Source organism: Felis catus, chromosome F1 (genome assembly GCF_018350175.1).
Source record: "Felis catus isolate Fca126 chromosome F1, F.catus_Fca126_mat1.0, whole genome shotgun sequence".
Lineage (NCBI taxonomy): Eukaryota > Metazoa > Chordata > Mammalia > Carnivora > Felidae > Felis > Felis catus.
The window spans coordinates 55918251-55990339 of NC_058384.1; the positions used below are offsets into that span (position 1 = coordinate 55918251).

At 38.5% G+C, this 72089-nt stretch overlaps 1 long non-coding RNA gene across 2 annotated transcripts; it reads left to right on the forward strand.

The window, feature by feature from the left end:
• Positions 1-21839: 21839 nt before the first annotated feature.
• On the forward strand, positions 21840-36743 carry LOC123382904. 2 transcript variants are annotated; one of them, XR_006592045.1, is made up of 5 exons: positions 21840-22060; positions 23280-23363; positions 30580-30638; positions 31895-31947; positions 36473-36743. It is a non-coding gene; the product is annotated as an uncharacterized LOC123382904 (long non-coding RNA). The 2 variants fall into 2 exon arrangements; XR_006592046.1 differs by lacking the exons at positions 30580-30638; positions 31895-31947; positions 36473-36743 and adding an exon at positions 29285-29483.
• The last annotated feature ends 35346 nt before the right edge of the window (positions 36744-72089 follow it).

Sequence of the window (72089 nt, forward strand, 5' to 3'; positions counted from 1 at the left end):
TACGCCAGATCCCATAGAAGCAGCCACCGCAATCCTGGCAGTATGCAAGTAGCCCAGACAGGGGCCACACCACTCCACAGTGAGTCCTACCCCTGGGAGAGGGGAAGATAAGGTACACACCAGTCTGACTGTGGCCCCAGCAGCGGGCTGGGGGCAGACATCAGGTATGACTGCAGCCCCGCCCACCAGCGCAAGTTACTCCAGATAGCATAGGGGAAGTGCCCCCCAGTTCTGTGCCACTCCAGGGACTATCCAAAATGACAAAATGGAAGAATTCTCCTCAAAAGAAACTCCAAGAAGTAACAACAGCTAACAAACTGATCAAAAACGATTTGAGCAATATAACAGAAAATGAATTTAAAATAATAGTCATAAAATTAATCACTGGGCTTGAAAAAAGTATAGAGGACAGCAGAGAATCTATTGATACAGAGATCAAAGGACTAAGAAACAGTCAGGAGGAGCTAAAAGAATGCTATACATGAGCTGCAAAATAAAATGGAGGCAACCACAGCTCAGATTGAAGAGGTAGAGGAGAGAATAGGTAAATTAGAAGATAAAATTATGGAAAAAGAGGAAGCTGAGAAAAAGGGAGATAAAAAATCCAGGAGTATGAGGGGAGAATTAGAGAACTAAGTGATGCGATGAAACGTAATAATATACACATAATTGGGATTCCAGAGGAAGAAGAGAGAGAGAAAGGTGCTGAAAGTGTACTTGAAGAAATCATAGCTGAATACTTCCCTGATCTGGGGAAGGAAAAAGGCATTGAAATCCAAGAGGCACAGAGAACTCCCTTCAGACATAACTTGAATCGATCTTCTGCACGACGTATGATAGTGAAACTGGCAAAATACAAGGATAAAGAGAAAATTCTGAAAGCAGCTAGGGATAAACATGTTCTAACATATAAAGGGAGACCAATAAGACTAGTGACGGATCTATCTACTGAAACTTGGCAGTCCAGAAAGGAATGGCAGGAAATCTTCAATGTGATGAACAGAAAAAAATATGCAACCGAGAATCCTTTATCCAGCAAGCCTGTCATTTAGAATAGAAGGAGAGATAAAGGTCTTCCCAAACAAACAAAAACTGAAGGAATTCATCACCACTAAACCAGCCCTATAAGAGATCCTAAGGGGGATCCTGTGAGACAAAGTACCAGAGACATCACTACAAGCATGAAACCTACAGACATCACAACGACTCTAAACCCATATCTTTCTATAATAACACTGAATGTAAATGGACTAAATGCTCCAACCAAAATAAATAGGGTGTCAGAACGTATAAAAAACAAGATCTGTCTATTTGCTATCCATGAGAGACTCATTTCAGACCTGAGGACACCTTCAGATTGAAAATGAGGGGATGGAGAACTATCTATCATGCTACTGGAAGTCAAAAGAAAGCTGGAGTAGCCATACTGATATCAGACAAACTAGACTTTAAATGAAACAAGAGATGAAGAAGGGCATTATATAATAATTACAGGGTCTATCCATCAGGAAGAGCTAACAATTATAAATGTCTATGCGCCAAATACGGGAGGCCCCAAATATATAAAACAATTAATCACAAACAGAAGCAACCTTATTGATAAGAATGTGGTAATTGAAGGGGACTTTAATACTCCACTTACAACAATGAATAGATCATCTAGACACACGGTCAATAAAGAAACAAGGGTCCTGAATGATACATTGGATCATACGGACTTGACAGATATATTTAGAACTCTGCATCCCAAAGCAACAGAATATACTTTCTTCTCGAGTGCACATGGAACATTCTCCAAGATAGATCACATACTGGGTCACAAAATAGCCCTTCATAAGTATAAAAGAATTGAGATCATACCACTTTCAGACCACACTTTCAGACCACACTTTCAGACCACAATGCTATGATACTTGAAATCAACCACAGGAAAAAGTCTGGAAAACCTCCAAAAGCATGGAGGTTAAAGAACACCCTACTAAAGAATGAGTGGGTCAACCAGGCAATTAGAGAAGAAATTAAAAAACATATGGAAACAAATAAAAATGAAAATACAACAATCCAAACGCTTTGGGATGCAGCGAAAGCAGTCCTGAGAGGAAAATACATTGCAATCCAGGCCTATCTCCAGAAACAAGAAAAATCCCAGATACAAAATCTATCAGCACACCTAAAGGAAATAGAAGCAGAACAGCAAAGACACCCCAAACCCAGCAGAAGAGGAGAAATAATAAAGATCAGAGCAGAAATAAACAATATAGAATCTAAAAAAACTGTAGAACAGATTGATGAAACCAAGAGTTGTTTTTTTGAAACAATAAACAAAATTGATACACCTCTAGCCAGGCTTCTCAAAAAGAAAAGGGAGATGACCCAAATAGATAAAATCATGAATAAAAATAGAATTATAACAACCAATCCCTCAGAAATACAAGCAATTATCAGGGAATACTATGAAAAATTATATGCCAACAAACTGGGAAACCTGGAAGAAATGGACAAATTCCTAAACACCCACACACTACCAAAATTCAAACAGGAAGAAATAGAAAGCTTGAACAGACCCATAACCAGCAAAGAAATTGAATCAGTTATCAAAAATCTCCCAACAAATAAGAGTCCAGGACCAGATGGCTTCCCAGGGGAATTCTACCAGACATTTAAAGCAGAAATAATACCTATCCTGCTCAAGCTATTTCAAAACATAGAAAGGGAAGGAAAACTTCCAGACTCATTCTATGAAGCCAGCATTACTTTGATTCCTAAACCAGACAGACACCCAGTAAAAAAAGAGAACTACAGGCCAATATCCCTGATGAACATGGATGCAAAAATTCTCAATAAGATACTAGCAAATCGAATTCAACAGCATATAAAAAAAATTATTCACCATGATCAAGTGGGATTCATTCCTAGGCTGCAGGGCTGGTTCAACATCCACAAATCAATGTGATACATCACATTAATAAAAGAAAAGATAAGAACCATATGATCCTGTCAATCGATGCAGAAAAAAGCATTTGATAAAATTCAGCATCCTTTCTTAATAAAAACCATCGAGAAAGTCGGGATAGAAGGAACATACTTAAACATCATAAAAGCCATTTATGAAAAGCCCACAGCTAATATCATCCTCAATGGGGAAAAACTGAGAGCTTTCTCCCTGAGATCAGGAACACGACAGGGATGTCCACTCTCACCGCTGTTGTTTAACATAGTGTTGGAAGTGCTAGCATCAGCAATCAGACAACAAAAGGAAATCAAAGGCATCAAAATTGGCAAAGATGAAGTCAAGCTTTCGCTTTTTGCAGATGACATGATATTATACATGGAAAATCTGATAGACTCCACCAAAAGTCTGCCAGAACTGATACATGAATTCAGCAAAGTCACAGGATACAAAATCAATGTACAGAAATCAGTTGCATTCTTATACACTAATAATGAAGCAACAGAAAGACAAATAAAGTGATCCCAGTCACAATTGCACCAAGAAGCATAAAATACCTAGGAATAAACCTAACTAAAGATGTAAATATCTGTATGCTAAAAACTATAGAAAGCTTATGAAGGAAATTGAAGAAGATATAAAGAAATGGAAAAACATTCTGTGCTCATGGATTGGAAGAATAAATATTGTTAAAATGTCAATACTACCCAAAGCAATCTAAACATCCAATGCAATCCCAATCAAAATTGCACCAGCATTCTTCTGGAAGCTAGAACAAGCAATCCTAAAATTTGTATGGAACCACAAAAGGCCCCAAATAACCAAAGTAATTTTGAAGAAGAAGACCAAAGCAGGAGGCATCACAATCCCATACTTTAGCCTCTACTACAAAGTTGTAATCATCAAGACAGCATGGTATTGGCACAAAAACAGACACATAGACCAATGGAATAGAATAGAGACCCCAGAACTAGACCCACAATAGTACGGCCAACTAATTTTTGACAAAGCAGGAAAGAATATCCAATGGAAAAAAGACAGTCTCTTTAACAAATGGTGCTGGGAGAACTGGACAGCAACATGCAGAAGAAAGAAAGTAGACCACTTTCTTACACCATTCACAAAAACAAACTCAAAATGGATAAAGGACCTGAATGTGAGACAGGAAACCATCAAAACCCTAGAGGAGAAAGCAGGAAAAAAAACCTCTTTGACCTCAGCCGCAGCAATTTCTTACTTGACACATCCCCAAAGGCAAGGGAATTAAAAGCAAAAATGAACTATTGGGACCTCATGAAGATAAAAAGCCTCTGCACAGCAAAGGAAACAATCAACAAAACTAAAAGGCAACCAATGGAATGGGAAAAGATATTTGCAAATGATATATCGGACAAAGGGCTAGTATCCAAACTCTATAAAGAGCTCACCAAACTCCACACCCGAAAAACAAATAACCCAGTGAAGAAATGGGCAGAAAACATGAATAGACACTTCTCTAAAGAAGACATCCAGATGGCCAACAGACACATGAAAAGATGCTCAACGTCGCTCCTTATCAGGGAAATACAAATCAAAACCACACTCAGATATCACCTCACACGAGTCAGAGTGGCTAAAATGAACAAATCAGGAGACTATAGATGCTGGAGAGGATGTGGAGAAACGGGAACCCTCTTGCACTGTTGGTGGGAATGCAAACTGGGTGGGTGCAGCCACTCTGGAAAAACAGTGTGGAGGTTCCTCAAAAAATTAAAAATAGACCTACACAATGACCCAGCAATAGCACTGCTAGGAATTTACCCAAGGGATACAGGAGTACTGATGCATAGGGGCACTTGTACCCCAATGTTTATAGCAGCACTCTCAACAATAGACAAGTTATGGAAAGAGCCTAAATGTCCATCAAGTGACAAATGGATAAAGAAATCGTGGTTTATATACAGAATGGAATATTACGTGGCAATGAGAAAGAATGAAATATGGCCTTTTGTAGCAACGTGGATGGAACTGGAGAGTGTTATGCTAAGTGAAATAAGTCATACGGAGAAAGACAGGTACCATATGTTTTCACTCTTATGTGGATCCTGAGAAACTTAACAGAAGTCCATGGGGGAAGGGAAGAAAAAAAAAAGAGGTTAGAGAGGGAGACAGCCAAAGCATAAGAGACTGTTAAAAACTGAGAACAAACTGAGGGTTGATGGGGGGTGGGAGGGAGGGGAGGGTGGGTGATGGGTATTGAGGAGGGCAACTTTGGGATGAGCACTGGGTGTTGTATGGAAACCAATTTGACAATAAATTTCATATTAAAAACTAACTAACTAACTAACTAACTAAATAAATAAATAAATAGGGCAGGAGGGAACTTTTGGAAGTGATGGATATGTTTATGGCATATATTGTGATGGTATCATACATGTGTACTTATCTTCAAACTCATTGGGCTCTATTCATTAAACATGTACAGCTTTTTGTATGTACTTCAATAAAGTAGTTTAATCATACTTCAATAAAGTAGTCAATCATACTTCAATAAAGTAGTTTAAAAAAAACGTAAATCTCTGGGGTGCCTGGGTAGCTCAGTTGATGGAGTGCCCGACCCTTGGTTTTGGCTCAGGTCATGATCTCATGGTTTGTGAGTTCGAGCTACACATTGGGCTCCGTGCTGACAGTGCAGAGCCTGCTTGGGATTGTCTCTCTCTCCCTGTCTCTCTGCCCCTCCCCCATTTGTGCTCTCTCTCTCTCAAAAATAAATAGACTAAAAAAACACATGTAAACCTCAATAAAAAATCACTCATAAAAACATCCAGAATAATATTTGACCAAATAATATTTGACCACTATAATCCACCCAAGTTGACACATAAAACCAACCAAAATAGAAATAAAGCTGAACTCAAGGTTAAAAGGCCAGATCATGAGTGCCATGCTTGGAAATTTGAGATCACATGGAATCATCAAAGAGTTGTGAGTAGACAGTCCCTTAAGCACATCCCAGCTTAAGAAAAAATAGCTCTGCTAAGAGAATAGACAACAGAATAAAGTGATGACCAAGGTTAAGGGAGAAAGTTGTGGAGGAGGAAGGAAAAAAATTGGAAACTGGTGAGTTAAATACAGGAAACTCTTACAGTAACACAAATAAAGAATCATGATGTTCACATAGCTTTGTGGTATCAGCCAATTATGTGTTTTCGCCCACTGTCCATCTTAAAAATTCTTATTTATCAAAACCTACTTGTAGTAAGCAGAATTCCAAGATGATTCTAAAGAATCACACCTTTGTATAAGCTCTTATCCTTAAATGTGGCAGGACCTGTGATGATGATGAAATATTCCTGTAATTAGAATAGGTTGTGGCTAAGATGGAGGAGCTTTATAGATGCAACTAAGGCCCTTAAACTGATTATTAATAGAAAATTAATGGCAGTGGAGATTTTCGTGGGTGGGCCTCATCTAATTAGGCGAGGCCCTTAACAAAGGGTCTAAATGCCAGAGATAAAAAAAGAAGTAGCAAATATTCTCCAGTTGGCCTTAAAGAAGCAAACCACCATGGTGTGGAGAGGGCCATGTGGCAAGGAGCAGAAGGTACCGCTAGTAGCTGAGGGCCTCAGTCTTCCAATCACCAGGAACCAAATTCTGCCAATAAAGCCTCAGATAAATTGTCTGCCCTGGCCAACACCTTGAGTTTAGCCTTCGGAAACCCATCAGAGGATCCAGTTGGACCATTCCTGGACTTCTGACCTAGAGAATTGTGAGATAATAAATATTTATTGTTTTAAGCCACTAAGTCTGGGGAAATTTGTTATGCAGCATCAGAAGATTGATACACCAGCTTATAAAATTCATCTCTTTTGAGAAGTTTCCATTAATTTAGTTTTTTTCCCTGAATGGGATTAATTAATCATCCTTCTATACCACCATTATCTACCATGCATATTGATAGTGCTGCATTGATATTGTATTATAATGTGTTTGTTTACATTTCCTTATATTTTCCACTAGACTCTAAATTCTAAGAGAGCAAAGAAGATCTCTCTCGATCTGCAGCCACAGCTGCAGTGAGTGAAACACAGAAGGTGTTCAATAAATTAGGGACTTAATTTGATAAAGACTTCAATGAATATTTCTTAAATAAAACTTGGACAATGACATCAAATCGAATGGTGTCTTTGTCTTTGGCAGTTTTGGTAGCTCTTTCAAACACTGCAGGTAAGAGCTGAATGAGGAGCACACAATAGCAACTATGATAGAGTTTTAGAAGATTGTAGAATTTTTTTTTTCTTAAACAACAAGAAACTCTTTAGGATGACCTACCTGCAATTCCACACAGTCAGGTTGATTCAGTCATATCTAAAAATCCCTCTATTACCACAAGGCATAATTTCCCAAGAATATAAGTAAGATAACAGAAAATAGCTTCTTAAGCTAGGCATGCAAGCTTCCTCACATTTGGTAGCAGTTTATAGAGACGTTTCCCCTTTTGAATGAGATGAGAGAGGTGGTGATAGGAACAGTGTCTGAGCAGAGTCCGGAAGAATGTGAGTAGTTGGATTTAATCCGAACAACAGATAGTTGTTTGCATCCAACATTTGGCCTAGAAAATGAGAGGTGTAAGCACTGCCTGCCAAAGGCCATCATCTGGGGTTTGGAACTTTGTCAAGCTCCTTCAGATATCATTCAAAACTATTTTAGCTCTATGAAGGCAGGTCAAGACGGATATATTCAGTGTACTGGTTCTCAAGTCAAATGGCGGCAAAAGGTGAAAGGATCATCCCTGCAACTCACACTAATTCTAAGACTGGTAATAATAACAATGGTTCTTGGTACTGAAGAAAAAGGAGAACTGGCCCATAAATGAGTTAAATAGCAAAAAATGACTATTCAGATTTTATTAACTCCCCACTCCTCCCCTGACTGTTGAGCCACAAATGTGAAGGGGGAAAGGGTTCTGTGGTATACCCAGTGGCTAGATGTCTGAGCAAATGAGTCTAGGTACATTTACACGACAAATAAGGCTGGTGATTAAATTCTCCAGAAGCTCTAGGAAAGCAGCACCCACATCTATATGCCTCACCCTGAGACCCCAGTATCCAAGTGCAGTCCTTGGCAAATAGTGGGCACCCAATAAATATATGATGACTGACTGACTTTCTGGGGAAACCTCCTAAAACTGAAAGTAATAGCAAAAGAAATCACTGAAATCTCCAGCTGGCAAATCTCTTCTCCCTCCCCTTTTCAGGAGATTAATTGTAGTGCTTAACATTTATAAAGCATTTCTGACACATCAAAATGGCCAGAGGGGAATTTGTACTGAAAATCCAATCCATTATTATTAATAAATTGCCTTGTGGTCCCAACTGTTCCCTAGGGATTCGGGGATGGGCGAGAAAGGAAAACTCACTTTCAGTGTTTTTCTCAATGTCTTAATTTGGGAAAACTCGGAGGTTTTTTCAGTGGTTCATTCTGAGGTCTGGGCAAAGGTTCAAGCCCATTCCTGAGTTATCTAAACTGATTCATCCTCCCCCGTCCAAAGCCAACAACTGCGAAGGTTTGCAGCAGTGCTCTGCCCCAACTGTACTTAGTGCTGAGAGGTTTTTAATCTTTTTCTTGTTGGTCTCCTTATCTTCTGGTGCTTCTCTGTCTCATCCCCTTTTCCAGAGGCTCCCAACATAATCAGCATCTCCTGCAGCTGATGACAGACACAAGAAGCAGATGAACTAAAAGGTTAATGGAAGGGGAATGGTAAGTCCAGCCCAATACAGAGAAAGAAAAGACAACTGGAAGTTTAGCTGGGTTACACGCAAGCACAGATAGCTAGAAAAGGCTTCAAAGAACGCAGAAACAGGATCAGAAAAAGGCACTCTACAGGTCAGCTGGTCATTCTCCCTGCACAAAGAAAAGTCACTATCTCAGCAAATTAAAAAATACATGTATTAAATTATCCAAAAGAATTATTAGGTCTTTCTTTTGGCCAATGTATTCTAGTAGTTTGTCGGCTCCTTCAGTTAGACAAAATTTCCAAGTTGTGATGATTGTTTGATGGTTTCCTGCCCAGCATCCATTCTTTCTCATTCTGATAAGAGTACCCATATTTGATTTTGGAGAATGATTTCTCTGCCATTGAGTGCTGTTTTAGTAAGAGTGTCAATCAGAATATTTAGGGACAAGCATGTGACCTACATGGATCCAACTAGACTCTCTTGGGGTTTGGAGGAAGGAGTAAAAAAAGACAAAAAAAATGTTGGAACTATCTCAATGCAGTGGAGGTGCCCAGCAAAGATTAGCAATAGTTTTTGCCCTGTAGAAAGACTCAGTGTTTCCCTGATTTGTCCCCTTACTGAGTGTGCTTCTCTGGTTTTCTCTTCAGGTATGTGCCCTATCTCCTATCCTTCTCCCTTTTGCTTGACTTACACTGACTTTTTTTTTGCCACCAAAAAAACTCCTAACAGATAAACATGTATTCAGCTTATTCTTGTTATGTGATATTCTTGCAAGGAAATATGTGGTGACTGATAACATGGGTGTATGATAAGTTCTCAGACAACAGGGTGGAGCAGACACAAGAGTATTAAACTAGAGAATATCATGGTGGATCAAACTGTATTTACTTGCTCAGTCCTGTACCACTACAAAACATTAAAAATGGCATGGTTACAGCACTAAAAACATCTCCATTCTACATGTGTATTACTCAGATTCTAGTTAGTCAATTGGGCTCTGTACAGATTAGTATTAAATGTAATTCCAGTACTAAGGCTCTTTCTAGGGGAACCGCAGATGTACTTCTGAAAGAATAAGGAGAACAAATTTTTCATTGAGATACAAGTTCTAGTTGCAATGCACATGGATTTTTATGCCTAGGTGACTACTCAATCTTGTCATCTCCCATAAAAATCCTGGGGGTGAACCATAAGGATATTGGATACTATGAGAAGGATCTTTGGGACTGTGATGTCCTAGAAGGGGTCTGTGGTCAAGGTGGGACTTGATTTGCATTTGAATGATGAATAGCATTTGAAAAGAAAAAAGTGGGACCCTTCCAGGTTTTGGTGAACAGGTGAGGAAGCATTTAGGTACAAAAATACAAGTCTCATCTGGAAGATGGCATATGGGTGAAAGAGACGGAAGGGGTCAGGTAGAAGAGTTACAAGAGAAAATACAGAAAAGCATGTCCAGATTGGACTGTGAAGGGGCAGGAAGGTAAGGTTAAAGGGGTTGGGTTTCATCAACTAGGTTCATGTAAGTTCTTTGAATACAGAAGTAAGAGGATAGAATGATGCTTAGCAAGGTCCATCTAGTGTGGCATACAGGAGAGAAAAGTTTAGAGAACCTAAAGGTAGAAACAGTTGAGAACTGTGGATGTAAAGTAAAGGTTTGGAGGAAAAATGACATAACCCCAAAGTACAATTTTTGATTGTCATTGGTTTTGTCACCGAACTCCATACATCAATTGTTTTTCTAATGACTCTCTCATTTCTTCTTGAAGCAAAAACTGGGAAATTACAGTTAATTGAGGATTCTAATGGGTTAGGATCTGAATAATCAAAATTTCACTTTAATTGTTTGGCCTCCTTTGAGTCACAGACAGACCCCAGGTTCTACAGTAAATGCCAAGCTAGCCCAGTGAACAAATTCCTGCCATTTATGCTGAGGAATGGGGATTCACCTCTTGCTATTCTTCATTCATCTTTTCTTCCAGAATTTAGAGGGCTATTCATTAAAATTACTAAATCTCTTTAGTTACTATCTTAGTTTTTCTTAGCCAGATAACAGAAATTTAGGGCAACCATTCTTACTAGTCCTTACTCTCCCAATGAACAGGAAAATAAATTTTGTCTTGTATGTGATTCTCACTCAGTCACACTAATCAGAGTGCAAGAATGAGAAAAATACTAACGATGTGTCTGGGCTTAGTTGGAAACAGCCACATCTGATTAGGAGCAACGTTGACCATAAATAAGAAGATGGGGCCACTCTGACTTGGATACTGTTAGTCTAGCAAGGCTGAACTTAAATACTAACTAAAACACAACTTTCTTCACAATGAGGATAGTAGATCCCAAGAAACACTAGGGGCCCTATTGTCACCAAGCACCCATTCAAATATTCCTGGGAAAACTTATAGTTGAACTGATTCATCTAAGGCATACAAAACTTACATCCTTCTCTGCTACATGCATGGGGTGGGAGAAAAGATCTCTGGGTCTGAGCAGGAAGAGGGAATATTTACCCTAGATGCTAAAATGGCATTAGAATTACTTTGCAAACCACTTTTAATATGAAAAATAGACCAGAAAGTAAAGACAGTATTTTGCAGGAAACTTTTTAACTTAAAAATTTGTGTTAGCATGTTGCAGACTTACAATGATTAAGTCTTATTTAGTTATTAAAATAATTAAATGATATGCAATTGAGACTGTTCATGATAACCAAAACATCTGTTGAACAAATGGCAAAGACAAGCAAGATTTGTTTGACAGATATAAGAGATCATGATTATTATCTGACTTGGATTTCTAAGGCATATAATAATTTTCCCGCCCATCATCTGTTATTTTAATAGATAATCAGGTTCCTAGTTTGGAATTCTGAGACCAGCAAGTAAAACCTATAGTTTAAATGCAATTGCATGTGGCCAAATGTAAGTACTCAATGATATAAATGTGTTTAATTTCATCAAATGCCAATATTATAAATCTTTATAAAACAGCCTGATTGGAATTGGAGATTCATATTAGGAGGAGTACAGTTTGTTACAAACAGGTTACTTTCATCTTTGAAGATTAAGTCACATTCAAATGATTGTTTGATATAGGATGTGCAATGAGGGAGAGGCATGGGAAGAACATGGTACATGCTGAAATCAATCAAGAATGAAGAAAAATTAGTCATCATCATCATCATCACCATCATCATCAAGAAACATTTATTGAACCCCTATAATGGGTGAGACACTCCACTTACATACAGATAAACAAAAGCCTATATACATAAATGTGTTTTTTATACAATGGCAAACATGTTTTTAAAATAAATCAGTTTGGAAATAAGGGGAAGGGGAGAAATACCGTCACATCCTAACCAAGATTAATCCCACAGAGTGTTCACAGAAATGCTTCTTTTGAAATGATGTATACTATTCAGTCACGTTAAAGGCAGTCCAGAATATTTCTTTTCTCTGGTACAGTGGTTGGTCCACTCGGTTTTGCTATTTGACACCCTTTTGGCCAGGATTCCATGCCCCCCACCCTCTTTCTACTCTTCCCCCTGCCCAGCTGGTGTCTGGGTGTGGGGCTGAGGAGAGGCTATTGCACAACCCTGCACGGCAGGAAAGGGCCAGAATCTGGCAACAGGGCCCCTAGAGATCCAATCCAGCTGCTGTAAAAGGAATCTCATGGTATGTCCCCACCCTGTCCCTGACGAAATCACAAGTGATCTTGGAAAAGTTACAAGACCACTTGCTGATTTGTACAGACGTATCAAATGCAAGCAGCCCAGCCCGCGGCAAAAAGAGGGAACCAGCAGCTTTCAGGAGCAGCCTCACTGCTACGGTGTTCCAGGCCCCTGGGCAAGGTGCGAAAGCCCTCCCACTCTTTCTTCATGCAAAAGTGGACTCACAAACAATTACTCTCATTTCTGGAGGATATTGTTTGAAAACTCTAGGAATAGGAACGTGGTGAGAAAATGCTGAACATTATCATGAAAGAAAAATGAGAAACATTACAAATTATGAATATCTCATGTAGATGTATTTCAAATACCAGAAGACTTCAAAAATAAAGTTTAATAGGATGAATATGCTCAGGAATGTGACAACGTAAAATGAAAACTTCTGTTTACTATTATTGTGGCATCTAATTAAATAAGCATCGTGTGTGTGTGTGTGTGTGTGTGTGTGTGTGTGTGTGTGTGTTTGGCAGATTTCAGATCACAGTTTCATGCATCTCTCATTTAAGCAACGGCAGCCATGTGAGGGGAGCAGGGAAGCCAACACAGTTGCCACCTTGTAAATGAAAATACAGAGGTTCCGAGAGTCTTGGAGATGCAGCGCAGCCGTAATATCAGGTTTAGAATTAAAGTATTAAAGGTGTTACTGGGAAAGCTATGCCAAGGGTAGAGTTTTACCCCGAGGAATATTCTTGAAGAAACTACCTGGCATCTGAGAGTGAGCCAGAGCAAGAAGCCTCATTTTAGAATTGGTCCTTGTTCTATTCAGTGCTTTTTAGATTGTGAAGTTGAAATATAAGTCTGTAAAAATGGACTTTAAAAGGATATCCACTGAAAAAACCCCACAGCAACATAAAAGGCAAAGCCAATGGTAACGTTTTATGTCAATCATCGGGATGCCAAGTGTTTTCTCTAGGAGAGTTGAGATAAGGTGAAAATGAACCTGTGGCTCACAGAAAGCTATTTTTTCTTTGCCTTAGGCTCTCCACCCCAATATTTTACTTTTAAATAGTTTTCGAGTGTAAACAGAAGTTGAAAGAAGAGTATCATGAGAGCCTGTATGCCAGTACTCCTTTGCTGAACTATTTGTAAGTTTGGTACAGATGTTGCAATTTTTTCACTTTTATTTATTTATTTATTTATTTATTTATTTGAGAGAGAAAGAGAGCGCAAGTGAGGGAGAGAGACTGGGAGAGAGAGAGAGAGAGAGAGAGAGAGAGAGAGAGAATCTTAAGCAGGTTCCATGCTCAGCACAGAGCCTGATGAGCAACTCCATCTCATGATCATGAGATCATGACAGTGAGATCATGGCCTGAAATCAAGAGTCAGATGCTTAACTGAGGCACCCAGGCACCCCACAAATTTTTCATTTTTAAACACATCAGCTTGTCTTGCCAAAAAAAGAAAACACTTTCCTTTATAACTGCCATAACCTTTTCTCATCTAGGAAAATTAACCATGTTTCCTTATTATCATCCAATATTTACTTCATATTCAAAAATGTTCAAATTATCAACAAAATATTGTCCATACCTTTCTTTTCTTTTTCTTTTTCTCCCTTTTCTGAAACACAATCCAGTCAAGCTTCACACACTGGATTTGGATATTATGGGCTTTTTTCTTTTTTCTTTTTTCAGCTCTTTTATATTAGAACAATCCCCCTACATTTTCTTCCTCTTAATTCAGACTTTTTGAAGAGATAAGGTCAATATTCTTGTAGAGTGCCCCATATTCTAGATTCATCTGCTTGTTCCTTGTGGTGAGGTTTACCTCATGACCATCCCCTATATTTCCATTAACTAGATGGTAGGTACAAGGACTTGTTAAGGTTTTTGGCAAAAATACTCCACACAAGATGCTGTGTACTTTATATCGTACGAAGGGTCCTGATATTAATGATGCTAAAGTTGGTCCTATGCTGTAATGGGACCATGAGATATTTCTACAGTAAAGGCACATTTTCCTTGTGAACTGGCAAGTCATGTGTGGGATGACATTTGGTATCGTGAGGATCTTTTGTTCCCCAGCAGTATTCAATTGTAGAGTTGCAGTAGCCTTCCTTGACCCTTACACAATCGTGAATTTTCTATCATTCCACCTATGTTTGTAAACTCATACTATTCTTTTCTTTTCACATTATTCCTTATAAAGAAACACTTTCTTCCATCAACTGTAAGTACATTTCATTTTATAAGAACAGCACAAATGCTTAATTCTTTCCTTTAATTGTTGATTTTCAGGAAGTGGCATACAGCATAAAAACAAATGTTAAATGTTAAGAGAAAACCACTTGTTTGAGGTGTTCAGAAATCCTGAGGTTTTTAATAATCTACGATTAGATTAAACAAGCAGTATCTCTAGGGGCATAATCTGCTAGGTTACAGATTTATAAAAGCTAGTGGAGGATGCTGACTAGCTACAATCTACTTACTTTCGAGTCTGTTTGCATCTAGATGATCAAACAGTTTATCTTCTATTCAGGAAGATAGTAAGGAAAGGTGAGGTCTAAGGCTATGGTTAATAATGGAGAGAATAAGACTGTTTAGATATCATAGGGAATTTTGGCCAAAAGCCATTGCTAGGAAAGTATAACTATATCAGGTGGTGCAGATGCTTACTACCCAGCTGGGTATTGGGGAAAGGGACTGGAGAAATATTACTCTGACTGGAGAAGAAAGAAAGTGACTTGATATCTTTTTCACTCTTCCCACTGGACTCAGTCCTCGCAATCTCCTTTTTACTATTTAAGTCATTTGGATTCACGAGAACACAACACTGAAGTTCCAGAAGAATGCAATAACTACAGATTTATTCTCCCTCCTTTTCATTTCTCTCTTTCACCATAGGACATAAAAGGTATTTGTTTCAATGCAGACCATGACCCAGTGATTCCCATGCCAAGACAAAGTCACTGAAAATTCTGAGATGCAGTGGAAGACTATTAGGGCTTTCCTTGTCCTTCCCTGCCCATCCCACTCCCCATTGCCTCCTCCCCCTGAAGAAGTGCACTAAAAACATTGAGAACTAATAAAACCTATTGAACATTCTGTCTTCCTTTGGGAGGTGCCAGGAATTGATTCTGTTCAAAACACCATAGGTGGTGGCTCCTTGTTCCAGCTTTTTGCCAGTCACTAGAATGGAAAATAGTGTGAGAAGAGGAGAACCTGGGAGACTACAGTGGAGGGAGGGAAGGTGGGAGGAGGGGGAAGCCGGTTCTTTGACTATAATAGTTTGCTCCATTACAAAAAGGCAGCCAGAACTGTGGTTTTCAAATTTGCAGTTAAAAAAAAAACACGCGCACACACTGTAGAGAGGGTGCCATAACACTCTCTCCCTCCCTGTCTCATTTATTTTACTTTGTTTCTCCAAAGAAATGGCTAGTTGAAAATATCACACTATGTCGGGCCAAAGTGTCTGATCAAACCTCACTTCCATGTATGTGGGAATGAGGCAATGAAGGGGCAAAGCAAAAGGGGGGCAGTCTGACCGAGGAAAGACCACCTCCAAGTTTCACTGTGGCAACCCCACTCTGGAGAACAAGCAGAACATGAATGCCAGCACAAATGTTAATGTAACAGGATAAGTGGGGGGAAGCTGCCCTTGGCAAGAGAACTGAGCCTGTTCGTTTGTATAATATAAGAGAGAGTGTGAGAGGGAGATTGTGTGCTTGCTCACCAGGTGCATTTTGCAAGCTTTCCCAGTTCCTTTTTTCATTAGTTCCTCTAATATTATTGCAAGAGACTTCAAAACTATATATAAGAGGCTTGCCGTCTTGCTGTACTCACTTTGACTTCTGTTTGTGTTTCATGGTTTGCCTACTAAAAAAAATGGGGTTTTTTTGTTTTTTTGTTTTTGGTAGTGGAAAATAAGAAGCATCTTAGAAATCAGTGAGCTTCAGTGTACAGGGGTTAGTTAGATCCATAAGCAAAGTTCTGGTGACATTGTTTAGAACCTCTTTTCATGAACTTGCACAACTTATGACCAAGACCAGTGTATTGAATTTGTAGCATCTATGTGATGTCATAGCTTTTATTTACTATTGTTTAAGAATCAAATAAAAGTGTCTTCTCAAAAGCCAAGAGCACATCATAAGTTCTTTTCATCTCACAGTAGTGAGATAACACATTTTTTGTTTTGTAATTGAAATTTTTTTGTCTTCCCCCCCCCCCAAAATGTGGTTTTCCTTTAGTATTTTCTGATACTGGTACCCTCCCATCTCACCCCATCCACTGGCTGATCCCCACCCTACTCTCAACTCTATCCCAAGTCAGGCAAGTACTTATTCTGCTTTTATTTCCTCAGGGAAGACATGACACAAAACAAATGCAGAAAGAAAGTCAATCCATGACTTTTGAGCTTCAAAATAAAATTTTCGAACTCATGGAAAAATGTATGGTTTGAATGTCCTAAAAGTTGGGTTTGTGGGTTCTCTAAGCCACTTGCCCAAAGGGAATCAGGATGTAGAATGATCAGACTTTAAAAATCAGCCATTTTTCTCTTGACATATATAAAGATTCCACATGCTACAAAGAGAAAAGAAGAAAGCAGAGGGTCTATCTAATAAAGTTGGAAGTTGGGTTGGGTCCCTGAGAAGTAGCTTGTGTTCTGCCTTTCCCTCCTTTCCAGCAGTTCCCAGTTTGAGAAAAATGTGAATAGAGGTGTGGCTTTGCTCTGTCTTCAGGAGCAAAGATACATCCAGATACATCCAGACTCTAGAATCCTCTTTGCACACACAGTGGTTCAGGAGAAGTAGACATATGTGGTAGGTCTAGCCAAAGAGGAGTCAGACAGCATTAGTCTCTTCAAAAGAATGTGGCCTAGAGAAAAATGTTTTCTACATGCCCACATAAGCATACAATCAGCTAAGACAGTTAGGATCAGTCAAGGACACAGCAGTGAACTGTGTAGACCTATGCCTGGAGTTAGATCGAGTCTGATTATATCAGAAACCTGTAAAGACTAATGATATGTAGAAATGTTACATATATTGGTAAGAATTCCATCTACGATATTTAAAAATCAGTTGGATGAAAAAGAAAAACGCCTATGAAACACTCTAAAATTTCAAAAGCTCTATAAATTAAATATGTGGTTAGACAGACAGACACACACACACACACACACACACACACATACACACACACGTTGAGATGAGTAGCTAATAGAAAAGTAAACATGATTGGAAAATTTCATCCATCCCATTCTTACTTTTATCTGTCCTGTTTTCATTTTTAGGACAAGTGGGTTTTGTGACAAGCAATTATAAAATTGAGGGGCGCCTGGGTGGCGCAGTCGGTTAAGCGTCTGACTTCAGCCAGGTCACGATCTCGCGGTCCGTGAGTTCGAGCCCCGCGTCGGGCTCTGGGCTGATGGCTCGGAGCCTGGAGCCTGTTTCTGATTCTGTGTCTCCCTCTCTCTCTCTGCCCCTCCCCCGTTCATGCTCTGTCTCTCTCTGTCCCAAAAATAAATAAAAACGTTGGAAAAAAAATTGATATTTACATGTATTTATAATACCCAGTTCAGTACTTTTTTCAAAGTAGATGTCACTACTTCTAAATGAAGAAACAAAGACTTAATGACTCGGCTTAACAAAGGCAGGCCAATAAGAGAGCAATGAAAACATTTCTTCTGGAAGAAAATTGTGTAAGAGGACAATTTGGGAGAATACATGGTCAACCTTCTAGTGAAGGCACATGGACATTCATTTTCATGCTGCACTTTATTTTTTAAATTCCTTTTATATATTTATTTTTTTAGAGATAGAGAGAGTGCATGAGCTGGGGAGAAGAGCAGAGGAAGAGAGAGAGAGAATCCTAATCGGGCTCTTGGTCGGCACAGAGCCTGACATGGGGCTTGATCCTAAGACCCTGGGATCATGACCTGAGCCGAATTCAAGAGTCAGAAACAACTGACTGAGCCACCCAGGTGCTTCCATGCTGCACTTTAATTCAAAATTGAACAAGGTACGCATATATGTATGCATGTATGTATCTATCTATCTATCATCTATCTATCTATCTATCTATCTATCTATCTATCTATCTATCTATCTCATTTATTTAATAGAGAATTAAGTCAAATTACCTTCCCTTGTCAATCTGTAAAACTCAGAGCTGACTTTCTTCACTGGTAGTTGGTGAACACACAGGACAACTTGTTTAATGTAAACCTCAGAAGTATATAATTTGGAACATAAGCCTACCACCAAAGGAGGGGGGGAACTATGCATTACTAGAAAAAATAGAAAGTTTTTTTAATCACTCCCTATATCAAATTATCTGGACTACGACTTCATTTTAAGGGTATAAAGAACAGGATGTAAACTTACAATAATGTTGCCTATTACTTAAACTCTCTGAGTGTATACAGGGTGATACAATGTGAGTGACAAAACGTTATCTTTCTAATCGCATTGTGGACCAGAAATACGGAAATTAACTTGTAGTAGGACGGTTTTAGGATAGATTTTAAGACCATTTGTAAAATCCTGGAAGGCATTTTCCAACAAGGTCATGGGAATTATCAAGAAGGTAAATCTTGGAGGTGGTAACACAAATGCTAAAATTTAAACAGTACTGAGAAAATGTTAGATATACAACCCTTTGGGGGTGATTGGAAAGTCATTATTCCTGGAATAAGAGAATTGAACAAATAATACCTTGAGGCTCAAAGACTTCAGAATTTCCCAGAACTAAGATCTAGTCTCTGATGTGCTAGGCCATCCTTAGTGGACAGAAGCCAATGACCTGGTGAACCTATGAAGTCTTTCCTGTCTTCAACATCTGCGATTGATAAAAATCATGCCAAATATTCTCAAACTGTTTGCAATATTTGGCTACATCCATCAATGAAATGTATTGTCTATCTTTTCACTAAATGAATGTCAAATAAGTTTAAACTAATTGAGATATTAATGTTTTTACTCACTGTCATCATGACATCCCTTTTAGTCTGAACTCTAAAACTTCCTTACTCTTTGATTGTAGGAAAAAAAACAATACAGTGAAAGTTTGAAAAGCTAGTATACAAAACCAAGCAGCCTAGGAGAGTGAAATGCTTGTCCAACAAATATTTCCTTTGCTTGGTTTTTGCAGGCATATTGCTAAAAATGAGGAAGGTCAAAGTAGCTGGAAGTTATCATCAGACAAGAGTGTCAAATCTTAGCATTTCTAACTTCTATATCACGATCACCTGAAAAGCCTTTTAAAAATTTAGATTTCTGGGTGTTAATCTAGACCTCCAATCAGAATCTCTAGAAGGCTCCAGGTTCTATCATCTGCATCTTTAATAAGACTGCCAGATGGTTTTTCATATTCTAAATTTATGAATGAAATGTCTAATAAAAATCAGGTTGGAAAAATTTTTATTCAGATCGCATTTTAAATGAAACATGGAGGTGATAAAATTTAATGCTTAATGTTTCAAATTACCTTAAAAATTCTGGGTTGCTTATATATCTTGGCACTTGTAAATAATACTGGCATGAACATAGGGGTGCATATATCTTTCAAGTTAGTTTTTTTTCTTTGAATAAATAGCCAGTAGTGGAATTTCTGGGTCAAGTGGTATTTCTATTTTTAATTTTTTGAGGAAACTCCATACTGTTTTCCACAGAGTTTGCACCAATTTATATGCCCATCAACAATGCACAGGGGTTCCTTTTCTTCACATCCTTACCAACACTTGTTCTTTTTTTTTTTATACTAGCCATTCTGACTGCCATGAGGTGATTTCTCATTGTTGTTTTAATGTGCATTTCCCTGATGATTAGTGATGTTGAGTGTCTCTTCATTTATCTGTAGCTTTGAGTGTCTTCTTTGGAAAAATGTCTATTCAGATCCTCTGCCCATCCACAGGTAAATGGATACGGAAGATGTAGTGTACATATATATACATATATACATATATATGTACATATATATACATATACATGTACATATGTATATACATATATACATATACATATGTACATGTATATATACATATACATGTACATATGTATATACATATACATGTACAAATATATATGTATATATGTATGTATATATATGTAAATATATATGTGTATGTATATATATGTAAATATATATGTGTATGTATATATATGTAAATATATATATATATATATATATATTGAACTATTTTATTCAGCCCTGTAAAAAAAAGAGTTCTTGCCATTTACAACAACATGGATGAACTTAGAGGCATCATGCTAAGTGAAATAAGTGAGGCAGAGAAAGACAAATACCATATAATTTCACTTGTATGTGGAATCTAATAAATAAAGCAAGCAAACAACAAAAAAACGGAAACACATTCAGATACAGGGAAAAAAATGATAGTTGCCAGAGGGGAGGAGGGTGGAGGGATGGGCAAAATAGGTGAAAGGAATTAAGAGATACAAACTTCCAATTATAAAAAAGATAAATCACAGAGAGGAAAAGCACAACATAGGGAATATAGTCGATGATATTGTATTAACATTGTGTGGTGACGGATGGTAACTACATTTGGCATGGTGAGCATTGCATAATGTATAGAATTGTTGAATCACTACATTGTGCACCTGAAAGTAATATAACGTTGCACATCAACTGTAGTTCAATAATAAAAATTAAAAACAGTACTGGTAAGAAATGGAACCATAGGTATCTGTATAAATGCAGAGTTATCTCTAAACTATGTCTATTGTTGTAAGAGTTTTATAATTGATGCCCTGATCTTTATAATTCTCGTGCCCACATCGAATCTCACAACCGTTGCTTCTCTTTTTTCACTTTGTTTTTCTTAATGAGTCAACTTAATGGAGTCAGTCCAAAGTATTTAAATTTTAAAAATGTACAATCCTAATTTTATTGGTTTGTGTAATATTTACTTAAAATACACAAATTCCTTAAAAACACAACTGGCATAAATGAATTCGGGAACAAATAAAACCGACCCCTGATGACTCGACTGCCGGGAGTAGAAGTGTGTGAGAAAGAGGCCTTCCGGTGGCAGGGACTCAGTTTACCAGTGAGTGTAGTTTGTAGAGGGAATTCTTGGAGACTTTGGTGATCTGACCATTTGGTAAGAGAGTCCCTACTCTATTATTATTCCCATTTAATACACAAGCATAGCATGGCACTCGGAGTAAGCAATTCAGACACCTATTTTCTGAGCAACAAAGACAACAATTAACCATGTCATTCTGAGATCAAGATGGTTCCTTCCTCTCATTCTGCCCGTAGGTGTGCCCCCTTAACATAATTTCCTCTCCAGAACTAGCTTTGCTGGTAGTTGGGATAATACACTCCCAACTTCTTGTGATTGGAGAAGTCTTATGATCCCCCCTATCCAAGAAGTACTTCTTCTTGCAGGTTCTGGAATGTCTGCTTGCATTCAGTTGTTTGGCTCTGTGATTGAGGCCCTCAGTGGAAATTCCAAACACATTAGGTGAGAGAGTGAGAATTCTAGATCTTCTTCAAACATAAAATGCTAGGGGAATGCTGGGTTCTATGAAAAAAAGTGTTTGCCAGTATATTCTTGTCATATACGGAAAGCCTGGAGGCACAGGAGGTTGAAACCCTGGGCCTAGAGACTGTATGAAGGACCCAGGGACCCAAGCAGGTTGGTTGGAGAAGGAGGGCAAAAACCAAAATCACTTTTTCCCATTTCATGCTAAAGGTAGGGACTGATTTTTCAGGCCTCAGTAACACTTGATGTCTAAGAATCTGAAATGTCTACTGTTTGTTTGCTAAATTAGAGAACATTTATTGGCATTTCTCTGCATAAAAATTACATGGGGAATTTATAGATTTATAGAAATTTATAGAATAAATCTAATTCTTTTGAATGAACTTAAAGGTAACTTTGTCATCTGACCCTGTCCACCTTTCCAGCCTCACCCTCCTCAAAATTCTCACCAGTTCACAATACAACAGGGTCTTTTAGGCCTTTGCCTGGAGTTCTTCATTGTCTCTACTCATAAAACTCCTCTTTTCTTGCAGAATCTGGCCCAACTACACCTGTCTAGTAATTAAGTCTTCTTGTTTGTAATCTCAATACCACCTTGTGCCAACTCTATTGTTGGTTTATTGCATTGTATTTTAATCTATTACATGTCTGTCTCCCTCACAAGACTGGAGTATCTATTTCATTTTTATATTTTTCATGCTACTTAGAAGAGGTAAATGAGTGAAATTAACTGAAAGAAGCTCTGAGGCCTCAGGTGCCAAACCATGGGTGCTCAAAGGGAATGGAGTTAAAGGGTGTCAGCCCAAACCCTAGAGCTGGAGGGAACAGGGTGCTAGCCCCACAGTCTCACCTAGCCGCTCTGACAGCCACAGAGACCAAAGCAGCTCTCTGTAGGCTGCCATTGAAGGAGACTGTTTTTCCCTTTTTCAGTTTTGGGCCTGAGGCAGTTACCTTTGTCTCACTGGCAAATGTATGTTTTGCTGCAATTCAGCCTGTATCTGATGCATTTTAAGAACTTAAACTTTATACCACAAGTCCTGCATCTAGAATTTTCCATCTATCCTTGTGGGCTGCACTGCTTTGATCCCTCCAGGGTAAGGCTGCTCTGCTCTCCGTCTCTGTTACTTGCATATTATTCAACGACATCAATGGGGCTATGGCATTGGTAAATCAAAACGTGTGCAGGACAATGTAGGCCTTTTCTAAGTTGAATGCCTTGTGCATGAGAACAATTATAAGCTTTTCATTAGAATCTCAAATGCTGCCAGAGTATTTTTTTTAAAGACAAGTTATTCAATGTATAACAAAACAAGTTTCTGTATTTTTTTTCCGGGCAAAGCCAAATAACTTTTCCTATAGCCAAGAAACTACAAGGGGGACAAAGTCATGAAACCCACCCCTAGTCATGTACCTTTTCTTTCATCAACAGGATTATCCACGCAAAAGAATTCTCAGTACTTCTAGGGGAAACTTGGAAGACACTGGAAGCAAGGAGATCCCAAATTAAATAAAGGTAGATTTCAATCCAGCGATTTCTTCAAGATTTGATTATCTTTCACTAGAATTTTTCAGCCAATGTCTAAAAGAGTCAAATTCAAATCAACAAGCACACATCTTGTGAGACTGCCAGGGAGGAGGCCCTGAGGTTACAGAGATGCTGTTGTTTCTCTACCTCTGAAATCATGCTTTGTATTTATTCATATGACAATGCTCTAGTCATTGGATAAAAATGATCACAATGGGTAGAGACATTTGGGCTCAGAGGGGGCCTAGCATGGCCCCAGCTAGCAGACAGGCAGAAAGAGTTCATATCCCTTTACCATATTGATATAGGCAGAGGAACAGGCAAAGTTGTCTCCAGTCACGGCAGGTGTACTGACCAATGCCTTGAGAAAACCCGGGCCCATAGTAAAGCCCCAGCATTTGCTTTAAGTCCTGCAGGCATAAAAATGACCAATAAGTCCACGACTTTCACAAAGCCTGCAAAAGAAATAGTTTTAACTTCTATCAAATTGCAGTATCTTTTTAACTAACTGAAGTTAGAAGTTCTTTTAGAAGTCTTTTTTTTTTTTGGATGCACAGAACTTAAACTAGAGATATTCTAAGATATTATAACAGCTCTTACTAAAAATTTAGCATCATGGTGAAGAAGCATAATAACATTTATGAGGTTTTGCTCTGTGCTAAATCACTTACTCCTCAGGAAAAAAAAAACCCAATGAGGAAAGAATTGTATTATCTTCATTCTACAGATGAGATGGCTCCAGACCCTGGGCTAAAAAGTATGCTAATAAGTCAAAGTGGCATTATTTATAAGACTTATTATAATCTAGATCTCCAACAACAGAGGATGCAGTTTTTAGAAGATAAATAGAAGCATAGTAAAGACTTTAAGAGTTAATCTGGACAAAAATCAATGCCAATCAGGCAGCACTAAACCAGAAATGGTTAGGAACATTCCTTGGCAGGAGCCAAAGGAAAGATATAGAGAAGGTGTGGAAGCAAAGAAAGAATATTACTTAAAAAAAGGACAACAGGGGTGCCTGGGTGGCTCAGTTTGTTAAGGGTCAGACTTTGTCTCAGGTCATGTTCTCGTGGTTCATGGGTTCGAGCCCCATGTCGGTCTCTTTGCTGACAGCTCAGAGCCTGCCTGGAGCCTGCTTTGGATTCTATGTCTCCCTCTCTCTCTACCCCTCCTCTGCTCAAGCTCTGTGTCTCTCAAAAATAAATAAACATTAAAAAAAAAACCCAAAAGATAGTATTGATTGGCTTTAGCTTGAAGTCTAGTTGGCAGTTTGCGCTTTAGCATTTTGATTTCATAACCTTGAGGCATTTACAGGCTTAGATTTGGTTTGCTTATGTATATGCCACCATGGCATTTCAGCCCATCAGTCTAATGGACTCCTTATTTAATTAGTTTAACAGAGCACCTAAATTATGACTCACTTATGCAATTAAAAACCATGTAGCCATAAAGCAATGCAGTAGAAGCATTGTTGTTCTTGATATGGAAAGATAAACTTTCAAAGTCATATAGCAATATGCATGAATGTTTATAAAAAGGATACATAAAACTGTGAAATATATTTATTTAAATGGAAATATAGAAGTGTAACCAATTCTTAAATATTATGTAAAATCTAGGAGGATATATATAAAATTGTTAACAGTGGTTATATATGGATGATAGGAAAATGGGTGTTTTCTCCCTTTTGTTTAAATGTATTTCCCATTTTTACTACAGTAATCACAAAAGGTGTCTAATTCAAAAAGTTACATAAACTAAAAATAAAAAGATGCCTTTAAACATAAGTGGTTTTGTATTAAAAATGGAGTTCTTTTGTGTTAAGGTGACAGAAAACTTATATTACAGATTTGCAAACTAGCAGCCATGAAGAAGAATGCCCTTTTTGTGCCCATGGGAAACCCTAGAGAAAACCCCAGGAGTTGGGTGATATCCTCAGCTACAACTGAGTTTCACAGACTTGCTGGGCCCTGGTATCACATCTATGCATTCACTTTCCTAGACATCATATCTCATAAGAGATGGAAACAATCGTTCTAAATTTAACCAATTGGAAAACAGGAAGAAACTTAGACAAGTCCATTGTATAAAGGACTGTAATCTATAAAAGGCACAAAAGCCCATTTTCTTACAGAATGCCCACAATGGAATTTTTTCAGGGCACGAAAAGTATCCTTGTCACTGAGCCTTTACAATACTCTGGAAAAAGTTTTTAATCTTTCTCAACTTTAAAAGAATACAATCAGTGCTTTTTATCTTGATATTTAAAGAAGAAGAAAAAAACTAAGAAACATGAAAGATCTTCAACAATTAAAGAAACATGGAAGAGACACCTATGTTCGTCGTATATGAAGAAGCTGTGGTTGCTCGGCTGTGGTTGTGATGTGGTCTTTGGTTTCACGAGGAAACGTGGCTATTTACAGGGTCTAACGAAATCCTCAACTGAGAGAAGAATAATGAGTGGCGGATCTAGACTGAGTTTGACTCTAATTCCCGTTCCATTTATATATATTATATATATTTAGTTGTTTATTTATTTTGAGGGGGGAGGGGCAGAGAGAGAGAGAAAGAGAGAGAGAGAGAGAGAGAGAGATAGAGAGAGAGAGAGAGAGAGAGAGAGAATCCCAAGCAGGATCCATACTATCAGTGCAGAGCCCAGCATGGGGCTCGATCTCACAAAGTGAGCCCAAATCAAGAGTTGGATGTTTGATTGATTGAGCCACCCAGGTGCCCCTAATCCCAGCTTCATTTATAACACCTTCCCTGGAAATGCTCATCCCCATTAGATTTCCACCTGGTCTCATCCTGACCATGCTTTTTTTGTTGTTTTACTTGCTTTTTTGCCCCATCCCCAACACATCAGCATTTCCCGAAGACTTCTCCTCAGGCCTCTATTGCTTTACTACCCTTCCACCTTCACAGCTGGTCAAGTAACTGTCAAATGTTAGTCCTGGGACAGCTGGGGAGGCTTCATGGAGGAGGGAGATTTTTAGAGATAGGATGGATTTTAGCTGGGAGGATGCATACAGGGGGGAAAGGTATCTCAAATAAGGGGAACAGTATTAACTAAAGCACAGAGAGAGAGAAGTCCTGGGTGCGTGATGGGGACTGCTGTTTTGATAGGAAACTGTTTGAGCCGTACAGGGCAAATCCTGATCTTTCTGTGCTGGCTATTCAGACAAGAACTGACTTCATCTCCTCCTTGTCCCTTATTAGCTTATGAGTTTATTCTGATGCTCAGTGTTCAGAATGGGTTGTTCTTATAACATGTTTTACGTCTTTGTTCCACAATTTAAAAAACCTGAAGCTAGCGATGTTCCAGTGATACATCATATATGGCTCTATTTGTACTTAGCTTATTTTAGTCCATACTTGAACCAGCAGGATGCTTACCTATTTCTTCTATTGTGTTGTTTTAGAATATAATAGTTAAAGACTGAGTCAATTTAATTTGCTTGGAGCAGTAGGCTACAGAACACCATGTAGAAATAGATTCATCATAGATGATTTTTTTTAATGTTTATTAATTTATTTTGAGAGAGAGAGAGAGAGAGAGAGAGAGAGGAGAGACAGAATCCCAAGCAAGTCCCACACTATCAGCACAGAGCCCAACGTGGGGACTAAACCCACAAACTGTGAGACCATGACCTGAGCTGAAACCATGAGTTTGACACTTAACCAACTGAGCCACCCAGGTGCCCAGATATTTCATAGATGTTTTTTGACAATCTTTATAATGCATGATCCAATCTGCTTAAAACACCTTCAGTTCCATAGGGAAAATTTTTGATTTGACCTAGGAACCTCACACTTGGGACATAGTTGGAGAGAGAGAGAGAGAGAGAGAAAGAGATTGAGAAAGAGGGTAAGAGAGAGGGGGGGTTTCCTGAATGAAGATGTTCACTAAAGAAGCTATAAATTTCCAATAAAAACAATTTTTAAAAACTAATACATACTAAGTTCTTCTTAAGTGCCAGACACTGTTTTAAATGCTATACACACATTAGCTCATTTAGTCTTTCACAATAACCCCATGACGTAAGTATTATTACTACCATTTTACAGATGAGGTAACTGGGGCATGTAAAGTTAATGTAACATGCCCAAGGTCATACAGCTGGTAAATGTTCAACAATAGTTAAGTGAATTTTGCCACATCAACTCAATGGAACTATTTTTAAGATCTTTATAAAGGTAAAGAAACATTAAAAAAAATTCTTAGAAGTTTGATGAAAAAGTCAACTATGATATTATATATATATATGTATGTGTGTATATATATATATATATATATATATATAATGATTAGTGATATTTTACAATTATAGACCTAAATTGTGTTAGTCTAGGAAGGAGAAAAAAATAAAATGATTGATATATTAGGATAAGGGATTTGGTATTGTTTAGTTCTTTCAGTTCAAGTTACCTTTTGTGTAATTTTTAAAAATTAATTTAAAAAAAGCAATTATATGCTTTTAAAAAAGTAATTATATAAAAACAGGATAAATGCTTTTTAAAAAGTAATTATATAAAAATAGGATCAATGTAAATGACAGCATACTTTTGTGCTTCTGTAGGAGTTTTTGAGATGATATGGTAGCTTTCTAGACCTATCTCTTCTTAATCGCTATTATCCACTATCCACTTTTCTAGATATCCATTCTCTTTTGGAAATGGAAAAAGTAACCCAGAGGACAAAGGTTATATCCTAAATTTAAATGTCATTTTTTTCTAGTGTCTTTGAAAACTGCTCTGTTTACATAGGCTAAGAGATACAAGAAATTGGGACATATTACCCAAGAAGCCAGATTGAGGTCAATCACCAATAGGTCTTTGTCTGAAATGGACAGAAATACTGCTTTTACCAGCCTCTTCATTCTTCTCTGTAGATGTATTGTTTGTTGTGAAATGAGCAGAGAGAAACAACTTAGCTGTTAAAGCTTCGTTGTATGCTTGTTGGCAAGTGCCGTGTAATATATTTGACATTCTTTGAGGTAGAGATAATTATGGCTTTAGTTCCCCACCGCACCCCATGCACACACATGCACAAAAAGTTTAAAGGGAAATGTACCAAGAAACAAGAGTATGGCAATCAATTTTATAAGATCTCCGAAGTAAAACCTTTACTTATCTGCATCACGGTGAGGCATAATCCAAAATAGCAGAAAAGCAACATTCATCAACTGAAATGGGCAGAAGCTCTTGAAAGGATACCAGTCATTTAATAATAGCCTTTAAAATAATTCAAGGGAACTTCAGTGCAAACACAAACCCTACACCCACGGCTGCAAATCTCTGGTTCTACGGGAGAGGCCGGCACATCTGTTTCCACACACATCTGGCCCTCGACTACCTGCCCCTCCACCCTTAGACCGACACTCACAAAAGCCATGGGAATAGCCTACCATCTAATAGGAGGCTTTCCTACTTGCGCGTAGTATGAAATCATAAATCCTACATTATTTCAGATGAGCAGTGAAAATGGAAACCTTTAACGTTTGTACTTTCCACAGGAAGTCTCAGTCCTCCCTGAACAGATGATTTTGATTTTGGAGTACACAGTGGGCCTTTAACTTCTATAGCTTCAGGGAGATGTTAAATTCCAAGACTCTTTCACTGTCCTAAAGAAACAGCAATAAAATGTGTTTCAGGATTCAATTCCTTCAGCTTCAGAAGCTGAGACGGATGAACTAGTTTGGGGGAAATGAGACATGACCCAACCCTTCACCTAAACCAAAATGACTCCAAATTGAACTTCTCACAAAGTTCACAATACTATGTAATAGAAGTTTTCTTAGAAAAGAGATCCCAGTTTTATGTTATATATTATCCTCTTCCAATTGTGGCTTGAAGTAGAAGAAGTCTGAATTGGAGTTGAAGGAACAGGCACATCCTTTTTCTCTTTTCAGTGCCTGTTAGCAGTCCTGGAAGACCAGCAAGAAGTCAGAGAGGATGTTTTCCTTCTAAGCCATCACTGAGCTGTGACCTCTAGAACATCGAATCCGACTATTCATAAGCATTAATGTGGTTAAAAACAATCTTTAGGGAAGTTCATAAGACCTTGTCTCAATGGATCCAAGATATGTTCTGAATCAAACTACCTTAACATCAATTCATCTTAAAATTTCTTTTAATCAATAAAATAATTCTTTAAGCCTTTGTAATTGACCACATATGAATTAGAATCGATCATATATGATCACATAGGAAGTGCTGCTATCAAAATAAAGAAATTAAACATTACATAGATTATGTCCCTAAAGTTTTTCAAAGAATGAATGACTCCTTTTATCATCTCTGCAATCTGGCCTGTGAAATATAAGACAACCGGCCTGTGGTTTTGTCTTGTGGCTGTGGAAGAGAGAAAAGGTTACCGGTTCTTACACGGAGTGACGCTATGTATTCAATCCTTTCATTGGAACAAAGACCACAGAACTGCCAGCTACTTGGGAGCAGAAAGCACACCAACGGCAGCTAGAATGGCACTTGATTCCTGGCTACATTTATGTGAATCTGGACAAGCTACTTAATTGTTGAGCCACCCCCTGCCTTCTTAAAATTCATAAAAATGTCAGGTACCTACTTTATGTCTTTATAAAATGCCTGCACATAACAAGTACTCACTACAGGCTATGCTACTTCTACCCATCAGCCATTGACATGAATCAGGCAACTATTCCCAAACAGTAGTGTGCATTTTTAAGAGGATGCTTGAGCTTAATTTACAAAAGACCCTAATTCCCTTAGTTGTTTTTAAAGATGTACCTTGTATATCCTTGGGCAACAAAGAATTCAAATGTGCTCAGAAACAGCAGAGACGAGAAGACACATGGAGACAGGGAGTGGGAGGGAGATGCTCTTCAGGAATGGTGGGTTCTCTGACAACAAGAATCTGTCTGTGGGTTACAGTCTGAAGGAAAAGAGGATGATTGAGGGCCTGTTAAGGGGAGACAGCAAAGGAAAGTTAGAGAGGCCAGGGACTATTCTTTGGTAGGCATCAGGATGGGTGGGGATGTATTATAGCTCTTAGTAGTCTTAGCAGTGACTATCTCATGGTGGGAGGAGGGTGTGCGAGTTTTAAGTAAAAGAAGATAGTGTTTCATGTAGGGAGGATCAAGGAGACAAAAATGTAATACTCTGTCTGTCCCTCAAAGAAACCATAATATAGAAATCCCCAGTAAAGCTTTGTTTCCTTTCTTTTTAGAAAACAGAATGAACTCACAGTGATTGCTTTAGAAAGAGGGAATCACAGAGACAGCAAAGGTATTACTGAACTGCCTACATCTACATCTACATCTACATCTACATCTACATCTACATCTACATCTACATATAATTTAGGTATCTATTCAGTGTCTGGCACCAATCAGATACCTTCAGCAACTCATGTGTTAGATGATCAGATTATGAATTTGGCCAAAAAAGTAATTTTTAATAAAGCTGCATAATAATTACAACGCTGTTCAATAAATTATTCTCTGCACTTTTCTAAAAGTTTGAACTATTTCAGATGTTTTTAAATAAAAAGAAGAAAAGAAATTGTAAGTATAAAAGGCACACATGGTCTTGCAAATTCAGATAATCCCACCGGGGAAGTGTTTAAGTAATTGATTTTGAGTAACTTTGGCCTGAAAGTGAAGTCTTACTGCTTTCCCAAGTAATCTGGGGACTGAATGGGAATGCAGATGGTGTGATGGAAAATTTTAAAGACTTGACCCAAAATGCTCTATTCTTTTATTTCACCTTGTTGACTTGAACAAAATAAATCTCCATGTCCATAATTCCAAGAAGCATCTGTTTCTTGTGGATATACAAGGTCTAAAAATGCATAGCATATGTGTAAGTTGCACCAAGAAATATGGCCATAATGAACTCAGGTAAACCTCAGACAATATCTACCTCAAAAGACTGCATGTTTCCATGTACTGGGTTTGGGAAAGACCACTTTCACACCAGATATAATTAGTGCCATCATTTGTACTCAATTGAATTTTTGTTCTATTGTCTTCCCTCATTATTACAAGAAACTTAGAAAGGAGGAACTCCTAGCCTGCCCTCAGTCAATGCTGCTTTCCTAACATGGCTCCTGTCAGCTTCAACCAAGAGTTTCACTGTGTTTCAAGTAATTGTTTGGCCTCTTTGCAGATAATATATAGTAACTTGTTTACTGTAACTCATACCTTCTTTTCCCTAACAAGTGACTTTTTGGTTCACCCATTTCTGCACCTCCTAAGAGATGACTCATGTTCTCCACTGGCCACATCATCAAAAAGTCTTAATCAAAACCATGTTACTGCAATGTGAGTTTTCTGGGTTAGTTAACTTTCTCAGCTTTATACATCCCATTGGATGTAATTCTTACATAAGTCACTTACAGTTTGCATATGCAGGGTTAACTGTTCATTTACTCTGTGTGGCTATGTTCAACCTCCTTTAAGTAAAATTATATTTTACCTTCCAGAAAAGATATTCCCTTTCAATGCCTACTTTATGAAAGTCTCCCTTTTTTATTTTTTCAGAGGAAGTTCTTATCTTCTCAAAGTCTTGGGTGACATATTCGGAAAAAGCACTGGTAATGTATTCTAGTAAAGTCTTCCTTGACATCAGATAAATTCAGGCTTGCCATTCAACTGAAATATAGTTTCCATGCTTTAGGTTTAAAGTTATCAATTAAATCTGTAACAATAGCCATCCTTCATAAAGTGGAACCGAAGGAATAGCATTATTTGTTTAATCTGACCTAGGATTATTTAACAAGTACCAAAGCAGATTTTTAGCAATTCTCTTTTCTTCTTGTGTATTGACCCTTGATCTACTTAATGAGGAATCTTTGCTTGAGAGAGCTTCAAGTAAGAGGCAGACACATAGCATAGCATGTTCTTTCTCCTCTCTACTTCTTACTTTCATGTGAAGGTTTGCCAGCTTTCAGGTCCCAACACAACTGAATGTTCTAAAGGCATGGGGGTTGATGACTTTACTTGTACCGCCTTCCAGAAAGAAGAATGTGCTCCATGGAAATATTGGTCTATTGTTGCTGTAACAAATATCACAAATTTAGGACCTTAAAAACAATACAAATTTAGTATCTCATAGTTCTGTGGGTCAGATGTCTGAGTGGCCTTGACTGGGTTCCCTGCCCAAGGTGTCACAAGGCCATAATCAAGATGTCAGCTGGCTGGGCTCTTATGAGGAAATTCTGGGAAGAATCCACTTCCAAGATCATTCAGGTTACTGGCAAATATCAGTGCTATGTGGTTGTAGGACTGAGGTCCTGGTTTCTTGTTGACTGCCAGGCAGTGGTCATTCTAAAGAATGACCATACTCCTTGGTTTATGGCCTGATTCTTTCAGCAATAGTGGATGAAGAACTTCTCACACTGTGAATTTCTTTGACCTCCCCTCGGAACCCAAGTCTCCTGCCTCTGCTCCTGCTACATCTCTTTGATTCCAGCAGAAGAAAGTTCTTTGCTTTGAAGAGCTCATGTGATTGCTCAGGCCCACCTGTATAGTCCAGGATAATCTCCCTATTGTAAGGTTTATAGTCTCAATGACACTGAAAAATTTCCTTTGGGCATTTAACATAGCATATTCACAGGTTCCAGGAATTAGGTAGTAGACATTTTGGAAGGGGGTGTTATTCTGCTCAACACATTGGGAGATTTTTTTTTTCTTTCTCTGAGCAGAGTGGGCATCAGGAGATGAAAACATGAGAAAAACAGAATATTTTCTTCTGCTAGTTTAGCTACCAAGAAAAAAAAAACAAAAGCTAGGTAAATTAGTGACTTTGAGGGCCCTGGGGAAATTCTCATTATGACATTTTAAGAAACAAAAGGTCACTTAGTATGTGCATTCTTAAAATCCAAATCATTTTGATAGTGCTTTCTCTTAATGATACCTCTTTGTATAAAACTGTGCTAAGATCTACAGGCGCATTTTCTGCAATTTTAGGAGGGATTTGAATCAATAGAAGTATGTGAGGCTACAGTAAATAACTCAAACTCTTTGTTCAAGGGGGAGTTTTTGGTTTAAGAAAAGTCATTTTTATGAACCACATTTGGCACTGGAAGATGGTGGTATAGGTGTGTCTTAAGCTAAGTTCTGAGAAAGTTCAGACTGGGTTTGAAGATTGTAGAAAGGAATTTCATGCATAGTGAGCAGTGCTACCTCAACTCTTATCAAGAATCCAAAGATATGAGTGTGGCTTAGGGGAAGGATACAGCTGAGTAAACCCTTTTACTTGCCTGCTTAGTGCCCCTCATGTGGATGTATACAGGGTGGACAGAATGGTCAGCATCCCCAAGAGTCAGGAATTTGTCAGTTCGGAGAACGAGTCTGGAACTAGAAGCTCCCTGGAATTCAGTTTCCCCTCATCCTCCTCCCCGTTGAGTCTGCCTGCTCAGCAAGGACTCGGGTTCAGGTTCCAGGTCTTGACACCCATATTGGTCATACGGTGTAACTCGCCTTTCTGCAGGGCCTCAGACTTTTCTACTGATGCTCACTTTGAGTTTCCCATGGCACAGCTTACTGAGTACCGTTGGGAAATAGAACAAGCAATTAGGTAGATTCTACCATATGCCACGCACTGTTAACGTACATTGTAGAAATTCACTTAGTCTTTAAAACCATCTCATAAGACTAAGAGAAAGGCATTTTTAATTTCCTCACAATGAAACTGAGATTCAGAGGATCAGTATTCTGTTCAAAGTCACATAAATGTCACATAGAATTGGTATGATTTGAACCCAGAAAAATGTAAACGGTATGAGACTACCTGGCATCTTTCACATCAGTGATATTAGGACAAACTGTAAGCTTTAGGTAAAGATGCCACAAAAGACATTCTTTTTTTTTTTTTTTTAAAGTTTTATTTTATTTTTGGGACAGAGAGAGAGCATGAACGGGGGAGGGGCAGAGAGAGAGGGAGACACAGAATCGGAAACAGGCTCCAGGCTCCCAGCCATCAGCCCAGAGCCCGACGTGGGGCTCGAACTCCCGGACCGCGAGATCGTGACCTGGCTGAAGTCGGACGCTTAACCGACTGCGCCACCCAGGCGCCCCCAAAAGACATTCTTTATCTCATGCATAACTGACATTTTTCTCGAATGGGCAGATTACAGCAGATCTCTTACTACTTAACTGGTTCTTTAGACTTGGGCTTTTGAGGCATTTCTAAGATTTTTGAGCTTATTTTTTCCTCATGAATTTTAAGATACTGATTCTAGCTATTTTCAATAACTGGATCCTCCACCACTCTCGTTGTTTTCCTGGACAACTTTGAACAGCAGGGGTTAATCCACTCCGAAGTTTGCCTGTACACCTTTCTGCACAGCAGTGAGCCTGCACGCCCTCCCCACAGGAGACAGGCTCAGCAGCATTGAGATTAACTGGGAGCTAAATGCAGGCAAGTGGCCAAACCAGTGTGATAAGCACCCTGGTTTTGATGGAACACTTAAAAATCATTTTAACTTCTCCAGGCCTGATGTAGTTAAAAATGTGGGGGTGGGAGGTCTTCTTGTGGGTTATACAAATAGCTTCACTCTGGCAACTCCTCTTAAGATTAGAAAGAATTGCACTAATTGGGGGGAGGGGTCTCAGTCACACCAGACTTCCTATCACATGACCTGTCTTTACTCTTAAACATGGTGGTTTTTATTTGTTTGTTTTGGTGATTGCATGACTTGGTTTACTATTTTCAGTCTATTAAAAGTACTCCGTTTCTCACAGAAAGGCTGTGTGGATACAGTCTGCCCTGGTTTACTGCATAATCTTTGGCTACTTTGTTAGGACACCACCTTACATTGGTCTTTCTGTTTACATGGAGCCATGATAAGAAGTGAGGCTGACACATTCCAGTTCATTTCTGTAGATGAGGATGCTGAACACTCTTTAGAAGCCTCCATGACAAGAATTTTTTTTCAGAAAGCTATACTGATTGTGGGTATTTTTTGTTTTTTTGGTGTTTTTTTTTTTTAAGATTATTGACTTTTGGTGCCGGTGTCTTTGTTAGAATGAGCTATAGCTAATGATGTCTGAGGGAACAAGACTACTCAAGATCTGTAAATGAGAATTTGAAGACAGTGGGAGACCAAAGCCCCATTTTGGGTTATTACTTAAGCTTTATCCATTACTAGCAATTTGAGGAAAACTATGATATTCTTCACACACAGGATAAATCCAGGAATGATGGTGGTCAAAGCAACCTTAACAGTGCTTGGCATTCCCAAATTTCCAGAGTGATCATCAGTACAGGCATTTCTAAGAAAATGGGAGGAGGGTAGAGGTGGTATTCAGCTGCTACATACTAGTACAGCCACAGGCTTGTTAAAACATTGCCAGTAACAACTGGCAAATAGTTTCTAGAATGGGCCCTCCAAGTACCTTCCCTGGGCACTCTGGATACTCTACTGCTTAGCCATTAGCCAGCACTCATGTTAACTATGTTAAATATTGTCACTGCAAAGGGGAAAGCCTTTCAAGATTTTCCTTGGGTGTGAACAGGGATTTGGGAAACAGAATTTCAACCTATTCCATCCAAACAAAGGAAAAAGCCTGGGTCTGGGACCTGCAGAGAACCACAGAATTCCTTTCCAATGGCCCACTGAGTCACTCCCATGATAATTCATGAGTGTGTCCTCATTGTCTTAGAAACAGAATTCAAGGGAAACAGAGCATCTCCATGAAGCGTTTTAAATCTTTGCCACCTCTCATCACTCTTATGTGATTGCAGAATTCTGAGTCTTTTCAATTTATTACCAGTTGGGAAGACCTAGGAGGTGAACGAAGCAGGTTTCAAGGAAAATTCCATTATGAAATTCAACCAGGTGGCCAGATACGAGGCCAACAATTCACCCGTGGGCATCTGAAGTCATGTGCCTGGTTTAAACGTCCAAATGACTACACAGAGTTATTCTCTTGAGTCTGAAGAGTATATGCTTCAGAATTAGACTTCAGTTGAAATTTTGGTTCTCTCCATCACTAGCTCTGTGACCTCAGTCAAATTCCATAGTTCCTCTGAGTCTCAGTCTCAGAATATGTATAATGAGAATAAGTTTAGTTCAGAGTTGTTCGAACAATGCTGGTCTTCCTTCTGTTCAAAAGGTAAGAATTATCAGAGAATTACGCAACGCAGCACTCTGATACTTCAGCATTGCCCAAGACAAGTGAAAGCACCCACAGGTAACTGACTTCTCTCCCTCCTGCCTCTTAAAGTCTTGTCCATTTTAGACCAGTCCTACTTGGCTCAGATCACTCTATCACTCTTACCTTCTTCTTGACCCTTACCCGTTTAGCTTTACAATGAGTTAGTGGCTTTACTTGATTATGTATCTCTTTAGGGCTTCTTCAGTCTTTCATGTGTTTGAGCTTTCTTGCCTTTTATGTTGGAAACTACTTGGGGCTGGGAGCATGAGACTTCTACAGAAGTCCATGTGCCCTTGGCCATCAGTGTTGGTGAGTGATAGAGTGACACATGTGCTATGGTCTGAATATTTGTGTCCCCCCACCCCAAACGCATATGTTGAAATCCTAACCTCCAACATGATGGTCTTAGGGATGAAAATTCGGAAGATGCTTAGAAGCTTTGAGGCCTCTGCCTTTATAAAGAGGCTCTAGAGAGCTCACTTGCCTCTTCCCCCATGTAAGGACAAAGCAAGAATTCACCAGCCTACAACCCAGAAGGGGGCCTTCACCAGACTCAACCGTATTGGCACTCTGATCTTGAATGTCTACTCTCCAGAACTGTGAGAAATACGTTTCTGCTGTTTATAAACTATCCAAACTGTGGTATTTCTGTTATAGCAGCTCAAATGGATTAAAGGCACCGTAGATTGTGTCCAGCATAGATGCAGCTCACCATTATCTCTGAGAGATCGTTGGATTGAGTACTAATATTGATCAGAGATTGGGCCACTTAAGCAGCACCTTCCAGAGCTAGATCTCTGATGCTTCATTTACTCCCATGTCACACTTGAAAATGGAATACACCATTAATCTTCATTTTAATGTTGAGGAATCTCAGCTCTGAGAGATTGCACCACTCATCCAAGGACAGATGGCAGAGATTTGGACCCTGTTTCTCTTGTCTGTAACACCAGGTTCATTTGACTTTTTATCTTGCCATGCCTATAATCCACAACATACCCTTGTTCTCAAGTTGTCCAAATGGCAGCTTGTTACTGGGGTGAAGTTCTAGTCAATCATAGTCAATTGTTAGGACAGCACATACACTGAGAGTCTGATCCTGATCATCCAGAATATTGAAAAAGAAATGGTTGAGAAGGGTAATGATTAATGCACAAGGAGTATAAATCTAATGACACTCAGTGGGTGTGATTGGGAAATGAAAGGTGCATCCAGGAAACTTTCAGATCACACTATATGTTACCACATAATGGCTTTAAGAGTAAAATCTAATTGAGACACAAAATTAACAGATTTTTATTAACTGTTCTTTAAACTCCCCACTGAGTGTCCTATGTGTGTAAGGAGCAGATTGAACATAGACACACAGGGCTCACTCAGAAAAGTGAGAGAAGCAAACAAGGAAAAGCCATGCTCTTTTCTTCATATGGATCTATGAAATATCCGAATCGGAAGCAATGTGGTCTGAGGGAGGAGGCAATCTGGGGCCAACTCCCAGCCAGGTCATTCTTTAAATGTGTGACCTTGACAGAATCACTTAAGCCATCTGGGCCTCAGGTTTACTCATCTGCAAAATGAAATTAATAGTAGCCACCACCTTCCTGAGCTATTACACATATCAAATGAGGTACGATTTATAGAGTACCATACATGTTCTGTATGTATCACCCACTCCTTCATTCACATTTGCAGGTAGAAGTGGACTGATCAAATCCTATATGGGAAATGAACAGAAATGAAACCCATGATGATTGGTATCATTTTCTTAAACATGCATACAGACAAATACACATATGGAGTGTGTGACAGGATAGGAAGCTGAGAATCCCAGATTGTATCCAAGGACCACAAGCTCAGGCGTGGTTTGGATCAAACAAACAAACAAACAAAACCCAAAAAACAAAACAAAACAAAAAACAAACGAAAAACTGTGACAAAGCTACATCGTTTATTTTGGAAAGTAACGGAGGGCTAACGTGTCACCACGATGGTCATAATTTTGTTTTGGGTCATGGAGGTCTGTACATGTGTCCAAGGGATCGAATTTTCCCTAGCAATGTTGAAAAGAGACACACAAATAAACTTCTTTCTCTATCACAGGCTGCAGCTTCTGTGTTCATCAGAGCAAGAGTGGTAAGTGTTAAATATATACGTGTTTGACAGCTACTTCTCAGGAACAACTGGTGAGGAGCTGGCCTGCCCTCCAGACTTAGATACCACTCCCATTATAGGATTCCGCTTGAGCTAATAATTTACATAAAAGAAGAGGAAAACTAAAGCTTAGCCAAAAACAGCTCCCAAATCCACCCCCATCGCTGCTGCCATAAAGCTGATATAGCAACTGGGATTAACATGTAACCTGAACCAACGGAGTTTTTGCAAGTAAGATGAAAGCTGCCATTTAAGGTTTCTTCAATGGCACCAACTGGATTAGATTTGCTCTCGAGCCAGGCGTCTTTTGACAATCCCTGGGAACTGTGTCTACTTACTGGAAGGCAGAGTTGATGCATGCAAAGTCAATTAAAATGCTAAATGAATTAAAGGCAGTGGCTTGACACGTTTCATGGCAGGCATTTTCCAAACAACCCTGGCTTTATTTATCAGAGTTTTGCTCCGAGAAGTGGCAGTGTGGGTAGTGATTTGAAACTGAAGTCCGCAAATCAAGGAATAAAAACAACCAAATTAATGCCAAACTGTAGAGGATCAGAGAAATTCTGTACCTCCATAGATATTTCTATGAACAACACTTCAATCTTATGCAGGACTTTTTTTTTTTTTTTAAATGAAGTCCTTTATATTGGTACTTGAGTACATGTATGTGTGTGATGTTAAAATCTTAGCTTCCTAAACCTTGTGTCATTTCTTGCCAGCTGAATCCCTTTTACACAAGTGCCAGGTAAGTAATATCTCTGTTATCAGGTGAACTAATGGTTGAGGTAAGGTTTCTATCCATGAAGCTGATTAGTTTTGTCTTTGTGGATCTGATGCCTGCCAGTTCTCACAGACTGAGCGCCTGGACCATGTGTCTGTCAGTATTCCACACTTTTAGAGATCTCTCATAGGTAAAGCTTGTTTGCCAGGATCTGTAACAAATTGCCCTTGAAAAGATGCCATTAGCTTTGAGGAAAAAAGAAAAGTCTAGAGTGAGTAATTTACTGACTGCCTTTTAAATATCACAGCGGTAGGCACACTGCTAGGTCTTTTTCACACGTATTTCATAAATATCCTAAGAATAAAACATCAACTCTACATGACCAGGAACTTATAATGATCTTAATTAGTTATGCTGCTTTCAAAATATAACTTGGCAATATTTAGTTAATATGTTCAGTTTATGTTCTTTCAATATAACCTTCTACCTCTAATAATGCTGCGTATCTATCTTAAGTGTATGGGAAAATGTATTTTCTATAAAGTCTTATTCTTAATACTGAACTATTTTCATTGCAACTTTTGACTGATGTTTTATGATATTCCTGGTCAGCCCTGATTATCTGTAAATTAGTTCTCTTGTCTTAGGGCCCATGGCTCACCTTTGTATCTCTAAGCCTAGAACAATGTAAAGAGCTCAGGAGGAAGATGATATTTCACTCAGTTGCTTTTTTTCTGAGTTAGAGTAAGTTCACATTTTCCAGCCCTTTTCATATCACTCAACATGGTTAGTAAATCTGAGACTACATATCAATATGGAACTATATTATTCTGAAAGCTTTTTAGAACTCCTTTGGCCGATTTAACTTCATATATCATTGGTCCCACTTTTACCATATGCTCATATCTTAACCACTGTGTGGCAAGGAGAATGAGATTATCATCAGGTATTGTCACAGGCGGGGTGGATATTGATCAGACTCAGATTTCTTTGAACAAGGAGGAAGGTGACAGATGTGTGCTGTGTGAGTGACCAACAGTGTCTGTTGGAGTTTGCGTAGGACTCGGGTCTGGCCAACCAAAATCTAATATTCAGGGATGTGTGTCAGGTCTCTTAGCACCAGAAAAGGCCATAACATTTTGCTGAGACTTCTGGAACTCTGGTGGCCATTCTTTCTCTTTAGGCATGAATCTAAAAGGGGATAAATTCTGGAACTACTGTCGTCATCTGTCATCTTGCCCCACGTGGGCAAGATTCATGTTGTACAAGAAGTCACGTGGCTCAGAAAAAAAAAAAAAAAACTAATGGTGCTGTTAGCCAGAATATATGGACTTTAGTCTTGCTTTTCCCAATTGATACCATTTTGATTTTAAGTTGTTCCTTAAATACTAAGACCTCAATTTTTTCTCCCTGAAAAATGCAAATAATATGTACATCTTATCTACTTCAGAGTTATTATGATTTGAAAAATTTTAAATGATGATTTAATATGATGTCATATTTTACTGAAAAATTGTTTTTCTATTTTCAGTTCTTAATACTGACACATAAAAAGATTGATGCCTTATAGTTGTTTATGTAATTCCTATGAATTAGGAAGTAGAGGCATTTGCAGAAAAGAATAAAGAGAAACAAAACCCTTAGTTTTCCCTAGTTTAGTGAATTGCTGGAGCTCAGAGCCTAGCATATACCCCTATTCATGCAAAATTGGTGCAAAGAGAAAGAACATAATCATTTGACCTTTTGTATTGGCACCAACTGGATTAAAGCAGTACATATTTTTCCCAAGAGTGGCAACTGTCTCTTTCAAATATAATATGCAAATATGGAAAATTTCCAATGTCAGGAGGAAAAACCAACTGGGAGATGAATCAAAATGCCTTGATTGGCAATCTTGGAAGCTATAGTTTTCTCTTCATCCATGAAGGGAAGCTGGTACCGGCAGGCAAGTACTTTCCCCTGTCAGTGCAGATCTGGGTAGATGTATTCTGCCTTTCTCAATTCCGTTTCACTGCCTACTTCCCCTTAGCCCCCACACCCCACACCCATCCCATATCTTCTCCCTCACTCATACCACTGAGTAGCTGGCATATCAGGGACTTGCAGTCAGTCACAACAATCTTTATAACAGTACCATCACTGTTGTACTCATTATCCTCACTTTCATTGCCCTTCATCATCATCATTATCCCTGATATTTACACAGAAACCCTCTGTAGTTTACAAAGTGCTTTCCTATGCAATCCTTACAATAAACTTGCATGGTGAATAGAGCAGTGTTAGTATCCCTGGTTTAATGCAAAGAGGCAAGAATTTCTAGTTCAAAGACCTTTGTTCAAGCTCTGGCTCAGCTCAGTAAAGTTCAACACACATGGATTAAGCACCACTTCACAACAGGAACTGTGCGTGATTGCCCAGGACTTTTCTGACCTGCAAAGCAGCTCACATCCCCAGGGAGTCCGAGAGCTGCCTCTCCTTCCCCTCACAATGCTGACAGTTTTGTGGTTAGACCAGTGTTTTTCACCCTTGTGTCCTAGGGACTCGAGGTATTCACAGAGCTGAAAACAGGGTCCCGAAGTTATTGTCAGTACTTCAAAATTATAGCCTTTACCGTGGAAATCGAACCCTAACTCCGGAAAAGACTGTGCAGGCTAATTCACATATAAAAAACATTGCACAGGCTAATGCACATGTGGACTAGACATTTCTGAAGGCTGGTTCTGCAGGGAGACTTTCTATCTGACCAGAATAAAGAGCACCTCACTTATCATGGGACATCAATTCCGAGTTTCCTTTAACGTGTCTGTCTGATCTTTTGCTGCGGTTCTCTTGGGCTCATTCAGGCCATACTGCTAAAGGTTCCCCAGGCAACACTTTCCAAAGCTGCCAAAAAAATTGTGGTGGTGTCATAAGTCTGCTTGCTGCACACAAGCCACATCATTCCCAATTTTGTTTTCAATTCCAACATAAATGTGTTTGCGGATCTGAATACTAGCTCCCTAGAGCCTGCTGGGATTTCTATTTAGGGAAGCTAAGAGGCTTCTGAAAACTGAAGGTTTGTTGAAAAATTTTCTTGAGAAGTGCACCAATGTTCATTCTACAAATTCCCTTTACGTGAACAGTATTTTATTTGTGGAAATCGATAGCATGATTGGTGTGTGGGGGGGTGGTGGGCTAGGGGTAGAGCATTTTACCCAGGTTCAAATGCCAGGGTCAAGTCCAGTGGTTGCTTTGGGTGAAAATGGACACACTCCACCCCAGGTCTTGGCCCCACCACAGACCTGAGCCAGCGCCAGCCATGGAGCACATGCTTGTTAAGGCAGCTTGCCTGCCCTCCTACTTGCTACAACGCCGTAGCTCCCAGTCACAGATGGAAGAAAGCAGGTCCCATGGAGTCCCAGTCCGTTGCTTGTTGGAGTGAAAAGTTACTGCAGCCATGACTAAGTAAATTCTTTGTCAACTTTTAATTAGTGGTTCATGTAACTTGCAATAAAATGCATCATGGGAAAAGAAGGAGATCCACGTGCCAATCTCTGGGTAGTTACAAGGTAATAAGAGCAAAGCTGGCTCACATGGGACCTGAGAAGCAGCTTTTCTCTTGCACTGCCCAGGTGAGTGGTCTGGGCACTCAGGCCAAAGTCTTCTGAGCTCAGTAGCTTTTCCTGAATCTGATCCTCTAATGCTTGCTGCAGAACGAGATCCTAAGAACACTGGTATGACAGGGCTGCCTGTGTCCCTAGGTCCTTTTGCAGTCTCATGATATCACTAGGCCCTTAATGTAGACTGGCATAAAATCTTTAATATTAAATGTATTAAAGATATTTAATATTAAAGATATATACACACACAAACATATGTATATATGTATATATGTGAAATTTATAATCACTATCATTTATATATATACACACACATATATATAAAATTTATATATAATCACTGTCATTTATATATATATGTGTGTGTGTACATATATATATATGTTCTATATGCCAGGGAGGCAAAACATTCTATATGCCAGTGAGAAATACTTTTTCTCACTGGCATATAGAATGTTTTGCCTCCATTTCTTGAAGATATTAGAAAAATCCCAAATTCCATGAAAAATGGAATCATGTCCTACAAGTAAAATGGTACCTACAATAGCTTTCATCTTTCCTCTTCCCACAACTCAACTGCATATTGCTATTTTTCTAAGTGGTTAAATGGATGGCAGAGCAAAGCATTTAATTTTTAAAACTGAGATAAAATTTAAATAGAGACAAATGCATACATCTTCAAATAGGAAGTTTGAGGGTTATGACACATATATACAAATGTATAACCAATACCCAAATCAAGATATAGAACATTTTCATTACTCCAGAAAGATCCTCATGTCTCATGCCTGCCAATTCCAATCTCATAGATAATCACCATTCTGCTATCGATCAGCACAAACACCATTCTTAATCATATATTAAATGAAAGGAGTCATATATTATGATATCTTTTGTGTCTGCTAGTAAGCAAAATGTTTTGAGATTCATTCATGTGTGTATCAGTTTATTTCATTTTATTGCTCAGTATGAAGGAATATACCGTGGTTTGTTTACTCATTTTTCTTTTGATGAATTTTTGTGTTGTTGTCAGCTTTTGTGCTATTATAAACAAGGCTGTTATGAATAGTGATTATACAAGTCTTTATGCACACACATAGTATAGTTTACCCAAGAATAAAATTTCTGGAATAGAAATAAGCATATTATTCAACTTTATGTGAAAATGCCAAAAAGTTTTCCAGAGTCACTGCACCATTTTTACAGTCTCACCAGCAATTGCCACACTTCTTACCTCACATGCCCCACAGTATTTGGTGCTTTCAGCCTTATTTGCCATGGTAGTGGGGCTAAGTGGTATCTGATTCGCGTTTCCTTGATAATAAAGGATACTATCTTTTCGTGTGCTTTTTGAGCATTTGTATATCTTCTTTTATAAAGACTGCTCAATCTTTCCCTTAATATTCAAAGAATTGGTTGTCTTCTTAAAAACTGAATTTGTTGGGGCGCCTGGGTGGCTCAGTCGGTTGAGCGTCCAGCTTCAGCTCAGGTCAGGATCTCACGGTTTGTGAGTTTGAGCCCCGCGTCGGGCTCTGTGCTGACAGCTCAGAGCCTGGAGCCTGTTTCAGATTCTGTGTCTCCCTCTCTCTCTATTCCTCCCCTGCTCGTGCTCTGTCTCTCTCACTCTCTCTTTCAAAAATAAGCATTAAAAAAATTAAAAACTGAATTTGTAGAACTTTTTTACATACTGTGCATGTAGGTTACAGTTCAGATATATGTGTTGCAAACATTTTCTCTCCTTGTAGACCTTACATCTCCATCGTTTTAAAGACCTTTCCTGATAAGCAGATCATTTTATAGATTTTGATGAAGTTCAATTTATCATTTGCCCTATAGAAATCTTTGCCTAATGAGGGTTTCAACAATACTCTCCTATTTTTCGTTGTTGTGGTTTCTGTTTTCCTAGAAGCTTCCAGAAGTATTTAACTGGAACAACTAACCTCCAGAATGCAAGTCCAGAATTCAGACTCCTCCAACGGCTGAGATGTCAAGTGAAATCTTAATGCACAAAGAGCATGTTGAGGGTTCAGTAGCTTTGTGGGCCCTGAGCACCAGGGTATCATCATTCACAGCATGACCAGCACGAGGAGTTTCAAGGGCCTAATTTTGGTGTTATTTTTGGAGATGACTTGGTTTTCTGTAGTTTTGGCTTTCTCTAGGATCAGAGTCATGCCTTGTAGCGAAGGCTGCCAAACTAAACTTTTCTCTGGGTGAGAAAGCACGTGTTTACCCACGTGCAGACCTGAGCTTTAGTGTCTTGCTGTAATTCCGTCTGTAAAACCTCTTCCTCAAATATTACTCTTTGCCTCCGTGGAAAAACAGCATCTTTAGCAGAAAGGACAAGTGGGCAAAAGTCTCCCTCACACTACCAGAGCGGTAGCCTTTAAAAATGGAAGTGGCTTTTGTGACCTACTTTTCTTTGGTTTTAAAATAACAGCTCATAGATTTGCCTTTGTTTTTAATTCTTGGCCCTGTGACCCCTGCTCCTGTTTTCCTTGATAAATTCCCTTTCGTCTTCCACAGGCAACCATTCAATCCTGATCTTTTCCTAACGTTTCATCAAAATGGTTTTAGGTGAGTTACTGGTTCTCTAGACTGGTAATTGTTGGACTGAGAAGAAAAGTATTGCCAGAACTATGTGACCACTTGGATTTCCCAGTTTAAATTATTTTTATAGCTGTCTAATATTAATTACTACCCACAATCAGACAGTATGTAGAATATAACACGTAACAGAGGCCCTGCCAATTCTCTTAAAAAGGGATTGTTTTGATTTTTTGTTGTTCTTGCTTCATAGCCAACTCTGAGTTAAAATACAACAAAAAATAAATCTTGCAGACCACCTATTTGCCCGCTTAAACACACGTGTGTATACACACATATGTGTATGCATGCTCAAATCATAAGAGAACTAGTATAGAGAAAAGTCACTGTTTGAAAACAAAGAAGTAATTATATACCTTGAGAATTATTGCCAGGAACACGAAAAGAGACATTGTTATGTTATTTGCACAAATGAGGAAAGAACAGCTCTGTTAAAAAGGTTCTAGGAGCCTTGACAAAGTCTTGCTGGCCATGACAAAGAGATTGCAATCAATAAGCATACACCATGCAAACACTAATTAAACATACTTTGTGTTACTTTTCAAAATTTAGGTTTTCACTAATCTTACTTTTACTTAATTACAAAAGTATGCATGCTTATTGTAACATTGTAAGCAATACAGAAATGCACACATTAAAAAAAATGTGGCTCTTTCCCCCAGTAGTCCCATCCCTGAGGAAACCAATGTCAACAGTCTGTTGTGTGTCTCTTTTTACAAACACATAAAAACATATGCACACAGAATTTACTGTTTTTCTGTCTTTTTCTTTGAAACAGAAATTGAACTGCATGGGTATTATCCTAAAATTTGCTTTTCTCTTTTGTTAATGTATCAAAGATATTTTCGAGATATATATTTGAATTGTTCTTTTTATCGGGAGCATAAAGGTAAATTTGCTCACTGTATTAGTCTGTTAGGGCAGCCATAACAAAACACCACAAACTGGGCAGCTTAAACAGTAGAACTTTATTTTCTCACAATCCTGGAGGCTAGAAGTCCAAGATCAAGTTGCTGGCAGAATCGGTTTCTAGCAGGGAGTCCCCATCAGTGTCCTCACATGGCTTTTCCTCTGTGCATTCAATTCTTAGTGTCTCTTCCTCTTTATAGGACAAAGTGGAGTAGGGCCCCACCCTTCTGACCTCATTTAATCTTAATTACCTCCTTAAAGTTCCCATCTCCATCTATAGTCACAGTAGGAGTTAGGGCTCCAGCCCGTGAATTCTGGGGGACACATTTCGACCCATAATACTCATCAATTCCTTTACCAGTTGACACATCTGGATTGTTTATTGATCAATTTAGCTGTACCTTTCAAAAGAATCTTAATTTAAAAAAATGGTTCATATTCTTCATACATAAATGTATATGTGCAAATAGAGAGTACAGGTAGGTACATAATTATATACATAGAAGATAGATGATAGATAGATAGATAGATAGATAGATAGACAATTCTATAAAAAAGCACATGCATGTTATTTTTATTGAAAATGCTCAACTCATTATTACTAGACTTATTGAAAAAAAGAAACATGAAAATAAAGGAACTGCTAAACTTTTGAATGGTGTTTCTCCATACATAGCAGGAGTTAAAAGTTTCTAAAAGATCACTCAGATTTTTAAAATAGCTTGAAAAACCTTACAGGGCTATGACCATTATGCTACATTACATACTGTAATCTTAAGTAATATTTATCAATCTTTTATGAATGAAAAAGAGAAAGTTCTGTTAATTTAGTTATATTCCTTTTTTTCTGTTGTTAAAATTTATAAAATTTACATCCTATCCTGAAACTATATTTCCCACATTCATCTAGGTCCAATATTAAAAAAAAAAACACATTCATTCATTGCCCACTAACAATATTTTTGTTAGGGCTTCTCCAATCCTGAATTATCTTGATTAACCTTTGAGAGCAGGAATTTGCCTTCAAGTATGCTTATCAAGGTGTGCTCAACATTCACTGAGCTCCTCATGTCTCAGGATCTACGTCTTTTGAAGAAAATTTGACTTGATGCAAAATATCTGGGTCATAGTGTCTTTTCTTTATAAATTTGTAAATATTGCTCCAGTATCTCTTGACATCTTAAAGTCTGGTGGAGACTTTTTTCTCACTTTTACATAAGCAGCTCTCTCTAACTTGTTTGTTATCCACATGCTTCTAGGTTTACTCATAAAACTTAGTAACTACATCAGCATACATATCAGTGTTGAGTAATATTCATTTTTCTCAGATCACCCTCCCCCCAAACCATGAAATTTTTTAATAGGTTATCCTTCCATGACATTTATATATCTATATTATATATAGATATGCATATGTATATATATGCATATATTCACATATATATATATATATTCCTTCATGTTTTTTATGCTTCTCCTTTTCACCTTCTTAAAGAGTGGCATATTATATATATATATATATATATATATATATATATATATATATATATTCTCCAACTCTGCTTTTTTTTTCTTTAACTTAACAATATACCCTGGAAATCAGTCTATGATAGTAAGAAGAGATACCCTTCATACCTTTAGAAACTAAAAAAACAAAAGACAGTTTAGTGAGGTATTACAGACCTGGTAAACCACACATATTTAAAGCACTTATATATTCTACAAATGTGTGTACTGCCCCCCGTGGTTCTTTCGCTCAGGATAATCATTTTGTTCATCAGCAGTTGCTCATTTTTAATATTGGGTTGTATTCCACTGTCTGGATGCACCACAATTCATTTATAAGCCCACCTTTTCATGGACAGTTAGGTTGTGTTCAGTTTTTAACAATCGCAAATAAACATTTCTGGATAGGTCTTTGTATGGATAGATGCTTCCATTTCTCTTGAGTAAAACGTAGGAGTGGAATGGTAGGAGCACACTGTAAGTATATGTTTAAAGTTGCAAGAAACTACTAAACTGTTTTCCAAAGTGGTTGTACCATTTTACATTCCCACCAGCAATGTGTGAGAGATCCCGTTTCTTCACATTGTCGCCAACATGGGGTGTGGGCAGTTTTCTTAATTTTAGCCTTTCTAGATAGGAGTGTAATGGTTATTCATTATGGTCTTAATTTGCAGTTCGCTACCCACTAAGGATGCTGAGCATTCTTGCGAGTTTATTTGCCGTCTGTATATCCTCTTTGAGGAAGTGTCTATTCGAACTCTTTGCCCATTTTTTAAATTAAGCCTTCAGTTTTCTTGTTATTGAGTTTTGAATAGTCTTCATATATTCTATGTACAAGTCTTTCAACCAATGTATGCTCTGCAAATATTTCCTCTGTGGCTTGTTTCTTCATTTTCTTAATAATATCTTTCAAAGAGCAGAAGTTTTAAATTTTGATCAAAGTCCAATGTTATTTTTTATGTCATTTTTTTAAATTTATGGATTGTACTGTAGTTGTCATATCTAAGAAATGTGCCTAATCCTAGGTTACAAAGAATTTTGTTCTGTCTTCATCAATAAATTGTATAGATTTATACTTTACAACTATTATCCATGTTGAGTAAATTTTTGGGTATAGTGTGTGGTGTAGATTGGAGTGAAGCTTTTGCTGATTATTCTAGCCTCACTTTTGGAAAAGATCATGTACTCTTCACTGAACTGTTTTTGCAAATTTGTAAAAAAAAAACAACTCTTTTCTATACGTGTTTGGGTCTATGTCTAGATTATATTCTGTGCCATTGATCTAATTCCCCAACTCTATCTTTACACCTATGTCACATTATCTTAATTACTGTAGCCTTATAAGTCTTGAGATATCGTAGTCTCAGACCTCTAATTGGTCTTTTTAACTCTGTTTTGACTATTATAGGTTTTTGTGTTTTTATATGAATTGTCTAAGAGCTATTAAAGAAAAAAAAATCCATGCTGGTACTTTGATTGGGATTTCACTAAGTCTACAGATCATTTCGGGGACAGCTGACATCTTAAGTCTTCAGACCTATGACCAAAGTGCATCTCTTAGAGAAAGAGAACCAAGAAAATACGTATATATAAAGAGATTTATTATAAGAAATTGGCTTACCTGAGTATGAAGGCTGGCAAATCCAAATTTGCAGGGTGGGCTGGCAGACTTCTGAAGATCCAAAAGAGCTGAATCAGATAATATCACACACAAAGGCAACCTTTTAAGTATATGCACATTTGAGACGTCTTATTTTTCAAAAACTTGTTTCTAAGTGGTTTGCTCGGAAATGGGACACACAGTAGCCATACAGAATGTTTAAAATAGCTGTAATGTACAGAATCCGTTCAATAAGTTTATTTAAGGTATAGTTAATGGTAATACATTTTTTCCAGTAATTGTGCTTTTTAAACAACCACAGACTATATCGTATTTTTATGAGAAAATTCATTTTGATCACCAAAGTAAATGATCTCTTTAAATTGAACAAATATTTATGAATTCCCAACTTAGTCTCAGAAATGATTTTAGATGATTTGTTTACATTCTTTAATTTAATCTTTATAATAACTGTGTAAGATGTAAATGGGGTATAATTATCCTTATTTCACATATAAAAAATGGAATTCTGAATAGTTTAAATAACTTTCCCACAGTTTTTCAGATTATGGCAGCTAAGATTCAACCCCAAGTCCCATTTTTTTTCCCATTACACTTTGTGGTCTCTTTCAGAAAATATCCACACATATGGCCCTGATGGCTGGACAAATAACTTTTTTGCTTCAGACCCTTGCATTCCCATAGGATCACATATATTCAAGTGACAGCACTTATCAGAATTCACTGCGCTTTAGCACTATAGGCCCCTCTCTCCCAGTAGACCAGGAGTGCCTTGAAAGTGGCATAAGAAAAGTCTTATTCACTTTTGTAAACTTCAGGGCAAATATTGCCAGTCACAGATGGGTGTTTTGTACTACCCTCTCAGAAGGTTTTAATTGTCTTCTTGGTAGGTCTCTGAGAGAGTGTGTTGGGAGACTTTCTCCCCTATTCTCCCTTCACTTTCTGAGATATGACAGGGAAAGATAAAAGTGTACATTGTTTTATGATGAGACTTTTAGTGCAAGAAGAATAAAGGCAGATTGATCTTAATTTCCAAAGCGCTTGGGTTGGGAAAAAGGAACCTCAGACCAGAGACATTACTTGAGAAACCAGTTCCCGTGCTGGGGGATGAGAAGAAGAATTCATTCTCTTTCTTCCCACTTGTTTTTCTTCGCTCCTACCTGTACTATTACTGTAGATCACATCTCAGTGAACTAAGGATGGGAGTGTATGTGTGTGAGGGGCCACAGGCAAGTGCACAGAGTAAAGAAAAAGGAAGAGGGAGATAAATCTGAAGTTGTGTGGCTAAAAAAGAAAGGGAATTAGTGCCTGTGACCATTTTGTAACAGAGGTTGTTCCTGGAAATCTTTTTTTATGCAGATACCATCATCATGATGAAGAAGAGATATGATGAGGCAAAGTCTGGTTCATTAGTATGAACAATGATAATGAGGTTAAATGATCAGGGTAACTTGAGAGTTGATTATGTCCATAAGGCTTCGACAGGCTTGGATGTGGGAGGCATCAAGGCCGATGTTCCTTTGCTGATCTTGATGGCCAGTCCGATCTGGAAACCTTATCCTTATAATAGTCCCTAAAGATGTTGGGGCGCCTGGGTGGCGCAGTCGGTTAAGTGTCCGACTTCAGCCAGGTCACGATCTCGCGGTCCGTGAGTTCGAGCCCCGCGTCAGGCTCTGGGCTGATGGCTCGGAGCCTGGAGCCTGTTTCCGATTCTGTGTCTCCCTCTCTCTCTGCCCCTCCCCCGTTCATGCTCTGTCTCTCTCTGTCCCAAAAATAAATAAACGTTGAAAAAAAAAATTAAAAAAAAAAAAAAGATGTTACCATAGTGCAAGAGTAGATGGTTGCCAAGATAGTGGCCACAATCTTAATTATAGAGATGAGGACATGGATTGAATGCAGAGGAAAAGTATGATATTATACTTGGCCATCTGGGAGTGCCACCAGGAGCAAGAGGCATGGCTGCCTTGGGCCCTCTACTGCCTTCTAATAATATGCCCATTTCCCTGATATATTTCCCTGATATAGCCTTAGGTTCCTCTTTTACTAGAATTAAGGTAATAGGTAGGCCCTAACTAGCCCAGATATTCTACAAGTATTAAGCAAATAAGTTCAGTTATAAATTTGGCAGTAACAAGAGGATTAATTTAACTCTTGGCAGTTTTTTTCTAGTAGCCTGGCAGATAGCCATGCGCATCAACACAATATGATACACTTAAGAATAAATATCAAGAGTATCTTTTACGTCAAGGACAATAGAACTCTAAACATATGCCATTAGAAACTTAAAGATGCCCTTACATATTTCTTGTACATGTATAAAAAGCCAGAATAGTGGGTGCCAATGGGGGAACATGTTAAGTTGGGGAAAATAGAGGCTCAGAAATCAGTAAAAAGCATATGAAAAATTTAAAAAAATGAATCACTTACTCATAAGAGACAGCAACATTAGAATAAAAGTAATCAGGTTTATTTCTATATTTGAAGCAATAAAATCCAAGGGGACAAATCATAATTTGTTACATGGTATCCACATAAATAACAAATACTTCAACTTCATCAGCCCTCCCCAACTGGATTTTCTCTTAACGATAATATGCTGCTTTCTGCGTTGCTCAAGTTTTTCTCCTTGAGTCCTACGTAAGCTGATACTTTCTAGAAAGGAAAAGGTGTTTTCAACCTGAATGGCGTAGGGCTTAAAGGCAGAGCAGCTAGCTTAATTTAAAATACACAGTAGTAACCTAAAGTATAAATGTGCATGAGTCTGTACTGATACAAATAAATGATTAAGAAAATAAATAGGGAGAATGGACAAATCTCCCATACAAAAGGTTTCCAAATAGTTTATGTAGATCCTCTGCCCTCAGGGAGGGGTAGCTTAACTTCCTACCACTTCAGTGTAGGGCAGAAGGAGAAAAGGGGCAAGAGGAGCTTCACTTGCAGAAACCTGCAGGTGGTCAAGGTGGTATCCACAGTGATGAGTCTTGTTGATAGTACCTAGTCCCTGATGTAATGGGATGAAAATGACGCTTTTCCTCTGTGATGTTAACCCCCGTCTAATCATGAGAAAACAACAGAGAAATCCCAACTGACGACACTCTACTGTATACCTGACAAGTACTTCTCAAAACTGTCAGGGTCCTCAAAAACAAGGAAAAGTCTGAGAAACTATCACAGCCAGGAGGAGCCTAAGGAGGCAAAGTAGTGGTGTATCCTGGATGGGGTCCTCAAACAGAAAGAGAACATAGGGTAACAACGAAAAAAATACCAGAAGTGGGCATGGACTTCAGTTCATAATAATGCATCACTATTGATTCATTAGTTGTGACAAATGTGCTACACGAATGTTAGATGCTAATAGTAGGTGTGTGGGTTGTATAAGAACTCTTGGTATTTTTATAATTTTTCTATAAGTCTAAAACTGTTTGAAAATAAAAAGCTTATTTAAAAATATGCAGAGGATGATTAGGGAAAATGCACAGGAACTAAACTATAAAAGGTCCTGTGAAATCATAGAGTATATACACTGGTCTTGGAGCTTGACTCCTGGCACAGAGCTCCTAACACCATTGTAATTTCTGGGAGCACTGGGAGCATCTTCTGTTCTAATATTTGGGAGTTCCTGACACAGAGCTCCCGAATCCGTTGTCACGTCCTAGATGTTAGCAGTGGCTTCTGTTTTAATGAGATGATCATCGGTGGGCTCCTGGATGGGGGCCGGTCACCAGAAAGACCACCACAATTGGCAGCTTGGAACATTCGGCCCTGCTCCCCATTCTCCAGAGAGAAGACAGGGACTGGAAACAGAAATACCAATCAATCATTCCCACATGATGAAACCTCCATAAAAATCTCAGAAGCAAGAGGTTCAGAGAGCTTTCAGGCCGACGACTATGTGAAGGAGCTGGAGGGTGGTGCCCTCAGATGGAGCATGGAGGCTCTGAGCCCCTTGCTCCACACCTGCTCTAGTCACCTCTTCCATCCATTTACATCAAAATATAAAGTAGTAAGAAAACTGTTTTTCCTCAGTTCTGTGCGTTGCTCTGGCAAATTCATCCAATCGGAGGAGTGGGAACCTCTGATTTTATAGCTGATGGGCTATAATTGGCAACCTGGACTTGAGCTTGACATGCAAGGGGTCATGGTCTTATGGGGCTGAGCACTTAACCCAGGTAGATAGTGTCAGAACTGAGTTAAACTGTAGGACACTCAACTGGTGTGACAGAATTGCTTGGTGTGGGAAGAGTGTATTGGATTCTTACATTTCATTAAAAAATTCCATTTTTCAACTTATATTTTGCCAGTTTGATATTCTGTCCTCCCATGTCTCTTCTCAAGCCCCCGCCTTTTTTTTTTAATGTTTATTTATTTTTGAGGGAGAGCAAACAGAGGGTCAAAAGGGGAGGGCCAGAGAGAGAGGGAGACACAGAATCTGAAGCAGGGTCCAGGCTCTGACTTGTCAGCACAGAGCCCATCGCAGGGCTCAAACTCACGAACCATGAGATCATGACCTGAGCTGAAGTTGGATGTTTAACTGACTGAGCCACCCAGGTGCCCCAAACCCCCATCTTTCTTGTAAAAGTTAATAATAAATACCTATGTGTCTGACTCTTCATTTCCAAACATTTTGTATTATGTTTCAATACTTCCAAAAAGGGCTGATTAGAAACTTCGTGTGTAGACACAAAGGCTTTTGCAAGGGGTGGACTTCACTATGTGATAATTAAACAACAAGGTGTTGTTATTAATTGAGGGAATCCCAAGTGTCACTAAGTGTAGGTCTAATCTCTTGGGCAATACTTTAGCCCAGAGAAATTGTCTAATTTTCTACATGGGGATCTAAGCTAAGTATTACCAGCAGTGCTCTGGAAGCTGAGTGGGAAGAGGAGCTGGTCTTGTCATTTATTAGTAAATTTTCTCATAAACTCTTGTTTTGGGAGTGGCTCCTTGGCATGAGTACTTCCTGGATACCCTGAATTTAGAGTTTCTCTTGTTCAACCACTCTGGAGAGTCAACCACTTGCTATCTCAACTCCCTGGGAAAGGAGTAACCTCTTGGCTGCATAGAATTGAGAAAGGAATATGATTGTTGAAGACTTTTGATAATTTTTTTCAGAACTAAAACCAGTCCTCCTGCATTCAGACCTACTAGCACCTTTACCTTCAAAGGTACCAGTCACCTCCAATTCTTGAGGCTTTTTTAAGTAGCGTTGTGAAATTTGGCTCCATTTTTTGGCATTGCTGAGCATGTACTTAGCTTCTTTCACAATGTTAAGTCAGGTACAACTTGTTCCTCTGTTTTCCAGCTTTCAAAACGTTGATACAACTCATTTATGCTTCTCTTGTTAACTGTTACTTTTTGTTTTGGGGGGTTTCTTTTTTTTATCCCATTATTGTTATTTTGGTGGCTTTTCAGTAAGGATCAGAACTAACATTGCATCTTTTCAATTTGCCCTGCTTGATTAGAAGTGTCAATTCTCTCTATCTCATTCTACCCGTTCTGCTTCTGCCTTTTGAGTTCAAACTTTCCCCAGACTTTGTTGACTATATTCATGATGATAAACCTTGATTCTGGTCCTCTAGCCTTGATCTCTCCAGTTTCATCAGCATTCCATGCTGAGTGAATGTTCCTCAAGTTCATCTTGACCAAAATAGGACATATTATTTTACTTCCTCACTGCAAAAGATCTTTTACTCTCTCAGTTCCCTTATTACTTACCATTTTAAACCATTACCAAATCCTATGAATTGTGCCTTTATGATTTCTGACAAATTTGGCTCCTTTCTTTCCATTTCTGTCGTTCTGCCTTAGATCTGGGAAATCAAAATGACCTCCTAACCTTCCAGACTGTTCTAAAAACATCCACCATGTTTTGATTACTTTGACTTTGCCATCATGAGTGGAATCAGATCTGAATTTCTCAGCCTAGCAATTTAAGATCCTTTATGATTTCACTGTAGTATACTTTTCTGAGCTTATATTTTATAATGCCTCTCTTAATTGACCTAACAAGCTACCTTCCACCACAGAACCTCTGTACCAACTATCCTGGGTACAACACTTAACCCTGTTTCCCTAGTCAACTTCTGTTTTGCTTTGTTTTGTTTTGTTTTGTTTTGTTTCCAGAGTGTATCCCAATTGTCTAAGTCAGTTTTTATTTTTGTTTTTTCATGTAGGCTTTCCTAAAGATGGCTATTTCCCTTCCTTGTTTCTTTTTTCTTTTTATCTTTTTTTTTAGTACTTTAATTTGTCTGCTGGGGTGAGGATTGAAGAGACAGTGGTTGCGGTAAGCTAATGACAACATTCTTCTAGCAATAAATTTTTCTTCAGAGAACCAAGGTTCATTGAACAAGAAAGAGACACCTTAAATTTAAGCTTCAGATTTAGCAGTATCAGTGGCAAAAGAAGAGTGGTTAAAGAGAATGGCAGGTGACTAGCAAATGTTGGGATTAGAAATCCCTAGTTGGTCATTGCTGCTTTAGAGTGATGTAAAAACTCAGCATCTAAACCTTATGGCTAAGAAATTACTATGAATGATCTTCTGACATCAAATCGAAAACATTCATACCTGCGTGGGATAAAAGTTTCTGAGAGAATAATCAAAACATGACTGGAAAATGCCATACCACGGACTTGGTGTCATGATGATTTTACAATTCTTTATAGCTATAAACCATTTAACGTTCTTCAATACAAGCTCAGAAAAGGCCGAATAGCATGCAATTTTCTTTGGCAAAAAAAAGCCTGGTTTAAACACAGTGAAAAGGTTTGTATGGGTTCAAAAGGGGTGACAAAGACACTATTTTTTGCTATCATTGGCCCGTGATCAACTTTTGTGTCCAAAACAAATGAATCTGGATGGAAGTAGTTAAAAGACTGAAGTGAACTAGTCCAATTCTTTTAAGATATTATTGCCGCGCTATCCTCCCTCGTTTGAAATCTGTGTTGGGAGATAGAGACCACTTCAACTCAATGAGTCACTTCTACTTCCTAGCCAGAACAATTAAACTTCTTGTATAAAACATGACCTGAAGCCTGCCCTTCACCACATCATCCCACCTCAAAAACTCCCAGGGGTCAGCTCTGACATTTAACAGCTCGCAAATTCAATTGCTTAGCTGATGAAGCCAACTTCATGATTTTACAAATGAGTATTAGGTTATTGCAAATTTTCTTCTTCAACATTTTGGGTAATATATAAAATGTGTTGTCAGTTCAACTGCCAGCCTGAATAATGTTATGCATGCCTCTTTATCATAATGAAGATAGCATTTATAAGTCAGCTACAGGGAGAATGAGAATAAGATGAACAAATCCTCCATTATCCACTTCCTGTTCTCCACCCACTGACCCCCAAGGGAAGGAAGGAAGGAAGGATGGAAGGGAGGGAGGATGGAAGGAAGGAAGGAAGGATGGAAGGGAGGGAGGAAGAAAGGAAGGGAGGGAGGATGGAAGGAAGGAAGGAAGGATGGAAGGGAGGGAGGAAGAAAGGAAGGAAGGGAGGAAGGAAGGAAAGAAGGATGAAAGGAAGGAAGGAAGAGAGGGAGAGAGGGAGGGAAGGAGGGAAGGAGGGAAGGAAGGAAGGAAGGAAGGAAGGAAGGAAGGAAGGAAGACAAAACCCAATAAATATAGCTGTATGCTTAACTTAGTATTCCTGCATCCTCCCACCAGTTACTGAAACAGTTAATGCATTTTTGCTGCTTCTTTATTGTTAGCAGCTGAGCAGCTTTTCACTCCTCCTCTTTTCAATTGTTATTGATCTCTTGCCACAGTTTGCATACAATCCCCTAACAGCATTAGCTCATTTTTACTCCAGTTTTGCAGATTAGCTCATCTGGGTTATGTTTTTTGGTGCGTTGGTGTTGAGTGTTGAATACATCTTAATTTTCATTCTTAAAGGCATTCTCAACCATAACAGGTATTTAATGAGCCTGATCTTCTTTTATATCATGTGTTTGACCTTCATACTAGAAGGAACTCCCAGAGTTTCTATTTATTCATTTGTTGGTATCTATAGCAGGTGGATTTAGGTGGAAAGGGAGAGGGGGTTTTAGATTTCTTTCCTTTATTTCTCAACTGTTTCTGAAGCCCATCCTCTTCCCAGAATGTGTATCTGACATTATGGTAATGCAGGTTCTATTTTCATCCAGTTTAGCGTAACAAAAGCATCTGCCACTTCATTTGAAAACAAAAGACTTTTCCTCCGTCTAAGACAGTTCACTATTACTTACACTTACTCAAGCACACACTATACTCCCTACTCAGGACTCAGAACTCCGTTTTAAACACAAGTTTAATCAAATAAATCAACCAATAGTCCATCAAATAATCAGCCATGTTGTGGCTTCTCACCCCCAACTCTTACAAATGTACACAGCGTTCCTGCAGTCTAACTGCAGATGTAGTTACCACTCTTTTCTTTCCTCCTTATCCCAAGTTCAGATCTCAGGGAAAATGTAAGATCCAGCGACATCGGTTCCTGAGCTTCTTGCCTTAGGTACTTGAACCCCTACCTCTACATCTTTACCCCTGCTGCCAGCTCTGTCTTTGGCCCTTTCTCCATGTCACCTGTGTCTATGTTTACATCACCGTTTATCTATCTACCTGCAGTATGGATGTACAAGTCTTTAGGGGTTACTAGCTCTCTGTAAGGGATGGAAAAAAAGGATGAGCAGGGCTCAGTTCTTTCCCTTCAGGAAAAGCTGAGAGGAGGATGCAGGGATGTTAATAGACATTTCACTTAAGTGGTGTGAGAGTGGGAATAAACAAAGTGGTGTGGAGCCCGATAGGAGAACTGACTGACTCTGCTTAGGAACCCGGAAAGTTTCACAGCGTGGGTGTCATTTCCTGACAGATGAGTAGGGGTTTTCAGAACAGAAAGGAAGGTGGTAGTTTTAGAGAGAACGGTGAGTGTAGAGGTGCACTTGGCTAAATGTTTGGTGTGTTTGGGGCACAGCAAGAGAGCCGGGTGGCTGCAGCCTGGATTGTGTGGGATGGACTGGCAGAAGCCCAGACTACAGGGATGGAAAAGACCTATGAGCTCATCGTTCCTTTTCTCCATTTCTTCCTTCTCTATCTCAACGCCAGAGTGTCCATGGTGTTCTCATCCATGGCTGGCCCAGGAAAATGGATTTAATCTCTTTGAACTAAAAGAAAGAAGGTCAAGAATGGAGACAGGCTAGAAGCCAGGTCACAACCTGTCTTCTCAATAGCCAAAAACACTTTGGTTTTACATGTGAAAGTCTGTGTGCTTTTTAAATTTGAGTTGCTCAACGTTTAGGTAATGTGCTATTTTTAATCTGTTTGCTAAAGTCAGCCATTCCTCATCCTTAAATTCATTTCTCTAGATCTAAAAAAGGATAAAATGTCATTTGATGTACCTTCATGAAATTGTACTTGATTTACTATTTGAGAGTCAGAGCTGGCATTAAAATAGTGACGAAAAACAAATTATTTATCGGGTCTGTTCTCTTTCCCCACGCACACAGTCAAAACATTTTTCCCTCCCTCAGAGCAACCAAGCAAGGCCTACTATATCTACACAAGGGGACAATTTAATTTCTTATTCCATTTTGCCCAGCACGACTGCATGCCTGTTAATTATAAAAGATCTTCCATTGCAGTGATGGCAGTGGAAGTTACCTAATTGTAATTCCAGATAAAATGCACTAGATTTGTCATTTAGGAAAACTTTAAAATCGTGATTTAAGAGGTAGCAAGAGTTTAGTTCATGAAATTCTTTTACCCAGAATACTAGAAATTTTTAAAAAACCAAACGCATTTTCTCTCTTTTTTGTAAATACTACTTTAACCATTACATAGATATTATGTTTTGTGAAAAATAAAAAAACTGAAGGCCAAGTTATCCCTGGGAATTGAGTCAAAAGCCACGGTTAGAGTTTGAAGGTATGACAGTGTCCCAGAAATAATCTAGTAATCTGTACTGAAATAAGAAATCTAAAAGGAAAGCTGACCACTTGATGCATTTTAGACTTTTACAGTGGGTAGGCCAGTTGAACTGTCAAATGTGGATCAAAATACACTAAATAGGTCTCGTGCATGTGGCATGAAGCAAACTTCCTATCCTAAAGCATGTATAACCAAATATGAGAGTTAAAATACTGCAGAAAATTTGAAATAGGAGTCAGAAAATGGCCTTTTGAAAATACAACTTTTAAAGTGTTTTTATTCACTATCTTATATGAGACTAGATATTAAATTCATTTTTTCACATAAAAATGATATAAATCTCAAAAGTATTTTTCATATGTAATTGCTTACGTTAAAGTATTATAATATTAGAACATACACCGTGTAATGCATCATTATTAGTGTTCATATGTAAATTATATTCTTTTCTGTGACTATGTTTTAGTTATCCTGTGTTCATTTTTCCTTAGAAATTTTACATAATTCTATAACAGAAGAAGACGAAGATGAAGATGAAGATGAAGACGAAGAAGAAGAAGAAGAAGGGGGAGGAGGAAAAACAGAACAGATTCATACACTGTTAGTCTCTTATAAAGAGTATGAAGTTTAATATACATATACAAATATACATGTGTGCATGTCTGTGTATGTGCATAACAATTTATAATTTATATATAATCACTTACTGAGTTACCACATTGTGCTAGGAACTTTGTCAATTGCATATATCCATATGTTCAATATAAGTCTTGAGACAGCTCTAGGAGGTAGGCAACACTAAACTTATTTACAGAAGAGAGGAGAAAATGAGCCAGAGGAAGTTTTAAGTAATCAGCTGCAGTTCAAAGCACCAAATCTTGGATCTGAACACCTTTTTTAAGACTTACATACTCCCAAACTCTGAATCACCACCGGGTATTACCTTGCTGCCATGCAGGGAGTGGGTGTTTTAACTCTTAGTTGACATATATAACAGTCTTGATTTATTTTTCATTTTAAAATAAAAATGGCCATTCATTAAGTGATTTATCAAGAGTAGAAACCAGCATAGTAAGAAATTGAGAAACATGTAAATTAATAGTCTACAAATATGGTAATTTCCTTTATTATTTCCTTAGAAAAAGAGAAAAGACTACTGTCTTCACTGCTTGTTCTAGAAAATTGCCAATCCCGAAGTCTTTATTTTTATGTAGAGTCATTGCAATGATGTTATAATAACATGATGTTGATGTCACCAGAAATAAGACTATTTCTCACGCTCTGACAGTCCTAGATTTTTGTACTTTTTACATTTTAGTGTCTCCCTTTCACCGTGTTTCTTCACTGCTCTCATGCAATGGGTATTCTGTCTTGTCTCACTTCATATCTACTAAAGAGATGAACACCCCCACTTGCAAAAGCTCTATTATCTATTTTATCTACACATGCATCAACAGATTATTAGAAAGGAAAAAAAAGTTAATCTTTAACAAGTACTTCTGATGTGCTACATACCATGCTACATGCATGAAATGTGTTACTCCATATGGTCCTAACCACCTATCTGTGAAGTAGGGGTTATTAGCTCTAATTATCAGGTTAACAAACAGTAGCTAAGTAATCTGCATATGCTCATTTATGACCCTGTTAGAATGGTGTCTAAAGCAAATGCACTTGTGATATTCTTCTGTTTAAAGTACAGTAGTACTACTAATTTTCTCAAGACCTTTATTTTGCATTCTTCATGTTTCTCCCACTATGATTTAGATTGATGATGTTGTGGGGCACCTGGGTGGCTCAGGTGGTTAAGCGTCTGACTTCAGCTCAGGTCATGATCTCAAGGTTCGTAAATTTGAGCCCTGCATTGGGCTCTGTGCTGACAGCTCAGAGCCTGGAGCCTGCTTTGAATTCTGTGTCTCCCTCTCTCTTGCCCCTCCCCTGCTCATTCTCTCTTTCTGTCTCAAAAATTAATGAACATTAAAAAACTAGACTGATGATGTTGCTGGACATGGAAATATCCCTCTCATAATATGGTATACACAATTCAGAAAACTACCTCTGGTCTTACAAAATTGCTCCCTTTTTGAGAGAATAAGGGTGGGTGGTCAAAACATATGCACCTTTGTAACACATTACTAATAAAAACAATGCTACAAATAAAATAGAAACCAAGATTTTAAATAACTTTATTTTAAGTTTTTGAGCGTTTATTAATCTTTGAAAGGGATAGAGACAGAGTGTGAGCAGGGGAGGGGCAGAGAGACAAGAGAGGGAGACCCAGAATCCAAAGCCGACTCCAGGCTCCAACTAGTCAGCACAGAGCCTGATGCAGGGCTCAAATACACAAGCCATGAGATCACGACTTGAGCCGAAGTCGGACGCTTAACCAACTGAACCACCCAGGCTCCCCTAAGTAAATTTAAATTAAATAAATATCATGGGAAATACTGACCTTTAGAAATAAGGTAAAAGGGAGCTTGATGGATAGAATACTAAGGAAAAGATTATAAGGAAAAAGAGTGCTGAGCTATAAAGACAAGTGTGAAACGAATAAAAAAACAGGAAGAACCATCCAGTAAGCATTTCCTATAACATGGATAAATTGAGTCAGGAGGAAGTATATGGGGTGCTTGGGCACTGGAGATAATGCTATATTCTTTCATGCTTTGCTGTATCCACGTGATGTGGTGTGCTTTGCATTCTGTGGCTGAGACTGTATGGCGTGAAACATTAACACACTGGGGGAAAAAATGATACAGGGACAGCAAGACTTCCACAGTATCCTGACATCATTCCCTTACTCCCCAATATTCTGTCACTAATTCACACTTTGGAAACGTTCATTGTACTAGAGTAAGTTGTATTGCCTTAATAAGTGAATGGCATGGTGTTGTCTTTTAAAATTTGTTTTATCAAGGGGCACCTGGGTGGCTCAGTTGGTTGAGCGTCTGCCTTTGAATCAGGTCATGACCTCACGGTTTGTGAATTTGAGCCCTGCGTCGGGCTCTGTGCTGACAGCTTAGAGCCTGGAGCCTGCTTCAGATTCTGTGTCTCCCTCTCTCTCTGCATCCCCCCCTCCAAAATAAATAAACATTAAATTTTTTTTTACTTAAAAAACAATTATCGTATCTGGTAGTATGACTGTGTGCCCACCCCAAAATCCAAAAGGTAATGCATTGGGAGAGTAAATCAGTAAGTCCTATGATTTGACAAAGTATGTCTATTTTTCAAACAATGATATTGATATTGCTCTGCCCCAAAGGGTTAGATTATTAAGAGTATTCCTAAGGTGCTGGAAACAAAAATCATGTTTGCTCATCATGCTGATTATTTGGGCTTTCAGGAGGGTGTAGGGATCAGTGCACATAACATTGGCTCACAGGAGGGGACTTCGTTCAACTCGTGCCATTAGCGAAGAAACTCCATGCTAGGTTCCATCATTTACTAAAGAGCTAGTGAATATTCATTACAATGAATATTGTATGGTAGGACCTGCTTCCCTGACTCGTGGTCTTGCTCTTGCCCCATGCTCTAATCACACTGGCACCATATTTTAGTGGAGATCAGATGTACTGGGTAGAGCAGAGGGATATGGTAAGAGCATGGCTAGACTTTTCAGACTGTGTGATTTTAGGCAAGTTGTTTTGTATCTCTAAGAATTACTTTCCTCAACTGCAACATGAGAACAAATAATTCCCTGCAATCCCCCATAATTATTTCAAATTTAATTTCTGAAAATGAATATAAAGTACTTAGTGAGAAGAATTCATAACTACAACTTGCTCAATACAAAGCGATGGTGGTGATTACTACCAGGAGAGTTGTTGGTTGTTATATGGATTTGCTATGATGACTATGCAGTCATGTGCCCTCCAACAGAGCTAACTCCCCCAAACCCTACCAAATCATGCTTAGACAAAGCAGAGTTGTTCGACCTGTTTGTAACACCAAGACCAGAAACTTATTTCAACAAATTTATCAAACATCTATCAGGTGCTGGCATTTTTGTTAAACATTGCATAGAGAATAATTAAACGTGTTTCTTATTCCTTTTTTTTTTTAATTTTTTAAAGTTTACTTATTTTGAGAGAGAGAGTGGGAGAGGAAGGGGCAGAGAGGGAGGGAGAGAGAGAATTCCAAGCAGACTTCACACCGTCAGTGCAGAGACCGATGCGGTCACTGCATTGAGCTATGAGATCATGACCTGAGCAGAAATCAAAAGTCAGACGCTTAACTGACTGAGCCATCCAGGCACCCCAGAACCTGTTGCGTACTCTGAAGGAGCAATGGGTGGAAAATACGACGTAGGAATTAGTGCTATGTAGTCGCAGAAGCGAATGTGGCAGAAAGAACAGGATTGTGAAAGTTGACAAACCTGGGTTCTAAAATCTCCGTTGTTAAGTCCTGAAGAAGTTGGTTAACTTCTAGGCCTCCATGTCTTTAACATCAGGGAACGTGGACCTGCCTTTGTAGAACTGGAAGTAAAGCATGTAAAATGTAGGCACTTTTGCCATACCTGAAACAGCGTCATTTGATGAGCGTGACAATTACATAAAGGATGACATTGGTAACTTTGACAGGAACAGATCAAGGAAGGATTTTTGTGCAGAAGATGGAATTTGAGTCAGGCCTTCAGTTAAAGACCATTCTTGGATCATCTGCCTGTTATATTCGTATTTTTTTTTTTATTTCAGTGATGGCTGTTACATAATTCAAGATGATTTAAAAGGTCGAAAGCAAGTGCATCAAGGTTCAAAAAGTTCAGGGCAAAAATTTAAGGTTGACTTTTTTTAAAAGAAGGAAAAGACTCATATAAATATGAAATGTATAAAGAGTCAATTTAGGTACTTATAATCCTAAAGTGCACTTCGGGAGGCCTTCGCTCATGCATGGGGGGCAGAGGCGGGGGGGTTGCTTCCTCGGCTCCCTGGGAAACACACGCTTGCCCGGCTCCCTCTGGCTGTGCTCAGAACAGTTGGCCGAGGACAGGCAACTCTGCCTCCCTGGCAAAAAGACTACAGGACAGGAATTAACGGGAGTTCTGTGATTGATTTCTCTCTTTTTTTTTTCCCCTTGTTTTTAGGGAGAAAAAAAAAAGTGTTCTAGGAGAGACACAAGGCTCAACAAGTTGAATTTGGGATTTATTCCCGGTATTACTTGGATTTTCAAGAATTTTTGGAAATCTTGCCTTTCGGCCACAGTACTCCTCACCAATATGAGTTATTTGCCAAATTCATTTCAAGCTCTTGAATTTACAGTTAAAAGAGAAATAAAAAAGTCTTTCATTTGTTCCTAAGCTGTTTATTTTGCTTGTAAAACCAATCATAATGTCTACCCAATAAAAAGAGAAATGCATGAAAGTTCTAACTCCAGAAAAGTTAACTGTTGAGCCTGCAATTCTCCCTAGGCAAAGCCAGAAGTCATTTTAATGAGACAGGGTTTTCTCTTTGAACTTGGGAGGGCACAAACAACAAACTTGCTAAGAAAATTCTCCCTTTATCCTCTGTAATTCTCCGCTTTAAGACAGACTGTGTGGCTAAGCTTGCGACTGCAAATTGCTGGCCTTCCAGGTCCTGAGCAGAAAACGCAGGTAGCGGTCTTGGGTCTTGCATTACCTTGTTGCACTGGGAAACTGCTTAGCATTGGTGTGTTGTGACTTGCTGTGGGGTGGGGTGGGGTGCACTGCATTGACGTGGGGTGTACCCTGGACCCCCCCCCCCACCAAACCCTGCCCTGTCCCGTGGACACCACCTCTATGGCTCGTACACACAACCCTGCAGGGCAGGGTAGCCAGCCCGACCCTCTGTGAGTTTGGAACCACAGATACTAAAAATGTTATGAAATGCTCTCTCCCCCAACCCCCCACCCCCACTGAACCCCTGGAGCAAGACTGAGCAGCACACGGAGCAGCATAATCCTAACGGAAATGAGGCGAAACACAAAAGCCAAACCTAAAAGGTGCATCATCCTAGGGGTTTCGGACCTACTAAGACCAGCACTGGCCATGTGGGATCCTGTTTTGCAGAAAATTTGGACACAAATCAAGGGTTTTGTTTCTTTGGGTTTAAAAACTTTTCATCACTTTTTCCTTCTAGCATGAAAATACAACACTAACTACTTTACCAGGAGAAGAAAAAGTGTTTGAAAAATAATTTCACCCCCTGCCAGTGCCTGCTATTGAGATCAGTGTCGTTTCCAATTTGTTCCTGACTCTCAAAATATATATTTTTTTTCTCCTTGGGAATTTTCTCTTTATGTGAATACCAAGGCATAGCAGCTGGGGCAAAAATAAATAAGTAAATATACTCACTTTATATGCAGAGGCTATGACCTTGAGGACTGCCTTCCCTCTGGACTTTCTAATATCCTCCTTGGGGTGATTCACTGCAGTTGGTGCAAGAGCCTCTATGGAAAGCAACCGGCGGGTCAGTGGCGGGGCTTTCCCCAGATGGGGGAGACCAGACTTCTGGCTTTACCATGAAATAACACCCATTAAGTACATTCTTTTCACCTTCAAAACGCAAATGTAAGTCTTGTGGGGTGGAGTCACTGTCATTACTGGTCCCTCTTCTCTTGGTAACTCTTTTTACTACCAACCAGTCACTTGTCTCACCTCCCCTCTTAACCGAAACTGAGGCGTCAATGGGCAAAACCAAAACTAAAACAAAACAAAACAAAACAAACCCACAAAACAAAACCCACACCCCAAAACAAAGCCAAAAGGGGAATGCCAGCAGTGCTTTCAGGCATGTTCTTCCCGGGCTCCAGTGTCATGGGGGCGCCCTGGCCTCTCCGCTGCTCCCCCCACCGGAGGAAAGTGTGCTTCTCACAGTGCAACAGACAGTTACCGGAAAGGAAATATGCTCTCAAATGAGGAGGATGTAACGAGGAGGACGTATTTCTATAGATAGCAATTTGGGGAAATATTGGAGGACAGTACTATGACTCAAGGGCGAGGGATGTCCTGTAATAGCAGAGGGTATAGAAGTCCAGGATTTGGTGTTTTTCAGGCCTAATTCAACCACTTGTTCAAGTGCGTCCTTGAGAAAGTTAGTTAATTGCTCTAAGCCATAGTGTCCTCATGTGAAAATGGGTATAATAACACCCCCTATTTCAGAGGTTTGTTGAGAAGACTTGGTGAGATCAAAGACACAGAATGCCACACACTGTGCCTGGAACATAGAAATGCTCTGATAAACATGTGCTGAATTCACACGCTGGTTGTTGTCTTTTTGCAAAACAACCCTGAAATTCTTGAAGATCTGTTTGCACTTTAATACAAGGCAGTGGGATAGAGTGAGCTGAACATAAGTTTCATAGGATTGAATTTAATATCATTCCTTCACATATAAGCTTTGCCATTGGGCCTACCTCCAGTAAGCAATATGGCTTTTGGGGGCTTGTACTCCCTTCCAGAAATCATCTGGGGACTGAATGTGAAGACATAATTAAATTGCTAAGCTCATAGTAGATCCTCAGTAAGTGGTTTTCTTCCCCATACTTTTTTTTCCTGACAAGCAGTGATCATTTAGAAAATCCCATGATTGAAAAAATTCTTTCATATATTTGCTTCATGTCATCTTTAAAAAAAAAAATTTTTTTTAATGTTTCTTTATTTTTGAGAAACAGAGACAGAGCACAAGCAGGACCTACACAAGCAGGTTGCTGTGAGAATTAAATGGGATAATACATGACAGATGCTTAGAACACTGATGGACACATATTAAATGTTATCGTAAGTGCTGTTGTTTTTATGATTAAACTACAATGTTATAAATATTTAAGAACTTTATTTCATCACCTTATTCAATATTGCTCTTTTATAGAGTATCTTAGAATTAGATATAGTTTGTGACACAGAATTATATGATTTCTCTGTCTACACTTACTTTACCACATATGTTTTGACAGTTCAATTTATGTGTCAGCTTGGCTAGGCTATGGTCCCCAGTTGTTTGGCCAAACACTAGACTAGATGTTGCTGTAAAGATTTTTTTTTTCTTTAGATGTGATTAACATTTACTGTTAGTTGACTTTAAGTAAAATGGATTATCCTCCATATTGTGGGTGGGCTTAATCCAATCCATTAAAGGCCTTAAGAGCAAAAATTGAGGTTTCCCAGAGAAGAAAGGATTCTGCCTCAAGAGTAGCCTCTGTTTCTGCTTGACTTTCCAGCCCACTGACCTGTTGTATGGATTTTGGACTCCAGACAGAGACATCAACTGTTACCTGAATTTCTAGCCTACCAGCCAGCCCATACTTACAAGACCCCACTGTCAGGTAAGTTGATTCCTTTAAACCTCTCCATTTCTATATTTATCTATTATCTATCTATCTATCTGTCTGCCTACCTATCTATCTCTATCATCTATCTATCATTTATCTTATCTATCATTTGTTTATCTATTATCTATCATCTATCTCTCTATCTCTCTATCTATCATCTGTCATCGATCTATATCTCTTCTACTGGTTGTCTCTCTCAGGAGAACTCTAACTCTAATATACAGATATGCCCTCTTTCCTTGTTTTTTCAGTAACATCAGAGTTGGCAAACTCTGGCCCACCTGCTAAATCCACCCTGCTACCTATATTTGTAAATAAGGTTTTATTGGAACATAGCCATGTCCATTCATTCATTAATTGGCTGCCTCTATGCTATAACTGAGTACCAGAATTAAATAGTTGCAACAGGTCACATCCACAAAGCCTAAAATATTTATGATCTGGACCTTTACAGAAAAAGTTTAGACACCTGAATTAGGGCAAAAACTCCAGGACATTAAGAAGCATGTCATTATTTTGTAAGGCAAACTTTGTAGGCCTCAAGTATTAGTAAGACACTGCTACAGCAAGTGAGGGTAAAGGGTCTTGTTTCTGGAGACAAAAAGAATGAAATATTGTATTTCTTCTCAATACCGACCAAGATGTTTACCTGCTTGTAGACAAGGCAGGTAAACAAAACATTTTGTTGAATGAAGGATCCAATTATTTTTATTGACATATGTCTTCCTCCAGAACCCACAGCAATATCCTATACTACTAAAAATGTAATTGTCATTTGACCTTATGTTTCACTCCTAGAAAAATAGTCTTAAGGCAATAAACCTAAAATAAATTTCAATATTTCTTATCAATATGACAGGTTGAGTTGATATAAGGGTTTGTTGGATAAACTATAACAAAAATTATATATTTATATATAATTGTACACAATATACAGATAATGGATAGCTATAATATATATTATAGATACCAATAGGCACACATAGATATAGATATAGATATAGATATAGATATAGATATAGATATCTCTAAGCTTTAAAACCAGAAAGAAATATCCCCCAGATATAGAAACAAAAGTCTCAAAATCAGAGCACTCAATGGGAGTTAAAGCTAAATGACCCTCAGGGATCTCAAACCTGGGCTGTGTTTTAATGCCCACTAGCTGGAAGGTACAGAGTTGAATCTCTGGAACTGATGTTTTTGGGGAACTACAATTGAGCCCCTTCTATAAAGCTGAATTGGAAGGGTCCATTAAAGCTCCACTGAAGACTCGAAAAAGTATTTGAGAACTGGCCACTGATATTTGCTCATGGGTTGAAAAAGAATTTCCCCAAATTCGTCAGAATTTTAACTCTAAGTTGTGCATATGTCTCAAATTCCACTAACCAAGTTTGGGTAGAAATGGCCTGATGTAAGAAATTAACATACACATTCTTTTGTAACAGGAGAATCTATAGGTTCCTGGTGGGAACAGATCAGAATCTTCTCAGAGACTTTTTTCAATGATTATTTCATAAAGATAGTTGTAAAAAAGTGAAAACATTGGGGGCCGCCTGGGTGGCTCAGTCAGTTAAGCGCCCAAATTGGGCTCAGGTCATGATCTCACAGTTCATGAGTTTGGGCCCTGCATCAGACTCTGTGCTGACAACTCAACATGGAGCCTGTTTCGGATGCTGTGTCTCCCTCTCTCTTTGCCTACCTTGCTCACACTCTGGCTCTGTCTCTCTCAAAAATAAATAAACATTAAAAAAAAAAAAAAAGTGAAAACATTGGAATTTCAATTGCAAGCTCTCCTTTGCCTAGGAAAAATTATATTTATCCTTCGAAGTCCAATTCAAATGTTATTCTATGACTTTCTGCCATATGAAAACCTTCCCTCCACTCCCAACATCCTTTTCCTACATAAGCTTTTGTTCTCACAGTCCTTTGCTGATCCCGTTAGATCAGAACTTTCATACTGCATTATGTTTACCTTTGTACTTTGTCATCTTCCTTCTAGAGGTAAATGGCTTGAGGGCAGGAGTTATGTCTTATTTATCTTTGTGTCTCCAGTAGGGAGCTTTAAAATGTCTCTTGAAAGTAACAGACATAATCATTTCCACTAATCCTTGTGTGGGATACCAAGAATCAAATAACATCGACATTGATTATGTTATGAATAATGAAATTTAACGAAGAACATTTAAGGTATTTGGGCATTTAGCCAAAGACATTAGATGACAACTGATGACTAAAAGCTATGTTTGATTAGTGATAAGAAGAAATTGTATAGATAGTAAGTTCTGTAGAAGTTCAGAAAACCAGTTTTGCTAGCTCACAATGGGGGAGTTTTAGAAGATAAGGCTAGAAAGTTTGGAAGATTGGGTGGTGCTAGATTATGGATAACTCAGAAACTTGGACTTTATCCTGTAGTTAGTTAATGGGAAACTACGGATGTTTTTCGGTGCACAATCAGCAATCTGATTTAGGATTATCAATCTGGCTGCAATGTGTAGGATGCATTAGACACGTAGAGCAAGCCAAAGCAGGAGAATCATTTGAGGTACCATTGCAATAATCTAGGAATGAGTGGTAAGAGGCTGGGCCAGCAGTGAAAATGAAAAGGAAAAGATAGAAATAATTTTAGCAAAGACCTCAAATATACTTTTAAAAAAAAGAATTAAAATGTTAAATATATTACTGGAAAATCATAATATTAATATGTGAATTCTTCACAGGTCAAGAACACTGTAAAAGATCAAACACATTAAGAAATTGAAGATATATGATAAGATTAAAATTTTCCTTAACATTCCAATTTTTTTTTTTTAATAAGTGAGGAAATAGACAGTTACCCAGACAAAGTCAAAGCTTTCATAAACATCCATGTAACATGATTTACCTGATAATTCTTAGCCAGGTATTATAAAAGAATTGTTTTAGTGAGATAGGGTTCTGAAAATGGGGAAAGTATGGAGATCACATATGGTTCTATTTCATAAATTCTAGGTTATATAAAGTTCACATATTGCAAGGGAAAGACTTAGAAGCTCCGAACAGAATGACTAAATAGATTTGTGATGTTATTGTCATTCGTGCTGGATTAGCAACTGCCATAGTTAAACAAAACTATCATATCATTAAGAAATAATGCAAAAATCCTGAATCAATATAAAAACTATAACAGGGTGTAGAAGAACCCCAGGCTTAACCTGGGGCTTAGGTTAATACTTAATTTAGCTAGTTCCTTTCTTCCTTTAGCTCATTACAAATCTTTGTATCAGTGTTCTTTCTCTCTCTCTCTTTTTTTATCAGTTGGGCAATCTAAGAATGCCATTCTTAGTCTTTAAGTGAATTCTCAGTCACTTTGGAAGCCAGACTTCAAAAGCTCTGGTACATTGTTATGAAATTCCATTTTCCTTCCCCCAATATAGTATAGCAATTTTAAGCCTTTCTACTCTAATAAATTGTCATCATAAATTAAGAGGTCATTACCAGTCTAGAGGAGCGGCTCATCTACCAGAGGGCAAGTCTTCAGCATTATGCAAACAGTGGACATGGTATTGAGCCAGCCGACAAGCATTCTCCTCTTGGGGAGAGGGTGAAGAAGGGCTCAGATACAGAATACATTTTAGAGTGAGACTCACCAGAGTCCCAATCCAGTCTAGCTCATCTATGAGTCACGTACTGTATTTGTTTGCTAAGGCTGCCATTATAAAGCACAATAGCCTGAGTAGCTTCAGCAATGGAAACTCACGTTATCACAGTCCAGAGCCCAGAAGTCCAAGAAAAAGGTATTGTCAGGGTTGTTTCTTCTGTGGGCTCTCTCCTTGATTTGTCGATGGTCATATTTCTGTGTCTCCACAGACTTTTCCTTCTGTAACTATTTATGCCCAAATTTCCTCTTATAAGGACACCAGTCATATTGAATTAGGGCCCATCCTCATGACCTCATTTTAACTTAATCACCTTTTTAAAGAGGCCCAATATCCAAATACAGTCACATTCTAAGGTACAAGGAGTTAGGATTTCAACATATGAACACAATTCAGCTTATTACTTAGTTACCTCGGGCAAATTACTTATTTATTCTGTGTTTTTGTTGTTTATTTGGAATAAACTTTGGACACAGTCAAGTCTGAAAAATTGTAGGTGTTGATCATGAAGTAAACACCAGGCCTCACATACTCTGAACACAGGTCACTGTTGCAGCATAAGTGTACTGACAGAATCTTTGCTTTTCATCTTTAAAGCTAAGGCTATTCTTGTCTTGTTTTTAATTACACTGGGCTT